The sequence below is a fragment of the Malus domestica genome, chromosome 11 (assembly GCF_042453785.1).
Source record: "Malus domestica chromosome 11, GDT2T_hap1".
Lineage (NCBI taxonomy): Eukaryota > Viridiplantae > Streptophyta > Magnoliopsida > Rosales > Rosaceae > Malus > Malus domestica.
In genome coordinates this window covers 9,617,032-9,688,238 of record NC_091671.1, presented here as the reverse complement: position 1 = coordinate 9,688,238, position 71,207 = coordinate 9,617,032, and the positions used below count along the sequence as shown (strand labels likewise).

Below are 71,207 nucleotides of genomic sequence, written 5' to 3'. Positions count from 1 at the left end.
GAGTGGTGATTTCTCTACCTAGAGAAATCACAACTGGACGTAGGCAAAAGTTCTGCCGTACCAGTATAATTCTTGTGTGTTTTTAAGTTTTTTCGATATTTGCTAGTTTAGTCTATTGTTGTTGGTTACATTAAAGAATAAGGTCTAGTGGGTGTGTTTTTCAACAATTGGTATCAAGAGCTAGGATCAAGGTGTTTTACAATGTCAAAAGGGAAGATGAATGCGGATCCAGGACCTGCTTTAAACCTTTTGACGGTAATGATGACTTCATGGATTGGCAAAGGATGATAAAGAACGCACTGATACAACAGGATTTGGACGATGCACTCGATGGTGAGAAACCGAAAAACATGACAGAAGCAGCATGGACTAAGGTTCTCAAGAAGGCCAAGAGTTTCATCGAGATCCATCTCACAAGATCAGTTCGGTCACACATCACCGAAAAATGACTGCCCACGAAGCATGGGAAAAGTTGGAGAATGTTTATATGGGCAAAACCGTGTCCAATAAACTTTTTCTAAAGGATGAACTATTCGGGCTTTGACTAGAAGAAGGAGGTGATATTAAAGATCACATGAGCAGGTTCCAGAATTGCATAGCTAATCTTCATAAGGTTGAAAAAGCTTACAAAGATGATGATATAGCTATCATCTTGTTGAGGTCTTTACCTTCGTCTTTCAAGCATTTTCGAACAACTCTAATGTTTGGAAAAAAGTCCCTGAAGCTTGAAGACGTAATTTAAGCTCTTCAGTCATATGTTAAACTGGATGATGTAATTGAAAGCTCTCAAGGCCTTTATGCCAAAGGCAAAGAGAGGGGTGGGAAAAGACAAAGGAAGGGAAAACCGGCAACAGAGGTAGGTCAAAATCCAAGAAGAAAAAGGAAAAGAAGGAAAGTTGATTTGAATGTGGTTCAGCCGATCATTGGAAGATGAACTGCAAGATTTGGAAAGAGAAGAAAGCCAAGATGGAAGGAAGCTCAGGTTCAGCTAGTGCAGTCATCGAGCATGAGAGTGACGATGAGTTTTTTTTCAGTAACATCAGGCTTCAAGGCTTTCACAAATTGGATTGTGGATACCGGATCCACTTTTCATATGTATGCAGTAAAAGAATGGTTCGATACTTACAAAGAAGTCAGCAGCGGGGAAGTCTTAATGGGGGACGATTTTTCATGTCCTGTAAGAGGAATCAGCACTGTTTGAATCAGAATGTTCGATGGGATGATACGAGCTTTGAGGAACGTTAGATATGTCCCTAGACTAAGAAAGAATTTGATTTCCTTGTGTTGAGCAAAAATTGTACATAATATGTATACAAATAATTCACTCGACACAATTTCACCCTCGTTCATTTTTCCAAAGAGGGTTTTTATTAATTCGAGTTCGACCAATTCTAGGCTACGTACCTATTAATTACAACCATTCTTTTGGGAAAAGAATACCCTTTGAGTCCAATTTGAATAAATCGTAATTTGGGGATTTGGGTGTTTATTTGATTTTGTAACTGCACCTAGGTCAAGCCCTAGATTGGCTACGTACCCTCGTTGAGGGATCAAGTCACTCGTAGTTCCTTATGTATTTGTTAAGGTTTGATGCCTTGTGCAATTTTAGCTCGTGCAGGCGAGGACTTGGAACTATTGGAGCTATTGGTGCCTTATGCAGTTTTAGCTCATACGGGCGAGGACTTTAAGCCATTGGATCATTTGATGCCTTGTGCAGTTTTAGCTCATATGGGGCGAGGATTAGAGCGGTTAATGCCTTGTGCAGTTTTAGCTCATGCGGGCGAGGACTTTAAGCCATTGGAGCGTTATGCAGCTTCGTGCCATTTAAGTCTTGTTACGGCTTCGTGCCTTTTGATACTTGATACGGCTTCGTGCCATTTGAGATTTGTCGCGGAGTACCATCGATCTTTGTGTTCTGAGATGGTTTGCATCATGATGTTTGAAGTGATGTGTGTCTACCAACTTGATGCCGACATTATCTTCATAATGTTGATATTATCTTTATATTTCTTTTCGTCTTGGAATGCACCATCCCCTTGCCATTTAATACTTGGTCAAAATTCAAATTCATGGGGTTACTCACTTACAAAGCCCATATAAATTTGGATGGGGAGCTATGAATTTTTTAGAATGCCATGTGAATGACCTTCCTGCAGATTGCTACGTGAGTGACTTTCCTGCCCATAAGAAAAGAATACCACATCGACATTTTTTAATCTTACTTTTCTCTTTTGTATTTTTGGCTGGAACTTTCTTCTCTTCCTTTGCAGCTTCATTCTCCAATGTGTTTCATAGGAATTCAATCTTTTTTGAAATAGGACTTTTGAAAGCATGAAAGTTGGCCCCTCGTTTTCTCATTGTGAAAAAGACTTGTTTTACTTGTCTTTTCTTTTGAGTTTTAAACTCTTTCCTTTCCTTTGCTTCTGGCTTGTAGTTTTTGTCTCCATGCTTTGATTAAATTCTAAATTTACAAAGCCCATATGAATTTAGATAAGGAGTCGTGGCTTTCCTTTGTTCTAAGTAAGCAGCATTCCCACGTGAGTGGCATTCCAAATTTTAGAGGAGCTTTTATTTCCCTCCCTTGCTGTTTCTTTCTCTTTGTTTGTCTTCTAATGCATGGATGAACATGTCTTCTTTTCTTTTGAGTTTTAAACTCATTTCTTCCTTTTGTTGTGGGGAGGAATTCATTTGGGGGACAATTTGCCCATCTTTTTAAAAGTGACCATGTGCATGATTTTGAGAAAAAATGCCATCTTTGCAGTCACAAATTTGATTGGTGATGGTGCACCTTTTTTTTTGCTTCAGATGGCTAGCCTTAAAGTCATCAAGTTCCTTGTAACTTGCATTCGTTTTGTCTTATATACTGCAACTTTAATTGCAACTTCAGACCATCTTCAATTCACCTCACGTGCTGTCTTTGGATCGAGAACAACCACATCATATGTACACATTTCATTTTGTCTTCATGTCCGTCACTTTGTTGCTGCCTTTGATCTTTGCACAGTAGCACAACAGCATAATAGCATAGTATGTCCTTGCTTTCATATAGAAATATAAAAACAAATGACAGAGCTCATTTTCTTTTATCAATGCCTTTAAACATATATATAGAAAGCTTTACTCTTGTTCTTTTGACGTTGAACTTGTACGCATACAGTGATCCATTTGCTTTGGTTAGGTGAAGCCTTTAACTTATTGTCTCCGATATTTTAGAGGTGCATATCTCAGAGCAGTACAACTTATTACTTTTTTTCTTTCTTTATTAGCAGCAAGGAAATGACCCTCATTTCCATTAGCGATTTGGATGGCAATTGTTACATGACACACTTTGCACGTTAGTGCAGTCTTCTTTTCCAGTGCGGGCGACATCTTTGTCTGATCAGCAACTTTTCTTCTTGCATTCGGGATGGCGACGGCGGTGAGCGGTGATTGTTCCTTGAGAGTTCATGTGGCTTTCTTTCTCAGCGAGACTGTTGTGCATAGCACCATTAATTCTATAATACGGGAAGCGGGATTGTCTTTGAAGATGCGACCACGGCTGTTTGACCTTAACACATGCTCACAGGTTGTAAGGCGTTGATGATGGCGAAGGCACAATGACGGTGGTGTTAGATCCATTCCAACGTCTTGGAGGCCTTAGGGCTGTCTTCTGCTGCTGTTGGCTGATGGGGTTACTGTGGTTCATGGATGTTGATCTTCCAAGGATCATAGCGCACGGCTGCTGCGTCCGTCTTGGCTCTCATTTGACGTTGGCGGTTGTTGCAGCGTGTTGCTTTTGGTGGGTTCCCCGTCAGTCATCGCTGCGCTAGCGATGGTTGTAGGCTTTCCATTGCCACCACTCGTGGCTTGGATTTTGTCATCGGCGTTGATCAACGGTTGATGCTGCATCAACACTTACTGCCATCGGCTGAGCAGGGAAGAGAGAGATTTCCCAAGCTTTCTTTGTGGGTCTTGGTGAATAATCCGGGAGAGAGAGAGAGAGAGAAAGAAAGGATTTGGGGTTGCTTCTTTAGAGTCTCCACTGTCATTTTTTTGCTTCGGGGAATGGGAGAGGCTGAAGAAGCAAAGTGCTTCTTTTTCTCCTGCAAAACCGAAAGAAACTAAACAAAGAAATTTAGAAAAATGGGTCTTTACCTTTTAAATGCTTTATTGGTTTACCCCTTGCTTTCTTGCTTTTTCTTTTTTGCAGTCCATTCTTCGCCGTCGTCTCTCAATTTTTGCAGCGTTCTTTTTGTCTCTCAATTTGTCTCTTAATTTCTGCAGGGTCTCTTTTTTTTTTTTTTTTTTTTGTTCCCCCCTTCTTACTACAACTGATGCCTATTTATAGACATCGTAGGAGGGTTCTAATGCTCTTACGTGGGGGAGATAGAGGCCATGTTTTTCCGCCACTTTCTCTTAACCCCCCTTAATGACTCCACCTTTCTTTTTGTTGCAGAAAAATGGGGAAGCTCCTGTTTTGCACGTTTCTTCCCCTTTTTGTAGGAAGAAATGTATATTTTTTATTTATTTATTTATTTATGGATGTTGATTTGTATGTAAAGCCCATCTTCATTTTTTTGGGGCTAGATTACATCTTTTGTTTTGTCTTGAAGTTTGAGCCAATTTGTATGGACTTTATTTTTTTATATGTTATATATTTTTGTTGTTCAACACCTTGGGTACTTTAGATGAGGCTAGTTATGGGTACAAGTCTAAAAAAGGAAGACTCAGGGTAACCAGGGTCATTAGTGGTAATGCAAGGTGACCTACAACCCATTAAGTTGTATAAGTTAATTAGCACCACTATAGTCGGCGGAGCAGCTATTTCTGAAAATCAGAGTGTACAAGACAAGACTGAACTCTAGCATCATAGGTTAAGGCACATAAGCCATAAAGGGTTACAAGAATTACACAAGTAAGGTCTGATAGAAGGCATGTCATCTTGCAAATTGGACTTTTGAGAATACTGTGTTCTTGGAAAGCAAAGAATATAGAAAGATAAGACTTCTTCAATAAGATTGTATTTCATTTCACAAATGTACAATTACACAGAAGAGAATATATATAGCATTTTGCTCTTTACAAATATACCCTTGACTACCTTAACTGAACTTGTAACCATTCTAACTAACTACAGTTAATAACAAACCAACCACATTTAACTTTTGCTAAACTATTTTACATCAACAGAAATGGAAGATTTATTATCTTCCTTAATACACCCCCTCAAGCGAGAGGAGGAATCAGAGTTGATGCCAACGGGAAGCTTGGAACACAGGTATCGAAACTGATTTTTAGACAGGGATTTTGTATGAAGATCAGCAAGTTGATCAGCACTGCAAACAAACTGGACTTTGAGAAGATTAGCAAGAACCAGTTCGCGAATGTAATGATAATCAATCTCAACATGCTTAGTGCGAGCATGAAAAACAGGATTACAGGCTAAAGAGATGGCGGAAATGTTATCACACCATAAGATAGGCAGTTTGGGGAGAGGACAGTGAAGATCACGAAGGATTTTACAAACCCAAGTGAGTTCTGCAGCTGTATGAGCCAAAGACCTATATTCGGCTTCGGTAGAAGAACGGGCGACAGTACTCTGTTTCTTGGCACTCCAGCTGATGAGGTTAGGACCAAGAAAAACAAAGTAGCCACTGGTTGAGCGCCGATCAAAAGGGCTGCCAGCCCAATCAGCATCAGAATATGCTGAGAGATCAACAAGACCCTTTGTAAACCATAATCCCTGAGAGACAGAACCTTTTAGAAAACGAAGAACTCGTTTGGCAGCTTGAAAATGTTGTTCACGCGGAGCATGCATAAACTGGCAGAGCTGATTGACAGCAAAAGCAAGGTCCGGTCGAGTCCACGTGAGATACTGAAGACCTCCAACAAGAGAACGATACTCGGTGGGGTTAGGGAGAAGAGAACCAGTGTGATCCAGTTTATTGGAGCCAAGAGGTGTGCAACAAGGTTTTGCACCTTGCATATTTGTCCGTTGAAGAAGATCAAGCAGATATTTAGTTTGATGAAGAAATATCCCTTTAGAAGATCGCTGAACTTCCAGCCCCAAGAAATAGTGTAAAGGACAAAGATCCTTCACTGGAAATCGAGTACTAAGCTGATTAATGAATTGATGACAGAGATGAGAATCAGGGCCAGTTACGAGAATATCATCCACGTAAACAAGAACGATAACCAGCTTAGGATTATGAAGGACAAACAGAGATGCATCAGAAGAAGATTGATGGAAGCCAAGATCATGCAAAGCTCGAAATAGTTTTTCAAACCAAGCTCTAGGGGCTTGCTTAAGACCATAAAGCGATTTTTGAAGTTTGCACACATGACTGGGGAAAAGAGGATCAATAAAACCCGGGGGTTGAATCATGTAGACATCCTCTTTTAAATCACCATGAAGGAAGGCGTTGCTGATGTCTAACTGATTTAAAAACCAATTATGTTGAACAGCAAGACTAAGAAGGATTCGAATGGTAACCGGTTTAGCAACCGGACTGAAAGTCTCCTGGAAATCAATGCCCTGTTGTTGATGAAAGCCTTTGGCAACAAGCCAGGCCTTGTAACGATCCACAGTACCATCAGGTTTCTGCTTAACCCGAAATACCCACTTGCAGCCAACAATGTTCTGAGAGGAATTCGAAGGAACTAATGACCAAGTGCCTGTAGACAGTAAGGCATTATATTCATCCTGCATAGCAGCTCGCCAGTGAGGAAACTTAGATGCTTGGAGATAAGTACTGGGAACTGAATCCATGACAACGGATAGAGGATGCTTAGTGGCTGTATAAGCCTTAGGTTTGTAGATGCCGGCTTTGGATCGGGTAACCATAGGATGAATATTGACCATAGAGGTAGAGACAGGTGGAGAAGCATCGGAATGCGGAGAAGTAGCTGGAGATGGAGAAGTAGCTGGAGGTGGAGAAGCAGCAGTAGTGGAAGGAGCAGCAGGAGGTGAAGAAGCATCAGGAGATGGAGACGCACCAGGATGAGTATTCGTGCGAAAATAAAGATCCATCGAAGAAGAAGACACGTGAGGAACATTGTCAGAGTGAGAAGATTGAAGCTGCAGAGACTGAAAATGATAGACTGCTTCATTAAAGATTACGTGTCTGGAGATATAAACTCGGTTGTCAACCGGATCAAAGCACCGATAACCTTTGTGCTGAAGACTATAGCCCAAAAATACACAACTCTTGCTTTTAGCATCCAATTTACTGTGAACATAAGGTTTAAGCCATGGGAAACATTGGCAACTAAAGACTTTGAGTTTGGAATAATCCGGGTGCTGATGAAATAAAATTTCCCAAGGAGATTGCGAGTGACCAGAAATGGGAAGACGATTAATGAGATACAAGGCAGTAGAGAAAACCTCGACCCAAAATACATGAGGAACATGAGAAGCAACAAGTAAGGTCCGGGCGGTCTCAACAAGATGTCGATGTTTTCTCTCAGCATAGCTGTTTTGTTCAGGCGTGTGTGGACAGCTTAATTGATGAAAAATACCATGCTCATTGAGAAAAGATGCAAAAGAATGACCAGTGAATTCACCCCTTGAATCTGAACGCAACACTTTGATTTTATTACCAAGCAAATTTCCTACATAATTCTTGAAAACAACAAACGTAGAAAATACATCCGACTTGGCCTTCAAAGGGAAAAACCAGCTGTATTTGCTAAAGTCATCAACAAGAAGTAAGTAATATCGGAAACCACTGCTAGATGTAACAGAAGCAGGTCCCCACAAATCACAGTGTAAAAGTTGAAGACTATGAGTAGTTGCTGAAGAAGAAGGCCAAAAGGAAGCTTGTGGTTCTTTGCCAATGCACAATCGGAACAGAAAAAATCAACGGTAGACCGGCCTTGGACGGCAAGAGTAGTAGTAGACATTACCCGACGAAAAATGGCAGAAGATGGATGACCCAATCGCCTGTGCCATACCTTTATTGGAGCTTTAATACTGACAAAGGCTGATGCAGCAAGGGAAGGAGAAGTTTTACCAGAAACAAAACTAGATGATGTAGTAGACTGCAAAGGATAGAAGCCATCTTTAATGGAACCCCGCAAAAGCGTATTCCCCGTGGAACGATCCTTAACAACGGAGCCATTAGAATCAAGAGTCAATGAACAATAATTGTCCCGGAGAAATTGAAAAGCAGACAGCAAATTGTGTTGCATATGAGGAACATGAAGAACATTAGACAATGTAAAAGAAGAAGTAGGGGTGCATAATGTAGATGAACCAACATGGGAAATGGGAAGACCTTTATCATCACCGATGTAAACTTTGTCTTCACCAGTGTAGGGAATAAGATAGGTGATATTTGATATATCATTAGTAATGTGCGAGGTTGCTCCTGAGTCAATTAACCAAGTAGGATAGGACTTGGCATCGGAACGGGCACACATTGCCTGAAGTTTGGCAGGGGGGATTCGACCACAGATATCAGGATTCATCCGGTCAAAGCAGTCAAGCGCTTCATGACTGGAGTTACCACAAATCTGACAAGGAGCCCGAGGGCCAGAGGAAGAACCACGATTGGAAGAATTACCACGATGGAAACCACCAGTGAAAGAGTTACCACGATTAAAACCACCAGTAAAAGAATTACCACGATGAAAACCTCGATTACCATGATTTTGCTTCCCACGATTGGAATTGTAACGAAAATAGTGCTGAAGGGGTTGATTCTGAGCAACATACACCTGTGGAGGGGTGGGAAGAAGTGGAGGTTAAGCCTGAATCGATAAGGCATGAAATGGTTCAGACATACCAGAAGAGACAACTTTCTTGCGACGATTCAGAGAAAGCTCTTTGGTAAGGAGCAAGCCATGTAGTTCATCCAAAGATGTAGACAATAACCGAAGCATGATTGAGTCGGTGAAAGATTCAAATTTATCAGGAAGACCAGCCAGAGTAGCAGCAATGAGATCGCGATCAGAAATTGAGGCTCCAGCAGCAGTGAGAGAATCGGAGATCTCTTTGAGTTCTTGCAAATAATCAGACATGGATCGAGAACCTTTCTGAACACTTTGAAGGCGAGAACGAAGCTGATGAACATGTGCATCAGAGATACCCCCAAATCGTTGTTCAAGCTTAAGCCACAGATCTCGAGAAGACGAAACACCAACTGTGACAGGAATTACCTCTTCAGACAACGTGGAATTAAACCAGATTAGAAGATTCTGATCTTTCTCATACCAAATTTCGAAAGCCGGATTAAGAGTACGATCAGGCAGAAGAGGAGCAGGACAGGGTTCGGTGCCATCGACGATACCAAGAAGACGATAACGTCGAAGAATCGGAGCAAACAGAGCACACCACGGCAGATAATTGGTCCTCTTGAGCTTGATTGGCACCATACTGCCAATATTTTGGATCGTGAGAGAGGAATACAAAGAGGAATTAGGGTTCGAAGATGAACTAGGGTTAGAAAAGGGATTGGGAACAGGCACCGACTCAGACGAAGTCACCATGAAAACAGATCAAGATCAACAAGGTGCAGAACAAAAAACGCCACAGAGAACAAATCTAGATACAGATTAGAAGATCGGAGCGGAAGAGAAGAGGATCGAGAGGAGCCGTGAGGCGACTGGCGATGAGACCATATAGAAAGATAAGACTTCTTCAATAAGACTGTATTTCATTTCACAAATGTACAATTACACAGAAGATAATATATATAGCATTTTGCTCTTTACAAATATACCCTTGACTACCTTAACTGAACTTGTAACCATTCTAACTAACTACAGTTAATAACAAACCAACCACATTTAACTTTTGCTAAACTATTTTACATCAACAGAAATGGAAGATTTATTATCTTCCTTAATAAAGAAAGGTATCATTCGCAAGTAGCAGTGTAGATAACCGAAGCAATGAGCAATTCAGCTATATTCACTCAGATGTTTGGGGCCCTACACCAACTAAATTAAATGGTGGAGCCAGGTATTTTGTTACTTTCATGGATGATTTTTCTAGGAAGGTTTGGGTTTATTTCATGAAGCAGAAATCCGAGGTTTTTGCAAAGTTCAAGGAATGGAAAACAGAAACCGAGATTCAAACTGGAAGAAAGATCAAGTACTTGAGAAGTGACAATGGAGGTGAATATACAAGTAAGATTACTGCAAGCAGGAAGGCATCATAAGGCACTTACAGTAAAGAATAATCCCCAACAAAATGAAGCTACTGAGAGGATAAACCGAACTCTCATGAGAGAGAGATGAGCATGTGATTTCTGCAGGATTGCCTGATAGTTTTTGGGCATAGGCTGTTAATCATGCAAGTTATTTGATTAACAGGTCACCATTTGCAGTTCTTGGTTTTAAAAGTGTAGAAGAGGTATGGTATGAGAAACTGGTAGACTATTCCAAGCTCAGGGTGTTTGGCTGTAGTGCTTATGCACATATTCTAAGTGATGAAAGGTCCAAGCTCAAACCGAAGTCTACACATTGCATATTCTTAGGTTTTGAGAAATGAGTTAAGGGTTTCAAGCTTTGGGATTTCAACAACAGGAAAAAGGTTGTCGGTCGAGATTTTGTCTTTGATGAGATAACCATGCCTTTAAATAAAGTCAAAAGCAGTAGGGAGAAGACAGACAATGTTGAAATTGAAGCAACAAAGATTCCATTAATTAGTTCAAATGAAGAAGCTCAGGTGGAGCAAATCGAGCAAGATGCCGAATCTGATGGTTTTGATGAAGAAGAAGAGCATCAACATCGTTCACCAATTAGGAATCAAGTGGAGAAAGAAACAGGGCAGATTGAATGCACTCCAATCCGCCAGACATCCCAAAGGGTTCGAACTCCAACCAACAATTCACATGCATTCCAGAGATGCATAGCGCTGGACAAACCTAATCGGAACAAAAAGAAACCTGACAGATTGAGGTTTGACCAAGACAAAGTTAATTATGCTCTTCATATTAGTCAAAGAGATCCAACTACTTATCGAGAAGCTATAGTAAGTGATAAGAGAGATAGTTGGATAAGTGCTATGACAAAAGAAATGGAGTCTCTTTACAAGAACTCTGTTTGGGAGTTGGTTCCTAAGCCCAAATACAGGAAGCTAGTTGGATGCAAATGGGTATTTAGGAAGAAAAAAAAAGACTACATGAACAAGATGTCGTGAGATTTAAAGCAAGGCTCGTGGCTAAAGGATACTCACAAAAGGAATGGGTGGATTATGATGAGATCTTTTCACCTGTAGTCAAGCATACTTCTATCATATTACTTTTAGCAATGACAACTCAGCATGGCATGGAGATTGAGCATATGGAATTGAAGACAGTGTTTCTTCATGGGGATTTAGATGAAACGATTTTCATGGCTCAACCATAAGGGTTTGTTGAATATGGGAAAGAAACCTAGTATGTCAGCTAAAGAAGTCCCTGTATGGCCTGAAACAGTCTCTAAAGCAGTGGTACAAGAGGTTTGATTCTTTCATGCTGAAAATCAATTTTAGAAGATGTTTATATGATTGTTGTGTGTATTATCATGTGTTCTAAGATGGGATGATCATATTACTATTGCTATATGTGGATGACATGCTAATTGCTTGTCAAGACAAGTCTAGAATTCAAGACTTGAAAAAGATATTGAGTGAGCAGTTTGACATGAAAGATTTAGGTGCTACACAGAAGATCCTTGGCATGGAAATTCAGAGAGATGGGACCGCTGGAAAGATCTGGATATCATAAGCCAAGTATATTAAGAAGGTTCTTGAGAAGTTCAACATGCAAGAAGTAAAGATAGTTTCGACTCATTTGGCGACTCATTTCAGGCTAAGTGGACAACAATGTCCTAAGTCCGAGGAAGAGCAACAAGTAATGAAGAAGGTGCCTTATGCTAATGACATGGGCTGCCTCATGTATGCAATGGTGTGCACACGTCCCAACATAGCTTAAGCAATCAGTGTCGTTTCCAGATACATGGCAAATCCAAGAAAGCAACATTGGGATGCAGTCAAGTGGATTTTGCGTTATTTGAAGGGTTCTTGGCTACAAAGGATTATGTTTGAAAAGAAAAAAGAAAATGCATGGGTGTTAGGATATGTGGATGTCGATTATGCAGGAACTTTTGGTTATGTGTTTACATGCACATGATGACTAATCAGTTGGAGGGCACTACTGCAACCAATTACAGCTTTGTCGACCACAGAGGCATAGTATATTGCATTGGCCGAAGCTAGAAAGGAAGCGATTTGGCTTAGTGGCTTGGTAAGTCAAATGGGATCACTCAAGCTTGTGTGAAGCTTAAGTGTGATAGTCAAAGTGCCATTCACTTGGCAAAGAATCAGGTTTTTTCTTTTCTTTTGGAAGATCAAAGCACATTGAAGCAAGGTATCACATAATCAGAGATTAGGTGGAGTCTAAGGAAATTTGGAATGAAAAGATTCATACGGATGACAATGTCGCAAATTTCCTTACAAAGATAGTGCCGGCCAATAAGTTCAAGCATTGCTTGAACTTGATCGATCTCGTTGATTGATTAAAGTGGAGCACCTCCTCACTTGAGGTGCAATGAGGCAAGAAGAAGATTGCCAAGGTGAAGACTCTTGAAGATTTCCAGAGCTACTTCAAGAAGGTTCAAAGATACTCTGGGGTGCAACAATCAAGACTTGGTTTGACTCACCAAGGTGGAGATTGTTAGGATTTTGGCTCGTCAAATATGTCCTAATTGGTTTAGGATTGTTTTAGGAAAATTAGACGCATACCAATTCTTGTCCTAGATGGATTAGGAAAGAATTTCAATTTTCCTTATTCAATTTAGGTTTGGATTTCTAGAAATGTATTTGGATTTGGATAAGTGTAATTTCCTAGTCCACTTAGAAATAGGAATTCAATCAGCCTTGGGACATGTAAGCCTATCCTATGCCTAATAAATAAGTGCGGCAAGGCTTAATTTTTTAGAGAGAGAAAACAACCAGAAACAGCCGAGAGTTTTGAGATTAGTTCTAGGGTTTGCAAAAGTTTTGTAATCTCTATTATTAATCAAAGGAGCAATGATTTCTCTACCTAAAGAAATCACAACTAGACATAGGTAAAAGTTCTGCCTAACCAGTATAATTCTTGTGTGTTTCTAATTTTTTCTATATTTGCTAGTTTAATCTATTACCGTTAGTTACATTAAAAAACAAGATCTAGTAGGCGTGTTTTTCAACATGCAGTACTACTCAATGGCTTTATCTATTCATTTGGTTGCAGGAAGAATCAGAAAAAAATTGGTTTTAGAAGATAGTATTGGGCCCATAGGTCTGTGAACCAAGTTGCGTCTCAGACAAATACAAAGGTGGCATTTCAAGCGATGGCCACCCCAAAAGCAAAAGCCACCTGCCCTAAAATGGTAATTGCAGCTTGGCTAATGGTTTTGACCACTGCATGTCGTGCTATTGAGGGAAGAAGACACGATTTCTCTCTCGTGTCTTAAGCTCACTTTTCTTGCGGTGCATTCAGTCTTTATTTAGTAAGCCAAGGAAGAGAGTTATCCACTTCAGGTAGGCGACACTCACAAGTCACAAAACCGATCGACTGGATATTATAGCCATGGAAGAGATTATATCCTCTTCTTCTTCACCCAGTTTCTGTCAAGACCACACCCTCTCCACATTTCAACAACGTCTCCAATTCATAATTCAGAACAGGCCTGAATGCTGGGTCTATTCAATTTTCTGGCAAGCCTCCAAAGACAGCACTACCGACCAAGTTGCTTTATCGTGGGCTGGTGGCCATTTCTCAAACCCTAAGGATCACGCGGCATCCGACAGCAGAAGTAACGGACCGATCAATAGTTACCAGCCCAAATTTGGGTACAACAAGAAGGTGGTAGTTAACAGAGAGGTTGAGTTGGGGTTTTTTCATGATGTTGAAGACATGCTGGTGGATAATAATCATGGATATGATGTCACTGACTCTGATCGGTTTTACTTTTACAGTGTTTCTTTTACCCAATCATTTTCTGCAGGCCATGCGAGTAATAATATTCTGGGGCGTGCATTTTGTTCTGGTGGCTTTGTTTGGCTTGCAGGTGATAATGAGCTTCAGTTCTATCAGTGTGAGAGAGTGAAAGAAGCAAGAATGCATGGGATTCAAACTTTAGTTTGTATTGCTACTTCATGTGGGGTAATTGAACTGGCTTCTCTGGATGTGATCACGCAAGATTGGGATCTTGTGCACCTATCAAAATCACTCTTTGGATCCGACCACAACAACAACAAATTGAAATTGCTTGTTCCTGATCCCCTAGAAAAGATTGGATTGATTTCAGGAGGTCAAAAAGAATTCACCAGACACGGTAAGCACCAACTAGCTATTTAAATAGATTTAGGGTGCGCTTTCTAAACTCTACTTGAATTTTTCTTTGAGATTTTATAAATTTTAATGCATGATGGCATTTTTTAGTGTCAATAATAACTCCTTCATCAACAATATGTAATTGAATATCGATGATATCGGTGATTATAAATAATATGAATAATACTTTCATTATCGATATAGTGTCAATAAAATTTATCAATATAATTATTTGTTGATAAATTGAATGGCCGGACATGCCGAAGAATAATGATAATGATATGATCAACTAGTTATTTGTACTGAATAATCTTTGCCGTACTGATAAAATTCGTCAGTAGAATGTTTAAATAAAAGCATTATTATTACCACTTTAATTTACTTAGAATGGTAAACCTCAAGCCCCAAACATTCACGGGATTCTTAATTCAAACCCTTAATTTTTCACTAACACCAATCTTTTATTAATTTTTGACCAAATGAACCCATTATCAATACAGACGGGTCATCATCAGGCTCACCTTATGAATCTTTTGGCAATTTCACCCCTGCGACTACAGAGAACCCTCGATCAAAAAAGAGAGGACGATCATCATCATCAAACCATGCAGCTACAAGTAGAGAATCACAACTGCTGAACCATGTTGAGGCAGAGAAACAAAGGAGGGATAAGCTCAACCAGCGATTCTGTCTCCTCCGTTCGGTTGTTCCCAATGTGTCAAAAATGGACAGATCCTCTTTGCTCGCTGATGCCGTGGCATACATCAACCAGCTCAAAGGTAAGGTTGACGAATTGGAGGCCAAAATCTATGCACAACCAACCCAAAAAACCCTACTGGCTAGCAGCCAAAGCACCAGCTCCATAACCGATCAAAATCATCAATGTTCAACTAATAATAATAATAATAATACTTTGAAGAATAATAATAATGATAATGTTAGAGGAGCTGGTGTTTTGGAACTGGATGTGAAGATTGTGAGATCAAATCAAGCCATGATTCGAGTTCAGTGTCCGGATCAAGACTACCCTTATGCTAGATTGATGAATGCACTCAAGGGACTTGGGTTACAAGTTTACCATGCAAGCATATCAAGTGTCAAAGAGTGTATGATTCAAGATGTTGTGGCAAGACTGCCTTATGGCTTCACTAGTGAGGAGGCCTTGAGACTTGGTATTATAAAAAGATGGTACAACTAGCTACTGTAATAATTCAAAAGCGTAAGTATAGCTGACGAGGACAAGGATATTATCCCACTTCACTCCACTTCTTTTGTAGTCTTTGTTGTAGCTTATCTAATTCTCTTAAAAAGACAAATTTCACTTTAAGTTAATTTAAATTGCAAAATAAAAATTCAAACTCATGTACATAGTCGAGCATGATCCGCTTTAGCCAATATATACAATATCTTTATTGTTTTTTTTAGCTCATTTAACCTTGGTGCAAGTTAATTATTTAGTGAGATTAATATGTTACACTACTAAAATACCTTAACTTAATATTCATTTAATATATGTGTACCACCAACACAATGGCCGCAGGCACCCCAACCACCATCGTTGCAACTGTCATCCATCACATCTCTGTAGCGCGCGCCACCCACCATCACTTCTGCCGTCACCACCACAACCCTCACCACTAGCATATTGACCAATTACCATCTCACATTTATAAATTCATATGATTCTTTGTATTGATTTTTCGTTAGAAAGAAAATAAAACTTAATTATAAAGTGAATTCACAAGTAGAGCCAGTCCAGTATAATTGAATCTAATACGTGGGGAAATAGGAGAAAGGAGGAAGAAAGCACTAATGAAGATTGATTGAAAAGTTGGACACCTGAGTATAGGACCCCTTGAAAAAGTGTACGCAGCATCAAGGTCATCAATGGTGACTGTGTAACTAAGAGAGAAGGTGACTGTGTAACTAAGAGAGAAGAAGAGAGGTTGAGAGAGAAAGAGATACAGAGAGAGAGAGAGAGTATTCTTTGATATATTCCTGTTTTCTTACTTTAATGCAAGCATATCATCTCCTTTTATACTTGTTACATTACTTCTTAAGCAATCTATTTCTTAACAATCTTAACTAACTTTAACAACTATACTGCCTAATCTATTGACACATGGCAGTATCTTGACCCTTGCTCAAGGCTTGATCCTTGTCATCCTTACATAACGACTCTAATCGGGGTGGGGAATAGGATTTCTGGTTTCCCATATTTGCCAATAATCAATAAGAATTTCGCAAAGGAGCTTTCGCGCAACTTCAAAAGAGGGACCCTAATTATGAAAATTAGCTAACCAACCCGAAAAAATCATTGAACGTAGAAGGCTTGGGACAAATGTGACCAGATAGAAGAAGCAAAGGGGCAAGAGACAAAAAGACAATTAATAAACCTCTGATTCCGAATGACAGAACAGGAGTCAAAGTTAAAAGACTGTGTATGTAATCGATCTTAAAGTCGAGCCCTAATTATTAACCAAGCAAATATACGAACTTAAGGGAGTTTAAGTTTTCACAACTTATGAAGCATGGAAGCTTCTGGAGAAAAAAAAAAAAAAAAAAAAAAGGAACCCATGAGTTTATTTTAATCTGCACTGGTGGATTGGGTTTTTTGCAGATTCAAATTATAAGTCTTACTCAAGTAGACTTACTGTATTGAATTAAGTATAGATAAAGAGTTTGGTATGGATAAAGATGCAGCCCATAATAAGAGCAATTCAAATAAGGGAGTTTTAACAAAAAACTTGCGATACTGTTCACTTTAATGAAAAATCACATTTTTATATTAAAAAATCAAACATGATACTATTCGTGGGCTCGGAGACCTTGGGGTCTCAAAATCAAACATCAATCAAACAATACAACTGTAAAAGGCAGTTGCTCATTCTCGTCCAAAAGGTGTGAACCAAGTCTATAAAATTTCATATAACATTAATATTTTGGAGAGAAACACTCAGTATGTTTGATAGAATCAAAGCCCTCTTGTGCAAGGACTTTGATTGTGATAGTTGAATCCTGATGACGGCTACAAGAACTATTGCAAAAGTGTAGAGGCCAAACTTCTGTCTATAAGGACATTGCAACCTTGCAAGCCTCTATCATTTATCTGTTAGTAAATTTTTATTCATTTAATATTTTTCATTTTCATTTGCATTATCCTTATTATTAGTAGTAGTTTGTAATTTCTAATACATTTATTAATAAATCATATTTTTTGTTTTGCTTCCAACAAAAAGTCCCACTTAAAACTTTCTTTTAATTTTAATTGTTTATAAAAAAATATTTTACTTTGGAGAAAATACCCTAAAACCCTTCTTGTAGCTTGTAATATCGTCAAGAGCATTTGCATGTCAAGGAACAAACAAATCGTGGCCTGGTTGCCACTTCACACTGAATCACTGACGACGCGGCAGCACCTTTTGGTTCAACATGCACAGACTCCACGTGGCACATTCCAATTCTCCACAACTCGCCACGTACATCCAAAAGTCGGTGAAACCGAAACTGATGAACGCCCCTGAATACAAGCTCAAACACATCAAACAAACAAAACTCGATCAAAAAACAAAAAATGGCGATGGCGTCGAAGACGAACACAGTGTTTGCCTATACGGTGGTTTACGTGAAGGATGTTGCGAAATCCACAACCTTCTATTCCAAAGCCTTCGGCTACGATATTCGTCGCTTGGACGACTCCAACAGGTACATACATGTTTTTAGGGAAATTATTTTCTCACATCATTTTTTTCTTTTCAATTCTCTATCATGTACCTAATAACTGCATATACAGAGGTTTTGTAAATAATCATGAAGAAATTTAATAATTTATGATAATGATGGTGATGATATTAATTGTTGATAGGTGGGGGGAGTTGGAAAGTGGGCAAACGACAATAGCATTCACACCGCTACACCAGCACGAGACTGATGATCTAACAGGTGCCGTCAAGACCCCAAGCTCCGGCCACGAGAGGCAGCCGATTGAGGTTTGCTTTGCGTACGGTGACGTTGATGCTGCCTATAAGGTAAAATCCTAATTAGCTGCCTTAACATGTCTCTTATTTTTGTCATTGTTATTAGAAAAAATATTTGGCTCTTCAATGACCCTTAATTACCTAGAACCGGACATTCTTTCGTGAAGATAAATCACAGTTTGACATGCATTTATGAATTATTACAAATGCTTTATGCTTTTTAATGTGTTATTTCTGAATACGCGTCAACTTTAAGGAATGAACCAAGCAGTCGACTGTGATTTAAGGAATGAACCAAGCAGTGTTCTTGTTTTGTTGTTCGATTATGGTATGTTGTGACTAATTTGCTTTTTTGTTGTGTGAATTGGGTTTGAGCAGAAGGCGGTGGAGAACGGGGCGGTTCCGGTGAGCGAGCCGGAAGAGAAAGAGTGGGGACAGAAAGTGGGTTACGTAAGAGATCTTGATGGGATCGTGGTGAGGTTGGGAAGCTATGTCAATCCACCAACAAAGCACTGATCCTGTTTCTGAGATAATCATGAATAAATGAATTTATAATGTTTTTTTTTTCCCAGTTTGACGTTGAAAAGTTTAATAAAAGGGGTAAGTGGAGTTTAATCCTTGGCATAGTTCAACTTTTCATAAAAACCTGGTACAAGATAAAAATTTTAAATTAGTCCCTTGACTGGATGTCCACCTCAGAATTAACATTAAAACTCATATTTCATTGGATTTAATGTCTTTATGTGTATTTTAGTTCCTAAAATACCCCCACAATTAATATTTGATTTGAGGGCTTCATTTCCTCCTATAAAATAAGAAATTCAGATACATACCAAATAAGAAAACGAAAGTATTGATTAGAATTCAAAAAGTTTCATATCACAACGAAACAAAACTCTAGAAATCAAATTTTAATGAATACATCATACCAAATAAGTAAATAATGTACCTAAATCATGGTACCTATATCACAGTACCTATAGCATGGCACCTATATCATGGTACCTAATACATGGTACCTGCAAATTAAAAAAACATTATTAGAATTTTAATGTACCTCAACCATGGTACCTATGTTGGATTAATGTACCTCATTTCTATAGTGCGCCAAAATATAGAGGAGCGAATGGCATGAGAACCATTTGAAACCATGTGCAGTACACATATGCATATCATATACAAATATTGAACTAATATATCAAGTATTCCACAAACAAACAACAAATCCTAACAAAAACCCATGTACACGATTTTAGTGAAAATGCTAAACTTCCTAGACAAAGAAACGAATCTGCACAACACCATAGAAGAGGACGATGAAAGATTCATACAATTGAACTTTTATGTTTAAAATGGACAAAATTTGAAAATATATTAAGTAATAATTGCACACTCTTAACTCAGCATTTAAAATTTGTTATTGTCCATAATCACATATGGGCAATGTTGGAAAAATAGAATCAATAAAACCACCAAAAAAATAAAAGCTGACATGGATAATATATATTGACATGGATGTATAGTCAAAGGACTATAATCAATATTTAATCTTGTATAAGACATTTTTCTAATTATAATCTTAAGCAAGGATTAAAATCACATTTACCATTAATAAAATGAATCGTGAGTTTAATTCCAACATGTAGCTTGCTTTCTGGTCATCGTCTGAACTGGTTTGTTATAAATCATGTATGTCATTTCCCAGTTGAGTCTGGAAACTTATTTGCAAAGGCCTCCATATCACAGCCAATGGCTGTTCCGCAATCTTTTGCTTCTGAGCACCCAAATGATGCAAATTAAAAACAAGCATCTTCCATCCTTTGGATACATATCAGTTTTTGCCTCTGTGAATGACTACTATGTCGCCCTTGTTATCATCGTTGCGATGAAATTAGGGTTCCACCATCAAATCAATTGACAATATGGAGGGTAACTCAATCTCTTATAAGCCCATGCAAGGTCTCTCCTCCCACAATGTGAGATTCATTCTCAACACGTTCACTCATGTGTGTCGATTTTCAAACTTAACACGTGAACAACACAACAGGGTGACGTGAAGCTCGTGTGACCGTTTAGCTTCACACATGGGACAACCTGTTTTGATATCATAAATAAGTTGAGGTTTCACCATAAAACCAATTGGCAATATAGAGAGTAGCCCAACCTCTTATAAGCTCATGCAAGGTCTTCTCAACACGCCCCTTCATATGTGGTAAATTTTCAAGCCTAACACGTGAACAAACAATAGGGTTGAACAAACAATAGGGTGAGACAGAGCCCGTGTGGCCGTTTGGTTTCACACGTGGGACAACCGGCCTTGATATCATGATGAAATTAAAGTTCCATCATAAAACCAATTGACAATATAGAGAGTAACATAACCTCTTATAAGCCTCTCATCCCATATATGACTCAACAATCTGCAATAAGCACGGAAAAATAATTCAGCTATAAAATTGTTCCCAATCACGTACGCATAAACAAACTCAGAAGCCCTAAAATGAAAATCAATGGATGGTAGAGAGAGTTACCATTTATATATGAACCGAGTCTTGAACCTCTTCAAAACTATATTTGTGTGGGTATACTGAACTATTGGTTTCACCTGAAAGTAACCAGATGTGGGTTCTTCAAATGTTCTCGCATGTTGTCGAGATGGTAGCCAACGACGGTGGTGAATGGGTGGGTAGTTCAGATCTCATCACACGTTGTCGAGATGGTAGTTGAGCCGACTATGGTGGTGAGAGTACTCCAGTAAAAAATATCAAGGACTATGAAAAAGGGAGATGAAATGTTTCTGCGGCCGTGGAAGAGCGCGCGCAACCATATAGATATGGGGGATCATTTGGAATGCTTTTGTGTTTTTTTTTTTTTTTTCACCGCCTCTTAATAGAAAAAAAAATTACATATAAATTAAAAATACAGATATCCACCTAATGGAACTAAAAGTAATGAATTAATAGGCCATTTTTTGTTCCGCATCTATAATTTTTATTCTAGACAAATAGGGATGGAAACGCTTCAGTTTAAGGACAGAAATTTTATATCCATTTGTATAACCATGAAAATTAATTATATTCGTAACCACAAATTAACCATTGGGGATCCATAACCATACTCATCGGGTAACGAACTTCCCATCAATTAACTATTATATCTATTTTCGTCAATACAAAAAATATATTCATTCAATTGACGAACTATAATTTAGTAGATATTAATTTTGTCTTTAAATATTCACCAATTTCTTGACTGTGAGACTCTTGAAGAGAGACAATAAACTTGGAATATTTGATGTATAAAATAATTCAGTGAACATATCTTGTAAAGTATAAAAAATAAAGTATTGAATTTAAAACATAGATGACGTTGGCTGATCTTTGATATCTTTCATAAACACTATTGAATTCTCATTAATTTTGATTCAAAACTTTTGAACTTTCCCACAAAATGCAACTTTTGTATTCTCAAATGAGTTCGGTGAAGAATGAATATAAATATATATATATATATATATATATATATAAATATAATACTATTAGATTATATCATTATATTTTATATAGTATATGTTATTTGGTCAGATTTGATGGGGGATACGAATTGGAGACCCATGTAACCATATCCAAAACAATAACCGAATAATATTCATGGTTTTTCCCTATATCCCAAATATACCTGAAATTTTATACACAAATCCATAATATTCAAGTAGTTATCTACAATTATTGGGTTTAACAATTTGAATGCCATCCCTAGAGGCAAATACGTATTTCCACCCCTAATGAAAATTAATAGGGGCAATTCCACTATATCCGCTCCTGATAGTCACTATTCTTGTAATAAATCTCATTGTGCACTATTCACAAGTTTTTTTTTTCTCTAAATAAAGAAGGGTTGAGTACAAAATAAAAATTTTAGAGTGCCAATATCAATTGTCTAACCAAAAGTATCTATAACTGTTTTGTAAAATTATGACATAAAGAGCATCTTCTTCATTGAAATGCGTATTTTACGTGTTTAGATTGTTCTCATAAAATATCTATTTTGGCCTGGCGGTGGAATCTCAAATTAACATCTCCCTCGCTGAAGTAAAACTCTTGTTTATATTTCTCGTAGATCGAAAATAGAACGTAGATATAACTTTTACATCTCAATTTCGAAGTTGCGTCTCATTAAAGATGCATAAAGACTTTCTTATTTTCAACCAGATGGCCAAAATTAAAGAGAAAGTGGATTGGATGATATGGACCGTTACCATAATTGTTGCGATTCTCAAAGAAATCGACTGCTGAAAAATTCACATTGAATTTCGGTTAAGCCATATAGATACATCAGAGCATAGTAGAACATCCACTTGCATGGACATCGACCATTTTTCACGCATGTCGGTACACATGAAACGTACGCGGACTGGCAAGAGCCTAATAATTTGTGTGAAGTATAAGAGGTAGACGTATCCGGTCACGACGAGCTGGCCGGCCTAAATCAACCAGCGTGATGATGCCGATTATAAACTGAAAACGACATCAACGGTAAACTGAAGCCGGAATCCAGACAAGAACACTCGCTCACCAAATAGGCCAATACAAAGTGAACACAACGATGTTCCATGTTTTAACAATTACTAGACAATGAGAAGAAAAAGAGAGAAACAAAAAACAAAAAGAAATAAAGATATTTTGCGTGAGAAAATCAATGGCATACGCTTTGCCAATTAACACATCCTCTGACACACTTGCGCGGAGAAAATGCTTTAACTTGGTAGCAATATCATGTTCATATTCATAGCATCTCTTGTGATTTCCTCACGCAGCGGCTGACCTTTTTCTTGAAATCCTCTCTCCGGTCTCTCCACTCCTTCTGCAATTTGGATACCGGCAGAATCTTAGAATACTTAGACGAAAGTAAACTCAAATTCTATCTCCGAATATTCAGACAACCACACTTATGTGCCATTAGTCGCTAGACAGTCACGAGAAGTACATTAAATCAATATATGCAGTAAATTAAAATATGTTATAATGTGCTGTGTGTAACACGGTCAACAAATCGGAACATGGGGTGTCTACCATTGCTTCCCAATATAACTCTGGTTGTCAATGTCGGAAATGTTTATAACATTCAACAACATGTAGAGTAGTTCAAAGACAATACAATAAAGGATCACTTACAGCAGCTTCAACATTTGCAGGAGATTCGTCATTTGGACTGGATAGCATCGATATTATACTCAAGACTATACTTTCAACCTGGAAACAACATTTCCACGTTTGTAAATGCAGTACCATTGTTTTAATAAAAATAAAGCAAACCATATCCATTGAGAAAATGCTTCTTAACGTCTACTTTTTGCTTCACAAAGACCTTAGATTACCAAGTTCTTCCACAAAAATTATAAAAGGAGTAAAACCACATGTTTTAACCAGCTGGAAGGAAATACGAGAACTTGCCGAATGACAGCAGAATATGATACCACTGAGACAAGCTCCTCCGGACTTGACATCCGGTGGAAGAGCCCCAAGGTCAGACATCAAAGCCATATTATTGAACCTTAAGGTGAACCTTGGGCACAAGGCATGATAGATTGTAGATCTATGTGAAATATTAGTAATGATTTGACAACTCCACAAAATCTCATAAATTATTCTTTCTCTCATCTCTAATGATACCCATGAGAGGAGAAATCACTCCCACTACAAAGGAGTCATGCAATACATACAACATTTTTAGCACTTGGGTGAAGGTGTGATACATGTCATGCCACCAAAACTACATTGTGGATGAGATAATGTATAGGTCTATAACTTGCATTGCATGGAACAACCAAAATTCCAAATACACCAAAAAATTTCTATGGGAATATTCTTCGTAATTTTAGGAGTTTGAACGAAGCTCCATGACTTCCACTTATTGACAATACATTATGAATAGTGGAATGGATATTAACCAAACAAAAAGAGTATTTGCTCAAATCTATTAGGCAAAAAATAAACATAACAATCGTAAGATGATATAATTGTCACAACAATCAAGCCTGAAGTTAAAAAAATGTTATGAAAAAAACAGTAATTGCATTTACATGGAACACAATCATGTCCTGAAATCATTGTTATGAAAACAAAGCCAGACATATAGACCCCAAAATGGATCACGACTTTTGGAAGAAAAAAAATGCCCCGCTCATAATATTACTTCTAGGCTATCTGCTACACCCAACTCTATCGATAAAAGAGGAATTTTGGAACCATCACCCTCACTAAGCTGCCAATTTCTAATCCCACCACCCCTGTTACGTTTCTGAACAACTGCACATTTGAAGAAAAAAAAAACTCTCTTCCATGTTATATTTATCCTCCTCAAACCCAAATTCATCCACCTACGACAATCTCTCTCTCTCTCCTATCACAAACCTTTCTCGCTCCTCTCCTCTTTTAAAATTTCCTCTGCAACATAGCCACTCGTGTCCCTTTTATAACTCTGCAGTCCCCATTTATTCCTTCCATTGTCTAAAGGCAACAAACTCAACTAGGCAACCTAGTCCTGATCCAACCCCCATTCTCTTGGACCACCTCTGTAACTGACCTTTCCCATTTTATCTACTCTGTTTACATTCTGGTTGACGGTTCACTTGGCTTAATGTCGCTGGCGAAAGCCTCAGAATGATTATCTAACTCTTTAAGTATACAACAAGTTATCTCCTCATTAAGAAGGGCACTTCTTGTTTTTATTGGCAACAAAACATAATATTCAAGCATATCTTGTTTTTATTGGCAACAAAACATAATATTCAAGCATAACAATTTTCATTTCTTTTATTGTAGTATGATTCTGAAATAATACCAAGTGATCACAAATGAATGGAATTATGAGTCATTGATCAAATTTGACTCTAATTATTATTATATCATCTAATATATGATTACTTTTGCATAAATACATATTTAATATTTCCTTGGTTTTTGTTTTTTAGTACATATCCATGTCATATTTTATCAGGCACACAAATAATTCCTTGTCCATTTTGTACACGTCAACCATCAGCCGAACTGTGGCTAAACGATAGACTATTAGATACTTTATTGAATTTCATTTTTCAATTTTTGTCTATTTAATTTATTTTCATACTAGTATATGGAAAAACTGAATATTCCCCATCCACCTCTGAATCTAAACAAGGAACGAGATCATAGGTATCAATGTGAACATTGTGAAGACAGTCTTTGAATCAAGAATTGCCGCCATGGCAGCAGATATTTTCTCTCCTACAAATGAAGCAATATGCGGATACCATTTTATATAAATCCATACCGTATGGACAGGCGTCCAGCGTTCACTTGCAAGCTCGTAACCATTTGGGTCCTCACCAGGCGGGTGAAGGATAGATATGCAAACACGCCCATCAGTATAAACTTCATATTAAAAATAGACAAGATCAGTACTTGAAAAACAATTGCAAATTATCAAATACTTAGGATAGAAACCAACCATTTGGATGCCATATCTCCGAAGTAAACTTAACCGTCGGAGGGCTGTTTGGATAATTATTAGGAAAGCTCATGATGGCATTGAAAAATCCTCCCTCGCTGCAATTAGATAACACGTACTCATGAACTTCAATTACACGATGCATAATGATGAATATAATATGTACACAACAAATCTCAAATGAGTGGCAAATTCCTAAATAAATGCTCTGCTTACAGGTGAAAAAAGAAGAAGATATACCTATCCATACATGTAATGAAATAAGACAAACAAAATAGGTTGATACTCGAGGTAATGTAAACAACAAACCATTTGAAAAGTAAGCTGAAACCAATACATATCCCCAATTTATAAAACCACTTCCCAAGTTTAGGAAATTTGTATAACTTTTCCAACCTAACAATGTGCAACTGATTAAAAGACGATATTTTTACCTTCACATACCCCTAGAACCAAACTAAATAGTTTTTAACTGAAGACGAAGTTCCAAGTATGAAACTTTAACAAATTCTAACTTGAAATAATACAATTCCCAAGCTCGTACCGCCATCATTAGATAAAAACCCTAAATCCGCCACACAACTAAAAGTCAAACACAAAATTTAGGAAAACCACAATCAAATTGAAAACCCCGAAAGCAAAATCGAATCAAACAGAACAAGAATTTCAATAAAGCCCGTAAATTGAACCGGAATTGAATCCGAAAAGGCACATACTAGAGAGTATCAGGCGGTCCGATAATCGTGACGCTCCACTCAAAGATATTGTTTTCATCGACCAGACCGGCCGAGAATCCATCGACCGGGTTCTTGCAAAGATCTGCCAAAACAAAATTGGACAATCAGATTCAACAGGGCGAAGAAAACCCAATCCGACAAACCAATCAACGATCGGAATCAATACAAATTAACTGAATTGAAATCTTTCTGAATACCCTTGAGTTGTTTCTGGAGGAGAAGACTCGCCTGGGAAGCCGCCATGAAAGGGGAAAGATAAGAGTTTCGGCGGTGGAGCTCTCACGCGACGCTGTAGAGAGAGAAAGATGGGGAGATTTATAAAGACGACACTTGTGTGTATTTATACACACAGAAGATTCCGAATGTGGACTCTCCCTTTTGAGAACGGGGGACGAGCTGGTTTTCATCGCCTGCGCGTATCTTGTGATGGAGTCGGTGGCCGGCGAGTCATGTGGTGCCACGTGGGAAGGCGTGGTTGGTCAGCCAGCGTGATGAGAAGGTCTAGTGGTGTCTTCATGAGGAGGTGGATTTTCGTATCGCTTCTGGGGACCACCGTTAGGGGTTGGTGCTTAATACCATCTCTATACCATGAGAGTTTTCAGTGCACAAGGAATACAGGTATATACATCATTCATCATTATATAAGTAGAGGGACACTTGAAAATAAAACTTCTCTCCCATTATAAGTTGTACATTGACATATAACGTACTCATCCGTGTTTTGGGCATGTTAAGAAATCTCTTCTCCAAATGAGATGTCAAATACGCCAACTAGGACTAAAAGATGTCAAATTGTTTTTCAAGGGAGATGTCATATGTGATGTGGCAATTGAGTCATTTTACTTCTTGCTTTCTAACTGTCTTTTTTTTTTTTTTTACAGCAATGATGGAGTCAAATGTCTTTAATTTATTTTTTTTAATTTATGAGTCTTAACTACTAATAGAATGAAAACTAAGATCAATTTTAATTATTTTTTAATATTTAATGTAACTATAAGACCCAATATATTAATAAAATAAATATTTGACACTTCTAGTGAAAAGGAAGAAAATTTAACATTTATATTTAATTGACCACGCCAACAATTAAATAAAATTATGACATATTACATTTAGCATCTCCTTTGGATATGCTTTAACACTTTTTTTTTCTTCTTTGGTGAAATTACATTCTCAAATATTTTGAGTGATTGGACCTACTTGTGTAAAAACGAGTTCAAAATCGAGTTCTATATTTCTTATGTGTGAATAATCTCGTATGGACCATTTAAGAGTTGTCTTGGCACTTGTCACCTTTTTAATGGTCTACAATGAAGTTTGTGATCCATAATTCCTTATCTATCTAACCTTAAAATGTAAAACAACGATTTAACTTCTTCAAACAACGAATATTAAGAGTCTCTTCATTTTTTTTAGAACATTTCATACTGTCTTTGTTAGACGTAATTCTTTTGTAATGGAAACACAAAGAAATTATTTTAAATTGTTGTTTTATTATACAAAATATGATTGAAAACGGGTCCGTCCAACCCATAGGAAATAGAGTGTATCAAACATTCCAAATGAGCCAATTCCATTAATAAAAATGCATGAACTTGGACCGGTTCAGACTCATTTACAAAAAAAATAAGTCAAATCCGAACCCACCATAAATGGAGTCGGCCCGACCCTTGCCTGCTCTTATAATAAACATATTTTGACATTTAGTTGCATCAATGATCAATGTTTTTTTATTGTCGTTATTATATCACTGTTGTGTCGTCAATACATGATCAATATGTCGTAGTTACTAAAAATAAAAAATTAATCTTTATGCAAACTAAATGTCCAAATATGTTTGGTGTAACTAATTTCTATTTAGTCGTAGATATGTGTTGATTCAATGGTTTCTGGTATTTTTTTTCAATATTGGTGTGCTGTTATTTTCAACAATTTTGTGTTATCTCTATCGTTCAAGTTCAATTCTACTATTGACATTATTCATTCATCCATCAGTATGCTTCTAACTTTGATTTTTCATTTCGATTTTTTTTCAATATACTTAAGTAATTTGAATTTGATTTTGTTAATGAGAATATCCAAGTGTATTTTTTTCAGTTACATATCTCCAATTCATAGGCCTTCTAATTTTTTATACAATTATTAGCTTAATGTATGTTTTCTTTTGGAAAAAGCATCAGATAGGCAGATATATGCTTCTACAAAAAGCACTTAAAGTTATTTTCCAAGATTTATTTGTATTTTTATTAAGGAAAAATTAGGTTATCATCCTTCCTTTTACTACTCCATTGATTAAAATCCTATTCATTTTCAATTTTTGATCAAGGTCCTTGGTATTATTAAATCATTAATTATTTCAATAATAAAATATTTTTTATTTCTAAATATATTCATTTAATGTTAAAAATGTTACAATTAGTATATTTATATTTATGACTAAATTTTTTATCATATATTTTTAGTTTTAGTTTGTATCCATTTTTAATTTGTAATTTTTTTTTAATTTGTACCAATTTCTTTTCAATTTTAATTTTTACTCATATATTAATTTCTTTTTGTGCCCATATTTTTTAAAGCTTATTTGTATTTGTACCCATATATTTTTTTATTTGTACTTTTTATTTTGCTAAATGTACCCATTCTAATTATATGTACCCATTCATGTAAAACTTTTTAATCTTAAAATGTACTCATTCTTAAATATAAACATTTGTTATATGTAAAATGTACCATTTTTTTAATATAAAATCTATTCAATTTTTTTCTAATCCATTTTTAAACTTATATGGGTACATTCTTTTTTCTTTGGTTTTAAAATGTATCTATGTCAAGTTTAACCGAAGAAATTTACTAATGTTATTAAGCCTAATATCTTCTTTTTTTTTTTGTGATTTTGAAGAATGTACCCATGTTTTGATTTTTTTGGTTAATTTTGATGAATGTACCCATGTTTACACACACACACACACAATAGTAGATTATATTTTAATATTTTTAATCCCACAAATTATGGTTTTTTTTATTTAAAATCTCATTTATATAAACAACTAAAATTTCTAATTTTTAATTTTAAAAAATAGTAACGTACATAGAAATAAATTATCACATTAATTTCAGGGATCTCAATCAAAAATTAAAAACTAATAAGGTTTCAATCAAAGAATATTCATGACTAAGGACCGCATCCAAAGTCTCCCTTTTATTAAAGATTGGTATCAAAAACATATTTACCAAAAAAGAATAAAAGAAATGTTTTCAGTCATTTTAAATATATTTCCAAAAGAATACTTTATGTTATTAAAATGACTTAAAAGGACTACATTTTCCCTCTAATTTGTTGCGTAAAAATTTAGTGTGTGACATCTAGCAAAAGATCAACTTTGACTTTAAACAAGCGAATGAAGCTTGTGTCTTATGCCTCGTCTTTAGGAGAAATTGTTAGGTGATACCGTAGCACCAACAGGCAATGTTGAGTGGTGGTACTAATCCATTAGAAATTTGACACGTGTATAACTAAAACAAATTGGCTTCTGCCATTAACGCCCAAATCCTCCTACCGGAGGCTAATTAGGGTTTAGGGTTGAATTAGTTATGCCACCACTGCGTTGGAACAATGGGGGTGCGGTGGCAACAAGAGAGGAAGAGAGAGATATGTAATAATGAGGTGTATGTTATATCACCCAATTATGCCTTTATTTATAGTAGTGAGAATATAAATTTCTTACTCCAATAAGATTACAACTCTAATATAACAATATCTAATCTAAGAGATATCCCAGATATGATAGGATTTACACAATCACATCTCTAATCTAATAGGACTGCAATATAATCCAATTTTATGATTGCTTTTGTTTGTTTAAACTAGCATATGGGTACACACAAAGTGTGTGAGAAAATTTTTTATTTTTGTTTTTGAAATAGAAGGAGAGAGGAAGAGAGTGATAGAGAATGTGAGACTGGGAAGTTTATTTTTTTTATTTATATTTTAATTAGAGATATGTTATGATTACATATAGGTGAGGTTTTGAAAAAAACAAAACAAAATTTGATTATGTGAAATTACATTTATGCCCCATATTTCTTATTCATGTTCTGTTTTAATTAGAGGGTTAATTTGTTAATTTCATAGGGTTTTGGTTGACAATGAGTGTTTTATAATTAGTAGAGATTAGGAGTGCAAGTTGGATAGAAAATTTTAGTCTAAACCGAAAACTTTGGTTTTGAGTTTGCCATGTCACCAATCACATGCGTTACCAAAGTCCGTTGGGAGTGTTATAGGTTACAACACTTTCTGGTACACACACTTGTTCATTTTTGTGTGTGCATTGCTCATTCTTCATTCATGATTTTAAATTTAAGGGTGCTTTAGATTTTGGCCCTTACAATTCATGATTCCTAGATAAAAATTCATCTACATATAAACGTCCAATAAAAGTCCAAATTTAAAATCTTCAGCCACATTGGAACACTATTGACCTACTAATACAATTTATTTACACCCATGCCACTTTCCCAAATCCCTACATTTATTCCAAATTAAAAGTTGTAGAAAAAGTGAAATAAAATATATAAATTGTTGTATTGCATTAATTGTATCTATATCATACTAAAAATTTACCTTTTTAGTGATATATGTATTTTGCATTAATCGGGAAGTAAATTAATTGGGAGGTAAAATATTATATTACACACGGGGTATAATTTTTTGTAGGTAAATTATTGGAAATTAATTTGTAGGTAGGTAAATTAATTTATTCCAATTATATAAAAATATATATATACTACACCTAGATTATATATGTATATATATATATATATATATATATATATTTTAGAAAACCTAGATTATATATTTTGAATCAAATAACATTTTCGTATACATGGTAGGTAAATTATTTTTCATGTATTATTACATATATTAGCCTATTAGGGACGTTTTTTGGTAAAAATATATAAAGTAATATGTATATGATTGTTTGTAGGTAAAAGATAAAATCAAAAGCATGATCCAATTCCTAAGTTTATGCAATATTTTGTTGTTGGTATGTGTTTGGACCCGATTTTACACCATCGGCCCAAGCGATCGAGGCCGTTGATGAACATAACTCTTAACCGTTGGATGACATAGTAGTTAAGATAATTATTATTGAAGGATATATTGTGGCTTTAATCATGATGTTATCTTTTAATAGTGAATTATTTTGACATTTCTAATACGGGATAAATGAGTTTCAAATTATCTCCAATTTAGAAGCAATAACATAGTTCGAATTAATTGGGGTTTGCTGACAGAACTTGCAGAGATCAGCACTTGGCGTGTTCAGATAAGTCTTTAAGAATGGGATGGCATGATCGGATGGGCCTTGAAGGGATAATGAAAGAATATTCTTTTATTTTCCTATTTGGTCAAACAAATTTGTCAGATAAGTAAGTAGGTGATAGGTTTTAGCCTATCATGATATAGGGAAATGACCACGTGGAATGCATCCAAAAGATAAGAAAGGAAAAATAGGTTTTTTGGATAATGGTGATAATACTGAAGTAAAGACAGGTTATCTATTTTTCTGTTATTTGCTAAGGGATAGGCTCTCGCTTGTCTAGTTGGGATTGAAGTCAAATTCTACTCGAGGATTAGGCCGTGCCAAGCAAGCATACAGTCACTATAAATACAAATGCAATGACAACGGAAAAAGCCCATCCAATTCAACACACAAATTGCCCTGCACAAACTCTCGCTCTACGCGAAACCTCTCAACAACCTTGAGATTTTTACTTGCTTTTTCCGCTGACATACCTTCAATTTGGATAAACAGCATTGTGGAGGCAATCGGCGAACATCCTCAGTTTGGATAAACAGCACTGTTGCCGTAGAATCAGCCGACCGTGAAACACCTTCAGTTTGGATAAACAGCACTGCAACAGGGTCGACTGGTTATCTATCTAAGTCTCGGTCGAGAAGGATTTTCGGATCCTTATTGGCAGAGGTCATCTCATCAGCCTTCTCAGCGAAGTGAGGTGTTACTAGGGGTCGACACATTGAACGCCAAATTGTCTTATGATTGGATACTCACAAGTAGGTTTTAGAGTTCGGCATTCTGACGGCCGAACCACGTTTACCATCAAGACATATATTTGTTTTGAGTATCTATGCCCTTATACTTTGGTGTCAATTCGGCATGCTTATACTCTTATTAATATAATCACCATGATCGAATCTGGCACCAACGATTTGTGAACTTCGCAGAACTAGTAGCCTTGTCTTCAGGCTCTAGAACCCGAATGCCGAGACGTGTTCCTTCCTCGGCCGCAGTCGCAAGATCAAGAAGTCAGCCGCGCGCTTGACGCAACATCAACAAATTTTACTCATCGGCCGACTAGTTGGCACACCCCGTATACAATCGAATGACATAGTTAGCTTATTAGTTACTCGGCATGCACGCCACGTATGCTTGGTAGTTTTTAGGGTCAACAGTATGCAATATTTTGCATAATTAGAAATGAACATTTCAAATAGTAAGTAGGTAAATTAATATGGCCTAATTATATAAGTACACACACACACATATATTGTAACAACTCGTCCCTAATTTTACAATTTTATAAATTTTTAAAATGTGAATTTACGAGAATACCCTAGAGGCGAAGGTATTGATTTTCGTTGACCGCTAGTTCATGACGCGTATGAACTATTACCTTACCGTATTCCAAAAGTATTTGGCGGTGCAAACGCGTAGACGCACACAAAATTGAATTTGGAACTACAACAGAGGTTTTATGAAACTACAAATTCGGAAAGTAGGTGGTAAGGACTGTTATTTATTATTTTATTCATTTATCATAAATATTATTATATTTTTTTAATAGTTTTTTGTTAGGAAAAGGGGGAAAAAGAAGGAAGCGGGGAGGAAGGAAAACGGAAAAAAAGAAAAAAGGGATTGGGCAAAAATGCCCAATCGGAAAATAGAGAGGGACATGAGGAACGAATTAGAAGAGGATGGAGGAGAGTCTGCCCAATGAGAAGAGAGGAAAGGAAGGGAAAAGAGAGGAGATGAAGGGCACGGGATCATGGATCCCTCACGCAGGATCATGACCTAACCCGATCACCACGTTGGTTTTCAACGGAATTCCTTCTCCCTAGCTGGTGTTTCCCTACCATCCACCATTCCCAAACAATTATTCGGCCTTCCTCATTCAAATTGCAACCTTAAAGGGACGGGATTCGAACTGATTTCGCGATGAACAAACTCACGGGTCCGAAAAGCATTTGTCGGTGATCCACCTTATTCTGAAATGTTTAACTTTGATTAGCACCACCAAAACACTACTCTGGAACCCAGGAACAATGCACAATCCTTTGTTGGGGCGTCGAGGGTCGATTTGGCATTGATTCAAAGAACACTCATAATAGGGTTCCAACGGGTTTTAGATAAATTGGGGCCTTTCCTGGCCGAATTGGCCTTGGTCGCAGGTATGAAACTTAATTTACTCATTGAGATCTTCATTCTTGTAAATTTTGATAATTTTTGGAAATAGTTGGATTTTCCGGCGACTCAGGGCACCCGACCGCCACCCACGGCGGCGCATGGCCAAGGGGCCATCGATGTTATTCTTAGGCTAAATTAGATGCCTTGAGCTCAGTTTTGGTAATTGTATGACGTAGGTTGATTGTTGGAACATAAATTCTCTATGTTACGTTAATAGGTTATTATATGAATCGATGATCTGACCGTTGGATCGTCATCAAACTTTAATAGATTATTATTTGTAATATTTTAGGAATGTAGGAACTTACGGATCAAGAATCCATCATACGGATCTTCCCGAATTGGATATGTAAGTTCATAAAATAAAACATTAACCGCCACTTGAATTCTGCAATTGGCGGAGATCTAACCGTTGGATCATAATGAAATCTTAGGACGTTGTTCTAGGAACATAATGTGGATCCTTGGAAGTAACGGATCGGAAATCCGTGATGTAGATCTTCCGAATTGAATTACGAAGGGATGTGTTTTATGTAAATTATGTATTCTATTGGTAAAAACTCTAAGATGTGATTTGATAATTGTTCTAGGCGACGATGGTTCATGATGTCTCTGTATGCATGCTAGGGAGTCGTAGCGTGGACCTCAGGTGAGTGGGTCTTTTCCTTTCTATCGTATATAAATATAAATATATATATATATATATGATTGATAATTCCACAAACGGTTATAAATTGATTATTGCATATAATTACTGTGAAGGCTTTGAAGTATTAATGCGAACTACGAATGGCTTGATCCCTGTTTAGGGTACATAGGCAATCTAACGAGACGTTAGATGCAGCCATACAAGAAGTGAGATTAAATGATTGAGACAATAGCCTTGTTTAGGGAATTGAGTAATGTGAGGGACATTGGTGGAAAATATGAGATTTAACCTTATGATTTGGTGGTTAAATGTTGGTCATAAATCAATGTGTGAATAATCAAGAATTTGAAGTAAGGAAACGTAAGTAATGATAGTTAATTAAACTAGTGTCTAGTTGGGCTTATCACCGATAATTATTCTCGAAAATAAATAGTTCGGCAGTAGGGCGTTACAGCTTATGCATTTTTATGCCATATTATATATATATATATATATATATATATAATTGAAAATGCTATAACATGGTGGAGTATTAGATTGCATCATGGTTTATCTATATGTATATTACCTGCACATAATTATTGGGAACGCTTTGAAATACAAAGGTGAACGCAGGACACCAAGGTAAGTTCAAGTGAGTTTATGGTATTAGTTGAAATGATGGAGTTATGGCATGACTACATGTATGTTTTAGGAGTTATGGCATGACTACATGTATGTTTTAGGCAACTCCGACCTTGTCATACAGGTTGCCATGATAGGCAACTCCGACACTGTCATACAGGTTGCCCATGAGTCGTATATGTTACAATAGATGCAGTTAGAGCTCATAAACCTGCACCCCGATGTTAGTGTTCCCGCCCGTGGCCAGGGCACAGTCCTTCACGTGATGTTCACCTCCCGCACCTTAAGCTCACCTTAGATCTAAGGTAGGTGCACAGTCCTGTCGTACAGACCATTATAGGTGGTTCCAACTCGTAAGTGACCCGCGTTTATTCGCACAGTTTTCACGTGATCGTAGCACTTGAGCGTACTTATTTACACCCAGTCATGTCGTACAGGTCACTATAGGTGACTTCGACTTATGTGCTAGCATTGATTGATGAGATATGGATAAGTCGTACATGTCACTATAAGTGACTCCGACTTATGTGCTAGCATTGATTGATGAGATATGAATAAGTCGTACAGGTCACTATAGGTGACTCCGACTTATGAGCTAGCATTGATTAATGAGATATAGATAAGTCGTACAGGTCACTAACTCCGACTTATGAGCTAGCATTAATTGATGAGATATGGGTGCAGTCGTATATGTCACATTAGGTGACTCCAACTTGTGTGTTGATATAGATTATTAAGCACATGATTAATTATATTACTGATGAGTTGCTATGTCGCGGTATAGTTATGGAATCACCGTTGATATATTTTTGATTTCATATTGATACGTGATATAATTTTCTAGAAACTATACAGGTGTTGCATCGAGGGTTTATAACGTTTTAGAAGGCTTTTATTGAAAATTTTATTTCTAGGGCCACTCACCCTTGTTTTGTTTCCACCCTCCAGGTTTTATTATTTGAGCTTTCTTATCATCGAGGATTCGTGGCAAATCTTAGTATTGGAGATTTCTTTCGAGGGTATAATTCTTAATCCACTTTACTGTACTTATTTATGCTCTAATGTCACGTGTGAAATGGGTTCATTCCCGCTCACCAGCGCACTATGGTTCTTAGGCACCCTTAGGTTTAAATTTATTCACATTTTTTCACATCATCATATTTTATGGCTTCGTCACCTTCCAGGTGTTGACCAGCACAACTCGATTCAGAGTCTTAGTGGACATCTCGGATCGGGGTGTGTCATATATATATATATATATATATGGTGTGTCATACACACACACACACACATTTTGAATCAAATAACATTTTTGTACATGGTACGTAAATTACCTTTTTTTTTATGTATTATTACATATATTAGGTTTTTTTTTTTTGTAAATATATATTTATATATATGAACTCATAATGCCAGATACATAGAATTAAGCCAACAATTCTCATATTTGGTATTAATATGCAATGAATTTTTTAACATTAATCTCTTATTTTTCTTTTTGCAAAATCATTAACCCTCTCCTTACAATCTGCATTGAATTAATTGTGCACATCAAGTATGCAATAGGGGTATTTTAGGCATCTAAAAATGTAAAATGTGTAAAGTAATATGTAATTAATGAATTCACTTAGGTGGATCCTAGTCACTGGGTTTTTTTTTGTGTAAAAAAATTATTTTGAGTTTTATATGGAAAAAATTGAATTTGAAGGTTAAAGTCATATTTTCAGTAAATTTAAATGGCTTTGGAAGGGTTATTTGGTGAATGTTGTTTGAGAAAAAAATATCCCTTCAAATATGAACAAGAAAACAAAAATTCTAGAGTTTTGCTCCAAACTTTTTAATCTTTAAGATCGATTTTGACTAAAAATATAAAAACTAAAAGATTCTAAATATTCGGTACTCTGAGACATCGTAAAAAAGTCTAATCATTGAAAGACGAAAAGAGGAGGGAACTTGAATATTTTTGCACACTTAAGTAATGATAATGTTCATTATTTTATTGATCACCGTTAATAAGTTTAAATTTTAAAATTTATAAGTAGTGAATCAAAAATTATCTATTCTAAAATTGATGAATGAATTGACTATAGCTTAGCTACAGTCACAAGTTTGCCATCCAATTTCACCTTATTTACAAGAAACCCATCTCATTTGTGCTGTTATTGGGGCTGAGTTGTTTTGGGCTTCTCATGATACTTTCCTTGGGCTTTCTCATTTGTTGGTGTGAGGCCGGCCCTTTGGGAGTCTAAATGACGAGATTGCCCATCTGGGCTTCAGATCGCACCATCAGGATTACAAGTTAGAGGGGTGGAGTTGTCATTACGTTCTTAGGGTTTTAGAGGGATTGGGGTTAGGTTGTTCCCATCGTTTCCTTTTTCTTTCTTCAACCTAGCCATGACAGAGAGACAGAGAGATAGAGCTGTGATAAAGAGATAGAGAGATAGAGACAGATAGAGAGAGAGCGAGAGGGTAGAGGTAGGGGTTGGGATGACTGCCTATCTGTGCTTCAGATCGCACGATGAGGATTACAAGTTAGAGGGTGGAGTCGTCATTTCGCTCTTAGGGTTTCAAAGGGATTGGGGTTAGGTTGTTCCCCATTATTTCGTTCTTCTTTGTTCAACCTATGCCATCACAGAGAGACAGAGAGATAGAAGCAAATAGAGATAGAGAGAGAAAGAGCGGGAGGGGAGAGGTAGGGGTCGGGATCACTGCCCATTCTCTGTTGCATCGTCAGATAAGCTTTGTTTCAACTTACATTTTGTACCAAATTTTTACTTTTTTATATTGTTTCTTGCATTTATGGTTGCGTGCATGTGGTGATTGAAAGGTCAAAAAAAAAATTTGCAAATCTTTTTTCCATGTTTGGTTAGGTTAGACTTTTGTTTTTTTTTAATCAATTTGGGGATTTTCTGGGTCTCTATATACTTGGTTGCTTTTGGGTTTTTCTTCTCATTCTCGGTTCCTCTCTGTCTGAACATTTTTCCAAGGTTCGTTCCTTCACTTTTTTTTGCGTTTTCAATTTTTTCATCTGAGCTTTGCCATTCGTGTTTAATTACAATATTTCTGGTTGTAATAAACCCTTTGAATGTATTGTTAGCTTCTGTTTAGACTGTTGTTAGTTGTTGTTAAGTTGTTGCCATTTTTTGGTAATTAGTATTAAAAAAAAATTTAAAAGAAGTTTTTGTTCTGTGATTTGAATTGGAACAAAATCAGTAAACACAACAGACTGATTTACAATCTGTGATTTTCTTAAAAGAATGCCATTTTTAAATTGAGCTCTGTTTTAAATTATTTGTATTTGTGCCTCTGTGTCTGTGTATGTGCATATATGTGTGTGTGTGTGTGTGCAAATATTTATGCCTATAATAAACCCTTTGACCGTATTGTTAGCTTCTGTTTAGACTATTTTAGTTGTTGTTAAGTTGCTGCCATTTTTTGGTAATTAGTGTTAAAAAGTTTTTTTTTTTAAGAAGTTTTTGTTCTGTGATTTGAATTGGTAATTAGTGTGTAAAACCCTTTGACCAATTTAAATGAGATGTTTTTATTTAGATTGTTTGAGAACAAGAAAACTAATTGTTCTTTTCTTGTTTATGGATTGCAGGAAACGTACCGCCAACTCAGGATTTTGCATTACAAGTTTCATTCACTAACCCTAAATTTTTAATGTTGTGCGACTATAACTATTTGTGGCTTACTTATTTGTTTATCCAAAATATTTTTGTGTGGTTTGTGCAAAACGTTTTTCATTTGGTGTTTATTATTGGACAACGATGTGATTAATTAGGGTTCTTTAAAAAACCTTTAAAAAACGTTGCTCCTTTAACTGTTTGCGGATTAATCTAGGTTTCATTTTCCGTATGTGTTTATCTTTTGCTAATGAATTTTATAAATGTATGTGTTTATCTTTTGCCAATGAATTCTAGAGTGTTGTTAGTTGTTGTTAAGTTGCTGCCATTTTTTGGTGATTAGCATTAAAAACTTTTTTTTTTCAAGAAGTTTTTGTTTTGTGATTTGAATTGGAACCCTTTAACTAAACATGTTTTTAGAGTGTGTACATCTATATGTATGTCTGTGTACATGTAAAAAACTCTTTAACTAACTACACATTTTTACAATTGTGAAACACTCCCATTTGCTGAAAAGTGCAATTTATATGTGTGCATGTGTATAAATGTATGTGCAAGTATATGTATCAGTATATACCAAAGTATATGTCTAGATATATGTATAGGCATCTGTATAAATATATGTATATCTGTGTGCATGTATATATGTATGTATGCATCTGTGTGTGTATGCACATGTATGTGTATGTATGTATGCATATGTGTGTGTATGTGCATGCATACATCTGTATATATGCATCTGTTTATGTGTATGTGCATGCATACATCTGTATATATGCATCTGTTTCTGTACATACATGCGCGTATGTATGTATGCATGCATGCATTTGTGTGTATGTACATGTATATGTATGTATGCATGCTGTGTGTGTATGTACATGTATATATGTATGTATGCATGCATCTGTGTGCGTGTGTGTGTGTATGTACATGTAGATGTGTGTATATGTAAGGTTTAGGGTTTAGATAGTTTGTGTCTGGAGTGAGTGGTCTCTAATATTTAGGGAAAATTTCGAAGTTAGTTACTGTTACAGGATTAGTGGTGATGGATTTTCTATGTTTGTGAATTTCAGAAATTTAGATACTCGAAGGGAACACTTGGGGCTTTGGCTTTTTGAGGTATATTCATTCATAGCGGTTTTGTAACTATAGAATGTCTTTTATTTAAAGGTTTAAAGGTGTAACTATAGAATGTCATTGCAACTTTTGTCAACGTAAACTTTCCTTAAAGTAATTTTGATTGTATATTGGCTCTCGATGTCAACTTAATAGAGTAGCAATGTAAATTAAATTGCTTATTTTATGTATCAATTCACCTATCTCTTGCTTTTTCTTTCATTTGGAGATGATTGTCTAAATGTGTGGTTTTGTGAGCGTTACTCATGTAAAATGTGCGTTATCTGAATTGATACATTTAAGAATGTGATTGTATTGTTGTAGCATTTTTAGTTAATTTTTTTATGAATATTATACATTGATTGAATACCCGTAGTAAAGCGTTGGTATTCCTGCTAGTGCATCCTAAAGCAAAAGGGTAAACACTTACAAGTGATAGCACAGTGCCAAATTTCGAGAAAGAAAAGAAGCAAAAAATTTGTTTGGCTTTCTTTTTATTTATTTATTTATTTTTGTCTCTTCTTTTTTCTTCAGAGGCTATATATATATATATATATATATATATATATATATCTGTGTCAACCTGTGCCCTTCGTTCGTGCACCCATCTGATACTCCTCAGAGATTAAAAATGGCCAACGATCATTTCCGGATTCTTTTGATGAGAATTCTAAGAATATGTGAATCGTGTTCATTCATTGTGTATCATGCTGTCAGTTTTTATTTAATACGGTTTGTATTTAATTTTAAATAAAAATATTTAAAATAATTTATGATCACACAAGATCCTTCAAATCCTCATAAAAAAGATCCGGCGACGATCTGGGTTTGATGGCCAACAAGATTCTAAAGATGGAACCTTTGGCCACTTCCCTGCGATCTGCTTCTGCTTTTACTAACTTTCGCAAATCCAACTTCTTTTTTCCGCAAATTATTATTATCATCGTCTATACTCTCTTAATACAACTTTGTCAAATTTGATCAAATTTTTTTCTCGGGTTAATCTTTAATTAACTGCTCACTTTTAAATTATATAACTGGAGATTAACTTATTAGTTAAGCCCTCGAAAGCTTTAAATAAACAAAAACAAAAATCCCATTAATTAAACTCCTACTAATTAACTTGATAGATGTCAGCTTACTGCACTTGGAACTTGGAAGATGCTTTAATTGTCACAAACCCTGCACCCATGTTTCGGACTTCTTGAGTTCCATCTCGGTTCTCTCTTTTATAAGATATCAAAGATTTTTATTTAGTAAAAACCTTAACATATATATGTCACATTCCCTTAATTATTTTCTTTTTTTCTCTAGTACCAACACTAATTTTATTTGGCCATAAAAAATAAAACAACAAAGCAAGAAACGTAATACTAAGCACAATTCTGTTATGTTTAAAACACTTCCATTACATAACCATCCCTAAACATTACACAAATTACACAAACAAACCGTCCACAGCCCCATAATACACAAAATTTTTCCAGGGTACCCCCGTAAACACACATTAGTTAACCAGACCTGTTTTGATCCTTTTATTTTCTTTAATATTTCCCCCCGTAAACACACATTATTTTTTATTGTAATTAAAAACGAGGACAGCGACTCAACTGCACGTTGAAGTGTTGAACCAGTTGGAAGCTGGAACCATACGCCTCACTGTCTAGGGACAGAAGATGACCTTGAGCTCGCGTGGCGACGAGCACTGGTGCATGAGCGGAGGGCTGTCGTAGGCGAACGTGAAGGTGGTGGGACACGCGTGCTTGAAGAACTGCGAGTAGCTCGAAGCCCGACAAGTCTGGGGGCTGTTGTAGTGGTTCCGACAGCACAGCTTGTCCGTGCCGAACGCCTCGCACCCGCTCTTGCACGCCACGACGCCCTTCGGTGACTTCACCTTCAGTCGGTCGGGACACGTGGCGAGCAGGTCGGCCTTGCAACCGACGACGGGGCACCGGCCTTGGCCCTTGTGAGGGGTGACGGTCATGGGGACGTTGAAGCCGTCGACGAGGCTGACGCCGTAGGAGAATAGGTCGCGGGGGCCGCCTTGGTGGAGGTCTATCTGCGCAAGGGTGGACGGGGCAGCGCCTCCGGCTCCGTTGCACTCGAGACGGCCGCCGCAGTCGCCGGTGAGGCAGGAGAGGCGAGGTCCCTTTTGGGTGCAATGGGTGCGGGCCCAGATGCGGCCGGACCAGGGCTGGATGGGGGCGGGGAAGGAGCGATGGTTGAAGGGTTTGAGGAAGAAGCCGCCGCGTTGAAGGACGGGGTGGCCGGAGTTGGGCTGGATGGCGGGCCAGATGGGGAAGGGGCAGTTGTTGACGACAGTCAGGATGGATTGTGGATGCTTAGTGGCGTGGGCAACGGTGGAGAGGATCAGGAATGTGGCGGAGAGGATCAGGAGAGTGGTGGCGGAGAGGAGTGGGAGTGAACGAGAGTAAGAGCGAGAGGGAGCCATTTCTCTTAATTTTCTGGATAAATGAATGTGGGAAAGTGTAGGGTCTTGGGTAGGGTTTTATAGAGAAGAGAAATGCCATACACCGAGCCACGTGTATGGAGCCATGGTGTGAGTGAAAAGCCGTAATTGCCCTTAAGTTTCAGTGTGTCGGAACGTTGGTGGGGGGTTTACGTGAGCATGCCTTTTTCTTGGTAGTACACAGTGACAGTACTAGCTTACGTTTGTTAGGTCTTCCCATAATTTTATAGGATTTATCAAATCTTTCCATTGATTATTTAAATTAATTCGGGGGTCTTGTCCTTTTGAATTCGTTACTGTTATCATAAGATAAAGCATTCCACGCTTCATTCATTCGGTATACACTGTACCTAATAATAGAATCTGAATGTTATGAGTAGAGTTAAATAATATGGTGTTTATTGTTCAGCTCTATTAGTTGTCCACACAGAATCACAAATAATTAAAAGCTATTCATGTTTTTCACATATTCACATATTCGTGTTCCTTAAGCGGAAAAATAAAATAACTATATATAAATAATAGACCACTTGTAAGTGGATGATGATCATCTTCAGATTCTCTTTCCGAGGATCCTAGGGATCTTCACATTTAACCATTCATCGTATATCGTGCGATAAATTTTCGTTAGGCACTGTTTGTATTTAATTTTAAATAAATAATTTAAAATAATTTTTAACCGCACGATGTACAATGAACGGCTATGATATGAGGATCCCTAAGATCTCCACAATTTGAAGCCGGATGGGATTCAAATTCCTTAAAAGTGACAACATCTAACTCATTGTCATAGAGAACGATTGTTTGTGTCGTTTTGAATAAGTTCCCAATCCAAACACAAGTATTGTAGTAGCATGATTAGTGCTAAACGTATAGATCGTTCATCAGTAATTGGAAGTAAGAGCATCTTCAAAGAAGATGTCAAATATAGTATGTCAAAATTTTATTTGATGGTTGATGTGACAAATTGAATACAAGTGCTAAATTCTCTTCTTTTCCAATGGATGTGTCAAATATTTATTTTGTTATTTTATTAGGCCTAGAGTTACATTAATCAAAATTAGTTTTAGTTTTTATTCTATTGGTTGTTAATGGGACCTATGCATTAAAAATTAAATTAAATTTTTTTACTCCTTCTTTGTTTGTTGTAAAAAAAGGCATCTAGAAAGTAAGGAATCAAATGACTCACATGCCACATCATAGATGGCATATCCATTGGAGAACACTTAAATGTTTTTTGATCCTATTTAACATATTTGACATCTCCTTTGAAGATGGTCTAAACAATTAAAGTTTTCTATATCAAACCACCTTATAATTTAATCCGAATTAGAGAGGGGGTTAGAATTAAGGGAATTTTAAAAGTTTCTGGTACCGTTCACTTTAACGAAAAATCATATTTTTACATTAAAAAGTCAATCTTGTTACTATTAACTTTACCATTTATTTTGTCCTTATTGTTAAAACTCAAAATTTTCAAATCATTTTTATTAGTTTTCCTTAGAATTAACCTGCAATAATGATGGTGCCCACATCTAAATAGACTAAACTTCTTATTCGAAATCCAAAATATTGTTCAAAAGACAGAATTACCCTTTGGTTTCAGTGTGTCAGAGAGGTAGGTTTACTGGAGAAGGGGTTTGAAGCTAGGTCAATTTCTATGGGTAAAAGAATATAGTTTGTTCCATCAATTATTTAAATTATTTTTGGGGAGTCTATAATGGTCAGAAACCGCCAGAGATAGCTAGGCTTAAAACTGAGTTTGGCAAAGAAATTTATTTAAATTGTTCGTCAACGAAGTAGAAATGCAATGCAAGTCATAAACCATCTGTAATTTTGTACAGTATTTTAAGATAATTCTTAATATATTACTTTCCAAGTATCTTAATTTTTAAATTTTTATACATCAAATAACATTGGAACCAATGAAGGAACCGGTGGGGTTTTACGGGAGGAGCAGTCGTACGAGTTATACATAGAGTTTGGGGTATACGAACGGTCACAATAAAGCAGCATCAATCTACAATCTTTGTCATCCTTTGTTAATTTTTTGCAATGAGTAAGACTATTTTGTTGAGAGATATGATAACAAGGCTCACCTCGTGTTCGTACCATACTTGACAAATCCCGAAACTAACAAACATCGGTCAACGTTATACCGTCAAGGACCTATAAGAGTTTTCCTCCAACCAGGAGGCCAATCACAGCGCAACAAGTGTCAACACCAAGAGGCCAATCATAGGGCGACATGTGTCAACATCAAAGACGAATCACAGCATGACACATGTCAAGGCCAGAACAAAGCTAGAAACTCTCTTCTATAAAAGGAGATCATTCTCCCACAATAATCTCTAATATCATTTGTACTAAATCATTCACTAGTACTCACTAAAGGAGAGCTTGAACCTATGTACTTTTGTAAACCTTTCACAATTAATTAGAACTCCCTTACTCTGTGGACGTAGCCAATCTGGGTGAACCATGTACATATTGTGTTGCTTGCTTCTCTGTCTCTATCCATTTACATACTTATCCACACTAGTGACCGGAGCAATCTAGCGAAGGTCACAAACTTGACACTTTCTATTGTAACAAAATCCTCACTGATTTTGTGCATCAACACCTCGTATTTTTACGATGTTTCATAATATTGGCATGAAAATTAAGTTAACGATTCACTTTATATTTTTACGATGTTTTATAATATTGGCATGAAAATCAAGTTAACAACTCATCTTATATTTTTACAATATTTTATAATATTAGCACGAAAATTAAATTAAACATTAACTTAAGAGTCTACAGAGAGTCTTATTTTAAAAAAGTATCCTTATCATTTCTCAGACATGGTATTGTTGCATCTCAAAAGTGCAGCAATACCCTGTTTGCCTAACCTGGAAAGAGATCCTCTCTAGTTCTCTTCCACCAAATCCATCCAATCAATTAATCCGGGCACTTGAAATTTGATCCAACAGCTAAAATTATTATAACTTTTAAAGGAGTCTCATGTTTGTAGCCCTTGGATCAAAATTCAAGGATCCGGATTAATTGATTGGATGAATTTGATGGAAGAGATCCGAAGAAGATCTCTTTCCGCCTAACCTATTACACAGGGACATGGTATTGCTACAACCAGATCGTTTCAAGATTCTGGTAAGGCTCACTTCCCAAGGTCCTTCTCTCTGTCTTGGCTACAACTCTAATAGGATATTATATAATCTAAAAGATATCCAAGATATAATAGAATTTACACAATCCCATTTATAATCTAATAGGACTGCAACATAATCCCATATACGATTGCATTTGTTTGTTTAAATTAGAGGTGCAAGTTGGATTGAAAATTCTAAACCGCACCGAAAACTTTGGTTTTGAGTTTGCCATGTCGCCAATCGTGTGCGCTACCAAAGTCCGTTGGGAGTATCACAAGTTACAACACTTTTTGGTACACACACTTGTTCATTTTTGTGATGCATTGCTCATTCTTCATTCATGATTTTAATTTTAAACGGCTTTGGAAGGGTTATTTGGTGAATATTGTTTGAGAAAAAAAATATTCCTTCAAATATGAACAAGAAAACAAAAATTCTAGAGTTTTGCTCCAAATTTTTAATCTTTAAGATTGCTTTTTACTAAAAATATAAAAACTAAAAGATTCTAAATATTCGGTACTTTGAGACATCATAAAAATGTCTAATCATCGAAAGACGAAAAGAGGAAGTAACCTGAATATTTTTGCACACTCAAGTAATAGTAACTTTCATTATCTTGTTGAATAAGTTTAAATTTCAAATTCTATATGAAATGGATTGAAAATACATCCTAAAGCAAAAGGGTAAACACTAACACGTAATAGAGAGATTTTTCAGTGTGATCGGTACACGGGATGATATATCACGTGTCACAAAACAAATAATGGGATATATGTGCTAAAAAATTAATAACTTAAAAATTAAAATTTCCTACCATTCTTATTAAAACACATAGTGTACCACTTATGTTTTCATCACAACTAAAAATTTCTCCACGTAATAGCACAGTGCCAAATTTCGAGAAAGAAAAGAAGCAAAAGATTTCTGTGGCTCTAAAGCTCACCATTCTCTTTTCTTTTTTTTTTTTGGTAAACCACAATTTCTCTTTCTTTATTTTTTCTTTTTTTTTTCTCTTCTTTCTTCAGAGGCTATATATCCGTGTCAACCTGTGCCCTTCGTTCCTGCTTACCATCAGATACTCCTCAGAGATTCGAATTCCTTTTTCTAAAGATGGGACCTTTGGCCACTTTCCTGCGATCTGCTTCTGCTTTTATTACTCTCGCAAATCCAACTTCTTTTTTTTTTCACTGTTCTAAAAATTATCACCTAAACTTTAGGTAATTGATCACCGTCTCGATTAATGTATAAACATTTAAAAATTAAGAAATATCGCTTATACCTACTGATGCACCCATCTAGACTGTCTAGGCACCTACTTAGCCCACCCAAACCTGCTTAGGCATCAACTAGGTTGTGACTCACTTAGACAGAAAATAGATAGCTTTCATTTTGCATTTTTTTTAAATAAATTGTAAAGACTTGTTGAAACTTAAATGAAGATACATTATATGCTTGTTCCTATATGTCCAATACTTCATAATATATATGTCATTCTATTTTGTAGTTTATTATAAAATTATACATATATATATATATTAAATATAAACAGACATTTATTTATACGTAATATAATATATTTACTTAAATCCGCTTAATTTGCCTAAACACCCTTCTAACCGTCTATACGCTAGGTCCAGCCCGCCGCGTCTTTTTGAACTTTGCTTTTTTCCGCAAATCATTATTATCATCGTCTTTACTCTCTTAACACAACTTTGTCAAATTTGATCAATTTTTTTTTTCTCGGGTAAATCTTTAATTAACTGCTGACTTTTAAATTATATAACTGGACTTTCTGCCTACCACTCGCGACTTAACTTATTAGTTAGGACTAGGATTGTCTACCCTTTCCATGCCCTCCTATATTCTGTGATCACGGTTAAGTCACGTCAACATTTTATATTGATTTTTTTATAGAAATAATAAGACAAAAAGTAATGAGAATATAAAATATTAATGTGGCTTAAACGTGACCACAAAAATAAGAAGGCATGGGGAGGGCAGACAATCAAAGTCCTATTAGTTAAGCTCTCTAAAGCTTTACATAAACAAAAACAAAAATCCCATTAATTAAACTCCTACTAATTTACTTGATAGATGTCAGCTACTGCACTTGGAACTTGATAAGATATCAAAAGATTTTTATTTAGTAAAAGCCTTAACATATATATATATATATATATATGGAAAAATTAGGTTCTCATCCTTCCTTTTACTACTCCATTGATTAAAATCTTATTAATTTTTAATTTTTGATCAAGGTCCTTGGTATTATTAAATCATTAATTATTTCAATAATTAAATATTTTTTATTTCTAAATATATTCATTTAATGTTAAAAATGTTACAATTAGTATATTTATATTTATGACTAAATTTTTTATCATATATTTTTAGTTTTAGTTTGTATCCATTTTTAATTTGTAATTTTTTTTAATTTGTACCAATTTTCTTTTCAATTTTAATTTGTACCCATATATTAATTTCTTTTTGTGCCCATATTTTTTAAAGTTTATTTGTATTTGTACCCATATTTTTTTTTATTCGTACTTTTTATTTTGCTAAATGTACCCATGCTAATTATATGTACCCATTCATGTAAAACATTTTAATCTTAAAATGTACTCATTCTTAAATATACAAATTTGTTATATGTAAAATGTACCATTTTTTTAATATAAAATCTATTCAATTTTTTTCTAATCCATTTTTAAACTTATATGGGTACATTCTTTTTTCTTTGATTTTAAAATGTATCTATGTCAAGTTTAACCGAAGAAATTTACTAATGTTATTAAGCCTAATATCTTTTCTTTTTTTTTTTGTGATTTTGAAGAATGTACCCATGTTTTGATTGTTTTGGTTAATTTTGATGAATGTACCCATGTTTACACACACACACACACAATAGTAGATTATATTTTAATATTTTTAATCCCACAAATTATGGTTTTTTATTTAAAATCTCATTTAATTAAACAACTAAAATTTCTAATTTTTAATTTAAAAAAAAATAGTAACGTACATAGAAATAAATTATCACATTAATTTCAGGGATCTCAATCAAAAATTAAAAACTAACAAGGTTTCAATAAAAAAATATTCATGACTAAGAACCGCATCCAAAGTCTCCCTATATATATATATATATTTCACATTCCCTTATTTATTTTCTTTTTTTCTCTGGGACCAGCACTATAAGCAAGAAATGTAATACTAAGCACATTTATGTTATGCTTAAAACACTTCCATTACGTAAAACATTACACAAATTACACAAACAAACCATCCACACCCCCATACTACACAAATTTTTTTCCGGGGTACCCCCGTAAACACACATTAGTTAACCAGACCTGTTTTGATCCTTTTATTTTCTTTAATATTTCCCCCTGTAAACACACATTATTTTTTATTGTAATTAAAAACGAGAACAGCGACTCAACTGCACGTTGAAGTGTTAAACCAGTTGGAAGCTGGAACCATACGTCTCACTGTCTAGGGACAGAAGAGGACCTTGAGCTCGCGTGGCGACGAGCACTGGTGCATGAGCGGAGGGCTGTCGTAGGCGAACGTGAAGGTGGTGGGACACGCGTGCTTGAAGAACTGCGAGTAGCTCGAAGCCCGACAAGTCTGGGGGCTGTTGTAGTGGTTCCGACAGCACAGCTTGTCCGTGCCGAACGCCTCGCACCCGCTCTTGCACGCCACGACGCCCTTCGGTGACTTCACCTTCAGTCGATCGGGACACGTGGCGAGAAGGTCGGCCTTGCAACCGACGACGGGGCACCGGCCTTGGCCCTTGTGAGGGGTGACGGTCATGGGGACGTTGAAGCCGTCGACGAGGCTGACGCCGTAGGAGAATAGGTCGCGGGGGCCGCCTTGGTGGAGGTCTATCTGCACAAGGGTGGACGGGGCAGCGCCTCCGGCTCCGTTGCACTCGAGACGGCCGCCGCAGTCGCCGGTGAGGCAGGAGAGGCGAGGTCCCTTTTGGGTGCAATGGGTGCGGGCCCAGATGCGGCCGGACCAGGGCTGGATGGGGGCGGGGAAGGAGCGATGGTTGAAGGGTTTGAGGAAGAAGCCGCCGCGTTGAAGGACGGGGTGGCCGGAGTTGGGCTGGATGGCGGGCCAGATGGGGAAGGGGCAGTTGTTGACGACAGTCAGGATGGATTGTGGATGCTTAGTGGCGTGGGCAACGGTGGAGAGGATCAGGAATGTGGCGGAGAGGATCAGGAGAGTGGTGGTGGAGATGAGTGAGAGGGAGCGAGAGGGAGCCATTTCTCTTGATTTTCTGGATAAATGAGTGTGGGAGAGAGTAGGGTTTTGGGCGGGGTTTTATAGAGAAGAGAAATGCCGTACACCGATCCACGTGTACGGAGCCATGGTTTGAGTGAAAAGCCGTAATTGCCGTTAGGTTTCAGTGTGTCAGAAGATTGTTTTTGTTTTTTTTTTGGGGGGGGGGGGGTGTTTACGCGAGCATGCTTTTTTCTTGGTTTTGTAGTACACAGTGAAAGTCCTAGCTTATTCTGGGATCCCGTCTTTTTGGATTAGTTACTGTTATCATAAGTTAAAACATTTTACGCTTGATTTATTCTGTACATATTGTATTTAATAACAGAAAATTTTATGAATAGAGATGAATAATATGGTGTTCACTGTTCAGATATATTAGTTATACAGAGTCGCAAATAATTAAAAGCTATTTATGTTTTTAGGTAATTCACATATTTACATATTTGTGTTCTTTAAGCGGAAAAAAAATAACTATATATAAAGAACCTGACCATTTAAAAGTAGATGAGGTTTTTTTTTGGGATTCTCTTCCCAAGTGTTTTAGGGATCCTCATATTTTAATCGTTCATCGTATATCATACAGTAAGTTTTCGTCAAATACTATTTATATTTAATTTTAAATAAAAAATTCAAAAAGATTTATGATATCAAAATATACGATGAATTGATAGGATGTGATGATCTCTAGAATATGTACAATTTGAATCCGAATGAGATTCAAATCCCTTAAAAGTGACAACATCGAACTCATTGTCATAGAGAACAATTGTTTGTGTTGTTTCCAATAAAGAAACACATATAAAATGGTTCCCAATGCAAACACAAGTATTGTAGTAGCATGATTAGTGCTAAACATATAGATCGTTCATCAATAATTGTAAGTAAACAATTAAAGTTTTTAGGTATCAAACCACTTCATAACTTATCCGAATTATAGAGGGTGTTAGAATTAACTTACCGTGCCCACATCTAAATAGACTAAACTTTCGATGTGAAAAAGACAGAATTACCCTCTGGTTTCAGTGTGTCAGAGAGGTTGGTTTACTTGAGAAGGGGTTTGAAGGGAATTGGATCCTCTTGGGATCCTCCTGATCCATTAACACGGACGGTTGTATTTTGATTCAACGGCTACAATTATCGTAACTTTTAAAAGAACCTCCTGTTTGTAGTCGTTGGATCAAAATCTAACGGCCCGTGTTATTGGGTCAAGAGGATCCGAGGCTTTGGCTCGGAGAGGATCCAATTTCGGTTTGAAGCTAGGTCAATTTCTATGGGTAAATAAATATAGTTTGTTCCATCAATTATTTAAATTATTTTTGGGGAGTCTGTGATGGTCAGAAACCGCCAGAGATAGCTAGGCTTAAAACTTAGTTTGATAAAGAAATTTATTTAAATTGTTCGTCAACGAATAAGTAGAAATGCAAGTCATAAACCGTCTGTAATTTTGTACTGTATTTTAAGATAAGTCTTAATTTATTACTTTCAAGTATTGTAATTTTTAAACTTTTATACATCAAATAACATTGGAACCAATGAAGGAAGCGGTGGGGTTTTACGGGAGGAGCAGTCGTACAAGTTATGTATAGAGTTCGAGGTAGACGGACCGTCACGACAAAGCAACATCAATCTACAAGCGCTCTCGTCTTTTGTTAACCTTTTGCAATGAGTAAGACTACTCTGTTGAGAGAAATGATAACGAGGCTCACCTCCTATTTTTACGATATTTTATAATATTAGTACGAAAATTAAGTTAACAATTCATGTTATATTTTTACGACATTTTATAATATTAGCATGAAAATTAAATTAAACATTGACTTAAGAGTCTTCAGAAAAGCTTAATTTTAAAAAGTATTATTATCAATTCTTGCATATGGTATTGCTGCATCTTGAGAGTGCAGCAATACCCTGTTTACCTAAACTATTACATAGGAACATGGTATTATTGCTACAGCCAGAGAGTGTCAAGATTCCGGTAAGGCTCACTTCCCAAGGTCCTCCTCTGTGTCTTGCCTACTAAGTCCTGGCATCCCTACCTTAGTACCTTCGGATTCGGTAGTTCAGTGTGATATCCAGGGTGTTTTTTTTTTTTTTTTTTTTCATTTTTGTTACTTTAGTGAATTAAGTTGTTAGAGATAATTGTACTTGATTTGACTGGGACGCGAGGAAGAGGAGATGGATTGCATGGAAATTTTCAGATTTTATTTTATTTAAAAAAAAAAAAAACAATGTGCAGGTTTTATTATAAAAGAAAAAAGCAAACCAATGAAAACGAATAAAAATATTCAAAAATTTAATCGAATCTGTGGTATTAGAATCTTTTAAAACATTGGCTCAAATTGTCCACGGCTACTTTATTGTGAATTTTGTTCTTCGCCTTTTTGTCAGCGGTTTTTTTATTAACCCAAAAAATAGTACTAGAGGTCATAATTTAACAAAAAATCAGACCGAATGAAATCCAATCCACACCTAATAGTTTCTTTAAAGCAAAAGTTTATACCTACGTGCTAAGATAAAGAATTCAACATACAATGACTCGGGAAAGGAAAAACCGAACTATTTGAAGTGAAAATGGGTTTAATGAAAAGGTAAAATGAGTTTTAATTTTTTTTAAATAAATAGTGTAAGCATAAGGGACTTGTTATAAATAGCCTTTCTATTTAGAAAAACATTTTATGCAAGGGAAAAATGTTCGTACACACCTTAAGTTTAATCATGTCCATTATTTCCGTTTGATTTATTCAATGCAACGGCAATAAATAAAAAGAAATGGTGAGAAGTTAAAAATGGTGTGTCAATTAGTACTACGATTTAGTGGTATTTATTGTCCTTTGTAAGTGAGAGGTTTTAAATTTGATTCTCGTCAAAGACGAAGTTGAGTATAGATACTACCGATTGTGCAAAAAAAAAAAAGTGTGAAAATCATCTCCATTTTCACATATATAATATATTCAAATTCAGTTGACAATGTGGTCCTTAGGCTTGCAAACCATTTAAAACCTGTAGTGGGTTTTTCATGATTGGTTTTCTAAAGCCATTTTTCACGGGCTATCAAGATTTACCATAAAGATTTGGAAATAATTTTTTTTTTCTAGGAAGACTGGAAAATATCATTACCAGGGCACAAGCCAACAGTACAAAGAAAGCCCACAAGAGGGGCAAGCACAACAAAACACACGAAAGGTGTGAGGGACAACAACATAAGGACACTGCCACAAAGGCCAGATGTCATCCCACCACACCCCAACAACACAAAAACCCTTAAGGAGGGCAAGGAAGTCCATCCTTGTTGAGAATGTGAATCAATGAAGATGGGGGTCGTCTGACCCAACAGTTGCCACACATTTCCATGTTCTGCCTCGACGCCAAAAAGTCTGTCGTCTGGTTAGCTGATCTTGGAATCCAAGACTAGCGACAGCCCTGGAAAGAGGTCCCCAATTTTAAAATATTTTCCAAGATTGGAAAAACTTCCCAGCTACCATTTGAAATATCTCCATTCAAGGAAGAGACCACCTTAAGTGAGTCCGACTCCGCAACCACCCAACCCAAACCCAGCTTAGCCGCCAACTCACATCCCTTCAGCACCGCCATTGCCTCCACAAACACCACTGATGGAGCCACAATAGAAAGTTTATGAGCCGCCACAAATTGCCCCTCATGGTCTCTCAACACAGCTGCTAAATTGGTCCTACCACTCACAGGGGACCAACTAGCATCCACATTAATTTTGATGTAGAGGGTAATTGGACAGCACCATCGAGGATCGGGCCTGGAAGAATCGATGATAGATCGGGATATAAAAGACTTTGGGACCTGCACCTCCCAAAAGGAAACCAAGGATAATGAGATAGCATGCATCACATGGGAGGGAACAATGGTTATAGCATTAAAGACATAATTACACCTTGCCTTCTAGATATGCCAGCAAGAAAAAGCAATAATGGAAAGGATCCTGGATCTCTCCCGCGGGTGAGAAGCCAAATTTATCATATCTTGGATCCAGGAATTAAAAGAAGAAACCCCATCGCCAACCCTCCGAAGACAAAGCTGCCCGCCAAACCAAATTGGCTCCACCCAAGGACACCGCAAAAGCATATGTATAACAGACTCCTCTTGATTCTTACAAATGGGGCACAAAGGTGATGGAGCCGACCAATGCAAGAATAACCCTATCATTGTTGCCAACGCCTCCCTCACAACCCACCATATGAAATTTTAGATTTTAGGTGGTGCATTAACTTTCCACACAGCCTTCCAGACCATATCCTCTGAATTAGGAAGAACCAAGGAATTAGATGCCCCAACCATCAACCTCGAGGAGTGAATCCAGTGATATCCCCCATTTACTGAGTATTTGCCGCATTTAGCCCCAGACCAAACCAACCGATCCTGCCGAGAAAAAGACCCCATTGGAATGTCACGAATAGCCTTGACCTCCACCTCGGAAATGAACAGACGTAAAAAATCAATGTCCCATGTTTTAGTACTCTGACAAATAAGGGAAGATACCCTTGTATTCATTGTAATATGAGTGGAACATCGGGGAATAGGATGACCTACAGGAAATATGTTTACAACAATCCAACTCCACTTGAATTGATTGACTAATATTGGGACCCATAAGAGCATTCGTCCTTGCACCCGAGGTTCCTTGTTCGATATCCACAAGAAAGTTGCTCATGATCATGTTTGGATTTCTCCATTGGTTAGCTTGAGGAGGCAGAATCAGATATCTTTAAATTGGGTAATCAACTTATGAGACACTAATTATCGGTATATGCTAATAGCGACTTCAGGTACGACATTGTATGCAATGATATTTTGGGGTTGCGGTTGAGCTAAGACATACAACTGAGCATTAATAATTTGATAGTGAACTCATTCATGAGAGTCGTACCGAAGACTTTCTATTTATAAGTGCAGAAGAAGATTAGTGAATTGTAGTGATAGTGTCCTTAAGTTTTTTTTTTTTTTTTTCAATTTTCCGTAACATTTGAGACCCCAAAGTTTTAGAAACTCCTCCAACCTACCCACTTCCTAAGGCCCAGTCCGCCATAGCTTTGGAGACGTTAGTAGTTAAGTAGTTCACTGACTCACTACTAATCCCCCCAAGGTAATTACCTGCATGGACTTGGCGAACGGAAAAGTTGCTCTTTATGATCAAAATGTCATGGATTTGAATCTTAAAAACAATCTATTTGCAAAACGAGGGTAAAGTTGCGTACGATAGACGTTCCTCTCCCGGACCCTCGCAAAACGGGGAATTTTTGTTGGCTTAAAGTCGCCCTTTTTACTTGCAAGTGCAGGGTTTTATATGGTTTTATATAAAAGACGTCAACGTATTTAATAATGGAACTATTCAATATAAACAACATTCGATTCAATTAGGGTTCCAAAGTTAGACTACTACATCTTAGCAACAGGTTGGTTTTGTCCCCCGTGGTGCCTTAGCACACGTTGGGTGCAAGAAGACACTTTTCTTTTTCATTTTTACAAGGCATCATTTAATAATGAGTAACATAGAGAGTTGTTATTGGCGCATTAAAAATGTCGTCCCATAATCTTCCAATATTTCCTTCAAGTTGTTACACAAGAGGAGTGCAAAATGGTCGTTTTAGAGACTACGCCAAACTCGTTGATGTTTCAACTTAATGATTTCTGGCTTATGAGAATGACGAAATACATGCGTCAGGTTCCACCTCTTGGCATCAAATTTTTACAAAACCATCCAACTTTGCAGACACTGTAAAAATCCATATGGGAGGAGTCTGGTGAGTCCAGAATCAATAGTTGGATTATGGGAATCCAGACAGATTATTGGCATGCTCATTTGGTAATCAAGTATTAAGAGTTGGGTGGCCTCCAGCAGAAGCTCCATCATGAAAAGTACTTTTTTCTCTCAGGTGCTTCTGCTCTTGCAAACTCCTAGATACAGTGTACAGATCTTAATGGAAATGAGTAAGAGTGACTCCGGTAGAAAGCACATTCTCTACGGAAGCTCACTAGACAAACAAACAAAGACGCATGCACTTCTGGATTTGTAGGCATAGGCATGTGTGCTGAGCATCATCATGATCGCAACAAAGCCACTAAAGATACGATGAGGAGAAATATAAGTAGTAAATGTAATGCTCCGCTCGTTTGATAATTATTTCGCTGTCAGTTTTTAATTTTTATTTTCCCGTTTGAGATAAATGGGAATTAAGTGGGAGAAAGGGGGGATGAAGAAGGGTAGAGGAGGAAGGATGTAGAAATGAAAACTTGAAAGCGGAAACATGTAAAAAAATTTCGAGGTTCTAGTTTTTGCATTATGTACCATTTCATGTACATTCTTTCCACATTCCTCCTACCACTTTTCACCATCTCTCATTCCTCTATCTCCACCAGAAAAGTGAGAACTAAAAACTAACAGACAAAATAGTTATCAAACGAGCGTCTTTATTTCCAAAAGGAGATGTAAGTTGCCGACAGCATGGTTTTCAAGTAGTCATGGATGCAATCATAAGTACAAAGAAGTCAACTAATAATGAGGAGCAATACATGATTTTGTAATGTAAAAAGAGAAATGCTAAGGAGACTCTGCCACCTCACAGTTTAACGCCAATTCTCGTGCTAGCATTATAAAACATTATGCAAAAAATACAATGTGGCAAAAAGTTCATGGAGAGTTCCATTTTTGAGAGTCTCCTTAGCATTTCTCAAATGGCACAGGATTCCCATCCAACTTTTTAACAAAACATTCCCACAAATTTTTCAAAATAGGTTATGATTAGGGCGATGCCTGCGTGGCATATATAATCATTTCTTCCGGCTTATAAGAAGCCCTGCCACACCAAACATCCCAAAATATTCCTATTCACTGTTAGCATGCTCAACATGAGAAAACAAACTCCCATTCATCTCCTCTTGGTGTGGCTCCTGCTTGCAGCTTCTCAATACCACTACTACAATATTCATGTTCAAGCTATTGAATCAGGTAAGACACTGCGGCTACGTTTGGTGCCTAGGATTGGATTAGATCAGATAACGCAGTAAATTCAAGGCTCGTTATTACAAGATGTTGTTCTACCATTAGTGGACAAAGTTTGGAAGTTGGCCTCAATTTCTTCCGACAACGTAACCTGAATTTAGTGATTTATCTGATCTAATCCAATCCTAGGCACGAAAGGTCCCTATCTTCTTTCTTTCTAAATAATGTGAGAAAATGTAACAAACATTTGAACATGATTCATATCATTCTAAAGAAAATGCAATGCAACTGAACAGATTGTACCTTGTTTCCTTCAAGATTTAATACATATTACCTTCTTTGTTGCTGGCCGCAGTTCAGTACAAGCTCAATACTGCACAACCTGGCTCAGGTTCAGGGTCGGTGGGGTCAAGAACCAGAAATGTTCTGCCTAGTAAGGTGTGTATATGATACGATTGGATTTATCAGTAGCATTTACTCAAATTCAAGTAACTTTACCTTGACTCCTTTGCATCTTTGTTCAACATTACAAATCAGGTCAGTGGAAGGAACGTCCATAAAACTCCATCACGACCGAACCCAGTAGGGAATCATCGCCCACCATCGGAGCAATGAACATTTGATGCAATTGTAGTTAACTTAGCAAGTAGAACTAATTGGATTATTGTATAATAATTTGTATTTAATGTAGGCCTAAAGGGAGATTAGTGGTTTCATTGTAGGTCAAAAAAACCTCTCCTCTGAGGTATGTGCTTGTACAAAATTGGATTTAGAACATCTGAATTCTAGAAGCTTTTGTGGCATTTGTGCATGAACAAATATGTTAGTGTAGGAGTTCCATAATCTAAATCTTCTGTAGAACTGCTAACGTCAGGAATTACTAAAAGGCTAGAAAAAAGGTTCACATATATCACTTACCCGGGCAATCTTTTAATCTACAAATGACAGACATTCAAAGGATAACATGTCATCCTAATGGCTCGGGTAAGTTGCAGAAGAATGAAAAAGGAAAATATGAAAACAGACCTGCTGCCGAAAGCCTCTAAATTTGGAAAAACCAGCTGCATTGATACACGAACTTACAACTTTACTTTGTTTTCCAAAAATGAAAAGTAACAAATCTGACAAGAAAGTACATTTTAGCACCCTGTGGAATGAAGAGACTAAGTAGATGAGAACTTTTTTTGGTCAATGGTAGATGAGAACTAATTAGCATGATTTTCATTAGATCTCAAAAATAATGAGCCAACATAAAGCTGGCAATATGTTAACTACAATACACTTGGCTGAGATATACAGGACTCACCGTGAATTACAAACTTAATCAGTATACAGTCATTTATGCAGCACGCTTCCTTTTAGATCGCTTGCTTCTCCTTGGTCGAGGATCATTTGGAAGCTCTTTTCCAACACTAGACGCGTACAACTCTTCTAGAACCTCCTCACCCTGATAGAACCTCTGAATTAGTTCCAAATGCCAAACTTAAACTAGTTTTAAATACAACTAGACATCCTAATTTTCACTAATTGGATCACGTTCATGTTTGTTCCTATGTTCATTAATTGGATCACATTCATGTTCGGTACTTGTTCAAAGTGTATAATGTTCAATACAACAACAAAGAAACCATTCCAACAATAAATTTAACTAACTGATAAGATTATTATTTCATTTCTTTTATACATATAACTTATTAGAGAAAGTGCCATCTGAGTTTCATGAAATACTCGTTTTAGTACGGTGACAAGATAAAAAACATCCCATTTTTAGATAGTTGGGTGGGGAATCAAACTCAGTGGGCTGCCTAGCATGTAGTACAGAAGAAGAAATCCATGGCAGACATGCACATTATCATGCATGTGTGAAGAAATAAGAGACTTCTGCAATCCACTTTGTACAAGTTCTTGCAACAGTAAATCAATTGACACACCAGTAGTGGAACCCATAAACTATCATCAAAAAGACAAAGTAGAAGTTATGGCTTATGATCACGCTGTAAAAGTGACTAACTTCAAGCCCCCAATATGCTTGTTAAAATTAATTAGTTTCATTCAAAGGAATCATGGATGATTATTAGGTACTTTAACTGTAGCTGGGACTATTAAAATAAAACAAACAAGGAATTTTTTTACCATCCAATGAAAACTTCCGCTTTGAAAAATGGATTAGCAAGGTACCTCTATACACGCAACTCCTATTTTCTTCAATAAAAAAAAAGGTCGTACCCAGTGCACAAGGCTCCCGCTTTACGCAGGGTCTGGGAGAGGTAAATGTCGGCTAGCCTTACCCCCATTTATGGAGAGGTTGCTCCCAAGTCTCGAACCCGAGACCTACCGCTCATGGGCGAAGGCACTTGCCATCGCACCAAGTGCGACCTCCTATTTTCTTCAATAATCATTAAAATTATACGTAAAAGCAAAGTCATATTTTCATATTGTTCAGAAATAATGCTAAGGTTTCTTCTTTAGAAGACTATTTAACAAGTTAAATCTAATCATCACGCTAAATTTTGCATTTTACCTTGTCAATACTTTCTTCATCTGGACCATCTTCAGAATCAGAAGTCAGAACCTCTTCATTTGCTAATGCCTTGCTCAACTCCTTCTTTTTCTCTTCTTCTCTTAACTTCCTAAATCTGTTGATCACCAATTTTCTTTTGGTCAGGAACAAAACTTTATGAAAGATTTTATATAATTCTCCAAAGTATAACACCAACCTACTGCCAGCTTCTACTGGCTGAGAATCTGATCGCTTTGCACGTCCTGCTGTAATGATTCCACTTGCATTCTCATTCACAATAGGCTTTGCACCTCCTAATCTGCGTAGCCATACTTGTTGTGCCGTGCTGAGGACATTGTTTGTGAACCTGGAAACCACATAGTACAACTGATAAAGAATGAGCGTAGACGAGGTCACTTTGAATCATTTTTCAGAACTACACCAGATAAAGCATGCAAAGGAAAGTAAACATACTTTTTTTCATTCCTAATGCTAGATAGATTGTATTTTGAGGAAAGCAATATCCTAGGAGATAGGTTGTGGGGTTTCTACCCATGCCTCCCGGGTTCAAAACTCCCCCATACCCTAAACTAATGTAATAGTTTCGAACTCTCCCCCGTCCCCTTAATAATAGTATTTTGTTTTTTAATAAAGGAAACCAATATAATATTCATTAACATGACAGTGGTGGCAACCACAGAGAATAATAATTACAAATTAAAAATTAAAATGAAGTGGAAGGATAAGTTTTTACAGTATGATATAGATGCGCTACTGACTGTACCAACAAAATTTGACAGTGTAACTGTAGAAACTCATTAATAGTAAGCTGTCCCTTTTAACCAAAAAATGCAAAAACCATGGATCTTATCTCTACTAATTAATAAAACACTCATTGTCAATCAACCAAAACCCTATGAAATTACCAGTTTAACCCTCTAATTAAAACAAAACATGAATAAAAAATATGAGGCAAAAATGTAATTTCACACAACCAAATTTTGTTGTTTTTTTTTTTTCAAAGCCTCACCTACATGTAATCCTAACATATCTCTAATTAAAAATTAAAAATAAAAATAAAAAATAAAAAACTTCCCACTCCCACATTCTCTATCACTCTCTTCCTCTCTCCTTATGTTTCAAAAACAAAAATAAAAAAACTTCTCACACACTTTGTGTGTGCCCATATGCTAGTATAAAATACAATAAAGAAATAGCTTAAGACATCTGAGGCCAAATCAACAAAATGTTAAAGCCCTTGTCAGAAGGAATAAGAGCTCTAAGACATTAAAAGGAAGGAGTGCGTTCATGTTCCTTAACAGATGCCTTTAGGAAGTCCCACGCAAAATTCAGGCAGTAATTTGTATATTAGCATACAACATACATGAAAGAGGATATACAGAGTAAATTCGTTAATGAAAAACTAACCAGTAAATTGACAATCCTGAAGGAACGGATAAGGAGAAGTAACCAATCATGAGGGGAAGAAACTTGAATACAAGAAGAGTGTTCTTTTGAGCTGGATCATCAGTCTGCCAAAGAAAGAGTTAAGGTTACAAACAGGAAAATAAAAATCTGTTAGTCTAGATAACCACACACCTGAATGGCCCATAATTTAATCCCGCAACCATACAAATTGTTTTGCAGCAAAAGGAAACAGGAATCAAAATGAATAGAGAAACCAATGTAAATGCAGACACACAAATCTATACCTGTGGAGGCTTCATGATCTCCATTGAAACATACTGAGAAGCAACAAGGAGGACAGGCAAAACAAGGTATGCTGCAGTGTCAGACCAGCCCAACGGTGGATGTCCATCCTGTGTCATAAATTATCCTTTGTAATAACCAGTTGAATTCACATGAAAGTAACTTGGACTCAGTAATAATATGATACAACTATTCGATCTGTACAATTCAAACTTTAACACATTTAACCGTATACTTTACCAATTGTTAGACACCTGCTAAGATAACAATTGGTTTACTGCTTCCACAATTAAGGTGGACTAAGCTTAGCAGTATACCAATTGCTAACTTCATAATGCATGAAATCACAAAATATCTTACCACAAAGGGAAACAGCCACGAAATGCCAGAACCACTTTGTCGAGCAGCAATTGTTGTTGGGCCACCCAAAGAGGGGATCCAAAAGAAACCTTCTGTCAACAATCCCTTTGAATAAACAAAAAATTGCAAATATCAGCATTATTGTTTTTTATTTTTTAATGATAATAGTTATCTCACCACTGAAAATTTAGTGGCAACCAACTAATTACCTCATTTGCCACATTTGAAAGAGCTTGATATAGACCTATCCAAACCGGTATTGTGGCCAAAGTTGGTAAACACCCTACATTCAAAAATTGAATTAGAGCCTTGTAATTTGGCTCAAGGTGACACACCAGAATACGATCAAGAGATGAAATTAAATTCAACACAACAGCTCAACATGATATTGCAAAACATGGAAATTTTTTAAATTTAAAAGTTAGACAGAAACAGAAATTGGTTCCATTAGTAAACTTAGATATCTCAAGATGAACCAACACAGCAAACAGTTGTGTTTCATTTCTCATTACTGAACCTAACAACTCATCAAATTCATGTAAGAATATGCAAATTAAGTCAGATTACAACTCATATTGAAGGTGTTTCACATTCAAATAAAGCAGTAATTGATCAATCCAGCACGCACGCAGGCATACATCTGTGAACTTTATAGTGATAAATTAAACTGGTTACCTGCCAATGGATTAACCCCTGCCTGCCGATACAGCCGTGATGTCTCAAGTTGTATTCTTTCCTACATAGCAAAAAACCATAGCTACGAATTAGTTACCACTACAAAAACAGGTTGGCAAACATTTAACCGAACCCATTTCGGCAATTACTCCGACTCAACAGTTAAAGGAAACCCATTTCAACAAAAGTAAAGCCTCACCGTATTGCCCTCGTATCTCTTTTGTATGGCCTTAAGTTTTGGTTGAAGGTTTTGCATCGCTAACGTCGATTCCACCTGCATGTTACGAATATTGTACCAAAAAGTTCAAAAATTTTGAAAAAAACAGATGGATTTTTATAAAAAAAAAAAACAAAACAAATTATCAACAACCAAACACCAAACCTGTTGTTTTGTGAGCGGCAATGTGGCAAGTTTGACGATAATTGTAAGCAGTATAATTGCAAAGCCGTATGCATACGGCACGTGCACGGTCTCAAGTCCGCCTTTCAGAATCTATCAAAATTCAATTTCAAACAGTAAAATTCAGCAAATAATCTCCGAAATGTCATTCATTTTCTCAGAAATTTACACAATTTACGAAATCCAAACTACCTTAAGCACGAACTCCATGGCGTCGGAGATGAAGCCGAACCAACCGCCGTTCTTCTGAGCGGTGGCGTCGGTGGAGCTCGGGTCGACGGCCACGGCGGCGTCGGCAATAGTGTAAAGAAGTCCCTCGGCGCGGCTCAAAAGCGAGGCGACGTCGACGGCCGAGTGGTCGAAGGGGTTCATCGGAGGAACGGAGTCGTGCAGGCTGAGCCTGATTCTGGTGGTGGCGAGTCCAGTGCTGCGGTAGGGGAGGGCGTAGGACCCACGGCGGGAGACGGACGGCAGAGATGCGCCGACGAAGGGCGTGGATGAGATGAGAGTCTTCGCCATGAGAGGAGTTTGAGAGTGGGTCCCAGACTCTCTCAGTGGTTCACGGGAGAGTACAGCAAGTGGAAGCGAAGGAGATGAGGAGATATCGTTTTTCCGGATTATCCGTACTCTTTTTTTTTTTTTTTTTTTACTAGTCGTTGATTTTGGCGCGGGGAATTATGAGAGGTTGTTGCGGGAGCCAATGGGAAGCGAGCAGGTGGGGTTAAGAGGGGTTGTTTCGTCAATTCGGCATATTGAATTGCGTGGTTAGTCACCCCTCGTGTGTTTTTAAAGCACTCTTTCTCCGCTCGACGATGTTACACGTGACTTTATTATCTTTCAAAGAAGCTTAAACACAAATTAAGATATTTTCCATCCTTTACTTTGGCCACCAAATCAAGTGACTTGGGTTTTTAAAATTTGATCAAACGGTTAGAAATATGAGCTCTTTTTAAAAATTATAATAACTTTAGCTGTTAGATCAAATTTTAAGGGTACATATCATTTGATTTGGTGACTTTGGAAGTGCACCAACTACTTCGCTTCCTACTATTGACTATTTTTATTATGATAATGTTACGGAGATTAAATTTCTAAACATAAATAAAATGATATGGACGTTAATGATAAGATCATTACTTAAGTGTTGATTAACGTGGTTATTTATTATTGATGACACATCCTTTGATTTTCAAATTTGGTTTAAAAATATGTATCCCTAGCATTATCCTTTTCATTGTACAAAAATTTACAACTTTAATGGTTTTATGCAGTTAAGAGTAAGACTATAAAAGTAGTTCAGTGATCAAACTTTAGTTATAGTTTATTGGCCTAATTATTTTGCTGGAGAATGCTAGTTACCTTTCGCATTTACCTTTTCCTGTCTATCTTTCTCATTTATCACTTGACACGTGTATTCCACTAACACATTCAACTACATAGGTAATGCTTTAAAATCATAGGTTGTGATTTTTCACCTTTATCCTTAGACCAACTTCAAGGGCAAGACACATACCCAAATATTTGGGTTTATAGCCAAAACATGCAATCTAATGAAAAGACTTAGAGCATCTCCAAATAAGATGTCAAAATCCTAGTTGGAATGCCACTGTACATATTGACATCAAAAGTCTTTACAACCGAAGTGTTATTTGCTCACTGAATTTGAAGGCTTTGTGATTTAGAGTCAAATTTGACATCAATGTCAAATTTATTTTTAATTCATTTTAATGGTGGGTTCCTTAATCCACTAACATTTCAACTAATAAAACTTTAGTTTCAAAAATTTTCTAATAATTACAACCATTTAAAGCTATATTTAAATAATAAAATAATATTTAACAATTCGGTTGGAGAAGTACAAAATTTGATAAAGTCTTTAGATTATCATATAAGCCATAAATTATAATTTGACTCTTATAAGTTGACACATCCTTGAAATTATTTGGAGATGGTCTTAAACCCAAAAAGTTAGGCTTTGGACCCAAACTAAAACCTTGAGTTTCTATTAGGCTGACCCAAGTTTTTGGGGGCCCACCTGTTTTTATAGAGCAACGCCGATGCTGTTTAAATTGGCCGACTGCTGCAAAACGTTAACATTTTAGGGGCCTAAATGGCCATTCGATTTTTGGGCCGTTGGTGATCAACAGTCCAAAACGAAACCTTTATTTTATTTTATTACAATCTATAGATTTTGAATAGATTTTGATCTTACAGTCCAACGGTTAACAAAGATTCAACGACTGAAATTTAAATTCAACAGTAAAAATAATAAAATACATTTTTTAAAACAGATCCAATAAATTAGTCGAGTGGTTGGTTGGTGTTATTTGTTCAGTTTTGAAAATTTTGTCCCGATTAAATTTTTTTAAAGTTAAAACATTCGTAAAATTAATTAAAAGATATTACAACTCAAAGTCACCAAAAAAAAAATAAAAAATCAGGGTTAAAACTATTCCACAACAATTAATACACTTTAGGTCTTGCAATTTAGGCCTTGAGAGTTCGGTGACATTCATTGTTCACAGACCTATATTATGTCTTTGGATTTGAGTTTAAGGGTTGGAGTTGATCTTAATGAATTTAAAAGATTAAAAATAAAATAGACTAATAGGGGCCGGGCTCCTTCCACCCATATCTCTTCGTCTTTTATCGTGCTTACCCTTCCACTTTCCCTCATCATACACTGGGAATTTATCGACACCTCCGACGCCGACTCAAAGAAAAACTACCACCATCACTTTGACTCCGAACAAACGGAGAAATAGGAAGAAGCAAATCGGTTCGATAGGCTTATCATTGGGCCCGCTGGCTCCGTATAAAAAGATCTGGAGGGGATTTGGACCCAAGCCTAGGGATGGGCAAATACCCATTGATTATGGGTAACCCACGGTTACCCGCCCATTTAAATTTCACAGTTACGGTTATAGGTAACCGTTTAGATAAATAAACAGTTATGGGTATAACCGTTTACCTGTGAAATTTAAATGGGTTGTTATGGGTATTAACCGCAGTTATAACGGATAACCTTTTACCCGTTTATTTTATATATGTAAAATTAACACAAACTATGTTCCCTGTCAGACAAACTTAAATCAATGCTATTGACTATAATGCATGGTTTATGTAGTTAATATAATATAGACTCAACACAGTTTAAGGGACTTGTAGGATCACATTTCAAGAGTTCGGATCTCCGGATCATTAGGACTTGGTGGGGGAGATCCGGTTGGGATCTCTGTCCCAGTTTGAGAATATATCATCTCACTGCATGTGTTTGGATATATGCTAGTGCAGTGTAATTGAAAATTTTTAATTTGGAGAAAAGATGAACCTGCTCTTGCTTTTCATCTTCTCTCTCATCAACTCCTTCGGATTATCATGTAAGCAACAAGCTATCTCTCCCTCTCTCTCTCTCTCTCTCTCTCTCTCTCTCTCTCTCTCTCTCTCTCTCTCTAAGATTTTTGTTCAGTTGTTCAAATTTTGGTGACAATTAATATATGATGCAGATGGGTATGATCCATTAGATCCATATGCCAACATAACAGTCAGATGAGATTTTCTGCAGCAAAGTGGAACAAATATAAACATATTATATTTGTGTTGAAAAAATATGTAGACTCCTTGATTGTCAAATGACAAATTTTTCTTTTTTAATTTTGAAGTTGTTAAAAACACATGTAGACAGATGAAAAATAGGTAAATGATAAAAAAGAATGGATAAACGGGTTAAAAAATAGTAAATGGGTAAACGGGTACTAAACGGTTACGGTTAAATGGGTACGCAGTTATGAGTATGATTAACCGTTTATAAACGGTTATGGGTATGGTATAACCGTTTAGGCAAATACCCAACAGGTAAACGATTGTGCGGGTATGAGCATAAACGGTTATGGATAAATAACCGCAGTTACTTGACCGCCATAACCGTTGCCCATCCCTACCCGAGCCACCACTATAAAATTTGAACAAATCTCCAAAACTCAATTAAAATAAATTAAAACTTCGAATTGCATTAGATTTGAGTTAAGTTTATTTAATTAATTTTTTAACGTCAAGAAAGTTGAGAAAAGGTACAAAAACCCTAGACGATCCATGAGTTAACACTAAAAAAAACCCAACAATTACATCCCAATAACAAATCCAGTGACGAGGTTCGTTAACCAAAACCTTAATTAACTCACTTAAAATTCCCAAGCACAACAGGCTTGCCCTATGCAGAGAAAAAATCATAGAAAGGCTGCCGGTCACCAACAATCTGTTCAGCAATAGAGCCAATTAGAGCAGCAGAGGAACAGTCAGCATCGTTAACAGTAGAAGGGTAGTTTTGATCTTCTCTTCCTTGCTGCAAAATGCCAGTGGGTTGCAAAGGAAAAAGCGGCAGTGTTTGTTGGTCACATTTGCTGATAAGTTTGCTCGTGGCATCGTTGATCATATCGCTGCCTCCACTAGTATTATATCCATTGTGTGGATTCATGGGTTCATAACCAGCGCCACCAGTAGTGCAGGTGGTTCTTCGCTTTTCCAATTTCTCGGCCCTTGGTCTCCTCTTGACTACACTAGGAACACCAGGGAGAGGCACCTTATTGGGATATGGAGACTGCGGATAGAACCCTAGCTCACTATGAACTGGTACGTAGTATGGGCTGCACATTACTGAAATGAAAACACCAAGTTATTAATTTGGTCAAATAATCAAACTATTGCAAACAAAATGAGAAACCAAAGATTGAAACTTTAAGAGCTATGATGGGAACCAACAACTTAAAGTGGATTAACCCAAAAGGTTATTCTATCAGAAAATAGTAATGCTAGGGAGACAAACTATTTAGACTAAATTTTGTAAATCATATAATGTGGTTGTTGAGAATTGGATTATTACTTAAGTGTTGATTAACTTGCTTATTTCCTCTTGGTGAAACATCATATAGTTTACAAATTTGGTCTAAAAATGAGTCTTCCTAGCATTACACATCAGAAAAAGTAACAGTTTGTACAAAATGTCATGATTCGTGATGACTATATAGAGCAAGCATAAGTTTAAACCAACTGTGATCAGCCTAAGGAGAAAATAAAACAAAGCTTAAATAACTAAATTTTGAAAGAAAAATAAAAAGAAATTTGGAAACAACCATATATAGTACGCAACCACATAGAGTTTAAGAACATTTAACCACACACCCAGGTCGCGTGCATAAAGAAAATGTGCACTCTCTCACATTCAATACTCACATGTCAGTCATGTTCGATCTCCCTAAACTATAAGATGAAATATATGTTCAACACTTTCATATTCATTCTCTCATGTGGTATTCACGTGACAAATTTTGAAGTATGAGGTCATGTGAAACCAGATCAATATGTTCATAGTATTCAATGTGTTTATATATTTTGTATAGAGAATTGTTATTGGCATTCCAAAAATTTCATTTTGCACTCTAAACTTTCTATAATTATAATGAAAAATACACTTGTGAGGAGTGTAGAATGAGATTTGTGGAGTGCTAATAACAATTCTCTTTGTATAAGCTGTATATAATTAATGAACTCATTGTGTGTAAGAGTTTCATCTAAAAAATTCAGAACAATATGCTCATAACAGTTCCATCTAAAAATTCCAGAACAATATATTCATAAATCTAATGAATCTTGAAATATAAAATAAAAAATAAAATTACCATTTGGGCAAGGAAGATTCAAATCATAAGGAGGAAGAAAAATTGGCTGAGTTGTCCTTCTATGTAACAAGCGATTATAAGCTATGCTCTCTTGCTTCTGCTTCTGCCTCTGCCTTGCCTTGTGATTCTGAAACCAGTAAAAAACATTCTTCCCCTCGATGTGACCAAAAGCCTTCAGGCTACTCGTTATCTGCTGTATTTGCTCAGCACTTGGCGTCCTCACTCCTTGCTTGTAAAAATTCTCAAGCATATCAATCTGCTCCTTTGTTGGGTTCCATCGGGATGTACTCCCGCTGTCCCCGGCACGCCCAGAACCCGCCTGCACATGCCGCTGGTCCAGTAGGACTGCACTGTGATGGTGATCACCCTCCATTTTTTTGTCTTTGTTTTTCCAGGGTTTAGGGGTTTATGGGGAGAGAGAGAGAGAGAGAGAGAGAGAGAGAGAGAGAGAGAGAGAGAGAGAGAGAGAGAGAGAGAAGAGATGGAGTTGGAGAGACGACAATAGGGTTATTACCTTTTGCATGGGATTTTTTTTTATAGAGGGACTCAGATAGTCAAACATAAACGACAAAGGGGAGAGAGAGAGAGAGAGAGAGAGAGAGAGAGAGAGAGAGAGAGATTGACATGCGTATTGTTTTTGGTGCTGAATATCTCTGAAAACATGGCGGGTAGCGGCTGATTTCAGAGAGTAATTAAGTAAATGAGGGATTGGCGTTTTCGTTTGTGTTTGCTCGAAAACACAGTGGGAGTGGCGAAATGACAATTTGGCCCGTGCACTCTTTTTTGCTAGGTTCTAGGAATTTAGTTGGCATTTTGTTGTTCCTTAATGTTGCTATCTCGGGAATGAAAGGAGGACAACTAGGGTAGGGAAACGAAGGAAAGGATGGGTATAAATGTCATTGGGTTAGTAAAAAGACAGCCGGTTGGGCTGTAAGGTGTAGGTAAGGGCTAGGCTTTGGGAATTGAAGTGGGAACAGATAGATGCAGAGAGAGAGAAAGAGAAAGAGAGATGAAGTTGAATCGTTTAGGGTTTTGGGGTTGAGGGCAGTGATGACTGTGTATTTTGGTGTGTGGTGGGAGTTGGGAGTGGTGTTTTATGATTCAGGCTCGGTGTGGTTTCGTAGTGCCCAATAGAACATTTCCACTGGTTCATCACGTTTACTGATTTGCATGAATGACTATATTTTGCCGAAAACCCATTTTGGTTTCAGTATTACCACTCTGTAAGAGAATATGTGGTAAGTACCAATAATTAACATATCAATTTATGAAAAGTTATGCATCTCTATAAGTATCTTGTTATTTTTCAACAGCCCTTTAAAGGAAGGGATCTTCATTTTTTTTGAAAAATAGGGACACTCTCTTGACCATTAAATTTGACTTTAATAAAATTTTGTGATTGAGATTAAATAACAGATCATAAAATCTCAACCACTTGATTTCATTAAAGCCAAATCTAACGGTCATGAGGATATTCCCATTTTTTTTGAAAAATGGAGATCCCTTCCCTTAAAGGCTTCCTATTTTTCAATATGTATGAAAGAAAATTTTGGAAAGCAAGGCAGTAATGTGGTGGTCAGTTACAATCGAGTAAATTGAATTTTACATTAGTTAGTAATTGATTACGAATTATTTCAAATTTTAATTATTAGAAATTGCTCACCTGAGAACTAATGGTCATAATCAATTAACTTTTCATTATAATTTTTTAAAAGTTACTGGTCTTCAGGTGATCACTAATACAAATATTCCCACAACATAGTCACTCACCAGCATGATTTAATTTGTGATGAGACTCATGTTGTGAATCACTCGTGTATATGTAGATAGACAACTAAATCACGATCGTAATTAGTATAATATTAGCCCACATTTTAGTCAATTAATTTCGTTCAGTATTAACTGATTTTAATAGTTTAATTGTTCGATGAGGCCGGCAAGCTTTCACTATCACGTTTTTTTATCAAATGCTACATTATTATGATCGCACTAAAAACTGAAAAGTTTCAAAGACGGCTTTTTTTCTCTTCCAATCGGATTTTCAAGATGATTTTCTAACCCTTCATGATTCATAATCATTATTGTTATATTTATTTAAGAATGTACGGTAGTCAATGAGAATACTCTCTTTAATCTTTGTACCAAACCCACTAACCTTCTCTTAATTACAATCTTTTTTTCTTGGCAATAAGCACCATCTGTTAATCACTACTAAACAAATTATGAGAGAAACACCATGTTCATGCGCCATAAATCCATGCAAATTGTAGGCACACAAACAAAGTCAGAGACTCACAAACATAATACCAATTTACAAAAGGCCAATCGATGGGAAGGAAGAGAGGCGATCGAGGATAATATAGGTAGGTGTGGTGCATGCTAACCCTAGATAATGCATGCGTGATAAAAGGGTTTTGTGCTGACTATCATGCAATACATTTCAGACAATTTATTGTTTTAAATTAATTAATAATTTGTATTAGTTATTTGTAAATGTTAAACGTTGCGTGTAATATACATCACCTTCCACAGTCCAACCTATCCCGCATTCTGCATATTGCTTCGTATATTTTCACCAGCACCGGATACGATGCAGCTCTTTCTCGCAGGCTTGAGAGATTTTTTAGTGTACGGAAATATATCTGTTTTATCAAGTGTAATAATAAAAGTGATTGGATACTTTAAAACACATTTCAACTATATATATATATATGATGATATTTGGTGTATCGGATCGTGTTCCCAGTAAACTAAAAAATTTCTACACAGACTCTTGTTATCTTTTCTTCTCTAGGGTTTTAGCTTTAGCTATAGGATACTTTCCCACTACATCTCTCAGTCTGCATGCGACAATGGTCCCTTTAACCTTGTCTATTTGGCCTGGTTTGTTTTAGCAAATTTTGGCGTAACATTCAACAAATTTTGATCCGATTCTCCTGCACTGAATGGGTCTAATCTCGAGAAGATAATGGGAAGAAATAGGTAAATGATAGTGAAAACCTAAGGGCCCGTTCATTTG

At 36.6% G+C, this 71,207-nt stretch overlaps 7 protein-coding genes and 2 long non-coding RNA genes across 13 annotated transcripts; 3 read left to right on the top strand and 6 right to left on the bottom strand.

Annotated features, from left to right (window-relative positions):
* Positions 1–2,321: 2,321 nt before the first annotated feature.
* LOC114819535 (uncharacterized) lies at positions 2,322–4,441 on the bottom strand. The gene is made up of 2 exons (XR_003766791.2): positions 4,159–4,441; positions 2,322–4,082 (listed from the first exon to the last, which is right to left on the bottom strand). It is a non-coding gene; the product is annotated as an uncharacterized lncRNA (long non-coding RNA).
* Positions 4,442–13,471: 9,030 nt separating this feature from the next.
* Positions 13,472–15,681, top strand: LOC103447798 (transcription factor bHLH14-like). The gene is made up of 2 exons (XM_008387003.4): positions 13,472–14,286; positions 14,786–15,681. Exons 1-2 carry the CDS (start codon positions 13,539–13,541, stop codon positions 15,481–15,483), a joined length of 1,446 nt encoding a protein of 481 aa, XP_008385225.1. The 5' UTR covers positions 13,472–13,538; the 3' UTR covers positions 15,484–15,681.
* A 2,113-nt stretch (positions 15,682–17,794) lies between these two features.
* On the top strand, positions 17,795–18,877 carry LOC103447797 (uncharacterized). The gene is made up of 3 exons (XM_008387002.4): positions 17,795–17,990; positions 18,151–18,313; positions 18,641–18,877. Exons 1-3 carry the CDS (start codon positions 17,860–17,862, stop codon positions 18,776–18,778), a joined length of 432 nt encoding a protein of 143 aa, XP_008385224.2. The 5' UTR covers positions 17,795–17,859; the 3' UTR covers positions 18,779–18,877.
* A 3,937-nt stretch (positions 18,878–22,814) lies between these two features.
* Positions 22,815–26,910, bottom strand: LOC103412985 (ubiquitin-conjugating enzyme E2 7). Its single transcript, XM_008351488.4, has 6 exons — positions 26,685–26,910; positions 26,467–26,569; positions 25,751–25,848; positions 25,574–25,674; positions 23,437–23,514; positions 22,815–23,125 (listed from the first exon to the last, which is right to left on the bottom strand). Exons 1-6 carry the CDS (start codon positions 26,728–26,730, stop codon positions 23,048–23,050), a joined length of 504 nt encoding a protein of 167 aa, XP_008349710.1. The 5' UTR covers positions 26,731–26,910; the 3' UTR covers positions 22,815–23,047.
* A 14,442-nt stretch (positions 26,911–41,352) lies between these two features.
* Positions 41,353–42,464, bottom strand: LOC103447721 (osmotin-like protein). Its single transcript, XM_008386911.4, has one exon. It carries the CDS (start codon positions 42,439–42,441, stop codon positions 41,653–41,655), a length of 789 nt encoding a protein of 262 aa, XP_008385133.2. The 5' UTR covers positions 42,442–42,464; the 3' UTR covers positions 41,353–41,652.
* Positions 42,465–48,833: 6,369 nt separating this feature from the next.
* LOC103447722 (osmotin-like protein) lies at positions 48,834–49,892 on the bottom strand. The gene has a single exon (XM_008386912.4). The coding sequence runs from the start codon at positions 49,881–49,883 to the stop codon at positions 49,107–49,109; it is 777 nt and encodes a 258-aa protein (XP_008385134.1). The 5' UTR covers positions 49,884–49,892; the 3' UTR covers positions 48,834–49,106.
* A 6,830-nt stretch (positions 49,893–56,722) lies between these two features.
* Positions 56,723–57,671, top strand: LOC139189120 (uncharacterized). The gene is made up of 3 exons (XR_011572655.1): positions 56,723–56,874; positions 57,224–57,306; positions 57,406–57,671. It is a non-coding gene; the product is annotated as an uncharacterized lncRNA (long non-coding RNA).
* A 48-nt stretch (positions 57,672–57,719) lies between these two features.
* On the bottom strand, positions 57,720–63,186 carry LOC103447723 (inner membrane protein PPF-1, chloroplastic-like). Of its 5 annotated transcripts, none has more exons than XM_070807379.1 (12): positions 62,706–63,180; positions 62,496–62,606; positions 62,313–62,387; positions 62,114–62,174; positions 61,648–61,721; positions 61,439–61,543; positions 61,081–61,188; positions 60,797–60,900; positions 59,586–59,735; positions 59,390–59,504; positions 58,175–58,315; positions 57,720–58,015 (listed from the first exon to the last, which is right to left on the bottom strand). In XM_070807379.1, the coding sequence occupies exons 1-11, from the start codon at positions 63,030–63,032 to the stop codon at positions 58,208–58,210; spliced, it is 1,338 nt and encodes a 445-aa protein (XP_070663480.1). In that variant the 5' UTR covers positions 63,033–63,180; the 3' UTR covers positions 57,720–58,015; positions 58,175–58,207. The 5 variants fall into 5 exon arrangements, 4 of the variants coding, with proteins under 4 accessions (XP_070663480.1, XP_070663481.1, XP_070663482.1 ...); XM_070807380.1 differs by having other exon boundaries at positions 57,720–57,989; XM_070807381.1 differs by having other exon boundaries at positions 57,720–57,929.
* Positions 63,187–66,530: 3,344 nt separating this feature from the next.
* LOC103447796 (WUSCHEL-related homeobox 2) lies at positions 66,531–68,623 on the bottom strand. Its single transcript, XM_008387001.3, has 2 exons — positions 68,189–68,623; positions 66,531–67,166 (listed from the first exon to the last, which is right to left on the bottom strand). Exons 1-2 carry the CDS (start codon positions 68,559–68,561, stop codon positions 66,724–66,726), a joined length of 816 nt encoding a protein of 271 aa, XP_008385223.1. The 5' UTR covers positions 68,562–68,623; the 3' UTR covers positions 66,531–66,723.
* Between the last annotated feature and the right edge of the window lie 2,584 nt (positions 68,624–71,207).

Excerpts from the sequence above, each read along its gene's own strand:
- LOC103447798 (XM_008387003.4), top strand. The coding sequence starts at position 13,539 with ATGGAAGAGATTATATCCTCTTCTTCTTCACCCAGTTTCTGTCAAGAC. Across the intron at positions 14,287-14,785 it reads AAAAGAATTCACCAGACACG|ACGGGTCATCATCAGGCTCA; the intron begins GTAAGCACCAAC and ends TTATCAATACAG.
- LOC103447797 (XM_008387002.4), top strand. The coding sequence starts at position 17,860 with ATGGCGATGGCGTCGAAGACGAACACAGTGTTTGCCTATACGGTGGTT. Across the intron at positions 17,991-18,150 it reads CGCTTGGACGACTCCAACAG|GTGGGGGGAGTTGGAAAGTG; the intron begins GTACATACATGT and ends AATTGTTGATAG. Across the intron at positions 18,314-18,640 it reads ACGTTGATGCTGCCTATAAG|AAGGCGGTGGAGAACGGGGC; the intron begins GTAAAATCCTAA and ends GGGTTTGAGCAG.
- LOC103412985 (XM_008351488.4), bottom strand. The coding sequence starts at position 26,730 with ATGGCGGCTTCCCAGGCGAGTCTTCTCCTCCAGAAACAACTCAAGG. Across the intron at positions 26,570-26,684 it reads CCTCCAGAAACAACTCAAGG|ATCTTTGCAAGAACCCGGTC; the intron begins GTATTCAGAAAG and ends TTGTTTTGGCAG. Across the intron at positions 23,515-25,573 it reads GCTGGACGCCTGTCCATACG|GTTGAAAGTATAGTCTTGAG; the intron begins GTATGGATTTAT and ends TGTTGTTTCCAG.
- LOC103447721 (XM_008386911.4), bottom strand. The coding sequence starts at position 42,441 with ATGGCTCCCTCTCGCTCTTACTCTCGTTCACTCCCACTCCTCTCCGCC.
- LOC103447722 (XM_008386912.4), bottom strand. The coding sequence starts at position 49,883 with ATGGCTCCCTCTCGCTCCCTCTCACTCATCTCCACCACCACTCTCCTG.
- LOC103447723 (XM_008386914.4), bottom strand. The coding sequence starts at position 63,032 with ATGGCGAAGACTCTCATCTCATCCACGCCCTTCGTCGGCGCATCTCTG. Across the intron at positions 61,722-62,113 it reads AGGGGTTAATCCATTGGCAG|GGTGTTTACCAACTTTGGCC; the intron begins GTAACCAGTTTA and ends TTTTGAATGTAG. Across the intron at positions 61,189-61,438 it reads CGTGGCTGTTTCCCTTTGTG|GATGGACATCCACCGTTGGG; the intron begins GTAAGATATTTT and ends TTTATGACACAG.
- LOC103447796 (XM_008387001.3), bottom strand. The coding sequence starts at position 68,561 with ATGGAGGGTGATCACCATCACAGTGCAGTCCTACTGGACCAGCGGCAT. Across the intron at positions 67,167-68,188 it reads GAATCTTCCTTGCCCAAATG|TAATGTGCAGCCCATACTAC; the intron begins GTAATTTTATTT and ends TTTTCATTTCAG.